At 41.4% G+C, this 72,089-nt stretch overlaps 1 protein-coding gene across 1 annotated transcript; it reads left to right on the top strand.

Annotated features, from left to right (window-relative positions):
* Positions 1-30,133: 30,133 nt before the first annotated feature.
* Positions 30,134-60,081, top strand: TRIM42 (tripartite motif containing 42). Its single transcript, XM_047700810.1, has 6 exons — positions 30,134-30,628; positions 41,207-41,904; positions 45,387-46,210; positions 50,177-50,401; positions 59,823-59,965; positions 59,998-60,081. Exons 1-5 carry the CDS (start codon positions 30,288-30,290, stop codon positions 59,907-59,909), a joined length of 2,175 nt encoding a protein of 724 aa, XP_047556766.1. The 5' UTR covers positions 30,134-30,287; the 3' UTR covers positions 59,910-59,965; positions 59,998-60,081.
* Positions 60,082-72,089: the final 12,008 nt, after the last annotated feature.

Below are 72,089 nucleotides of genomic sequence, written 5' to 3'. Positions count from 1 at the left end.
CCAAATGTTTCAAGTAGGAAATCATACTCCAGTAATTAACCACGACTAAATATGATCCTCACCACAACTGCCATAGTGAAGCTAATTCAAGATCTAAGTAACAAAAATTTATCGCTTTAGAGGTGGATTTTTTGGAATTCAAGTCATATGGAAAGTATATCTGAGCTACAGTCTCTGCCCTCAAGTGTTAATAAGCTGAAAGGGCAGGTGTGTCCTTTTTAAGTGAAGGTATCTTGTTGAGGGGTTTGTGTCTTGCTGATTTGAGCTTCACCCATTTTAAGCCTCACACATAGAGATTATAAAAGGTAACTCTCTTCTTTATCCCTCTGGCCCACATCCTTCAAACCAAGTTATCTGTGTGAGTTTGATCATTTTACCCAACACAGGACTCCTATCCATAATTCAAAATAGAAAGAACGAATGGGTCTTGGGTCAGGATAGCACATGGCACAAAGTTGAAGCTCCCTTCCCTTTCTTCCATCTTGAGCACATAGTAATGACAGATGAAATATAAAAAGAAATGTAAAATAACTATAGCCAAGTTCAAAGTTGAGATGACAGTGTCTATGGAGGTAAACTTGAAGGGAAATTCGAAGGGGTGAGTGGATGCTGGAACTGCTGTCTTGCTGAGCTCTCCATTTTTGGAGTTTTGTTCTTGCAGTATCCAGTAATGTATGTGTTGAACACCAGGTAAAGGACCTTCTCAGGCTCACTCCTCAGGGCTTCTGGGAAGGGTTTTTATTCGAATAAAGCATCTGTAGGGGAAAAGCTGCTGTCTTCTGCTTGTATCTCCCATCTTACCTGGGATGTTATTATGTAATGACAGGATGCATGAAACAGACCGCCTCTGGCAGCTGTTGAGGAAAAGGAAAGATACTGACCTGGCGTCCTGATGTTATTGGACCACTCACTGGCCCTTGGACCACCCAGCCTCCGTACTCCTAAAGTAAATAATGCATGCCATATGGCTTAACTAGTGTTGGTGGAAGTCAAATGCATCCTAAGCAAAATAGTGCATGTGTCGGTGGGTAGGGAGGTGGGCCAAGACCTCCCTCTTAAGATAAGCCTGCAAACAAAACTTCCAATACACAGGAGGAAATCCAATTTGATAAACAGACCCCTAAACAAAATAAACTAATAATTCCATGAACTCGCTCCTAACAGAAGTAAAATTATTAGCCTAAAAATGGCTTTAAAATGCATATATCTAAGGTCCTCAGTAAGAAGAAATATCACCAATAAAGGGACAGAAAGTATGAGACAAAATCTGGCAGAAGTTAAAATAACAAAAAACTCTGAAAACCCAGTTAGAAACCTGAAAATTCAATATATGGCCATTGAAATAACTCAATAGGCAAAGTGTGCAAGAAACTGGACACAGTAGGAGAACCGACTCAGAGGAAGTGAGCTGCAGGATGGCAGTAACCGAGATAATTATCAGAAAAATCCACTAAGAGACATGGGGGACAGCAGAGGAGTCATATTTGAGAGGGAAAAGTAGAGCATTTTCAGGATTTAAGAGAGATATAAATCTCAAAAGTTTGCTTCTCCCTCTGACCCTCCCCCTCTCTTGTGCTCTTTCTCTCTCAAATAAATAAATAAAATCTTTTAAAAAAAAGTTTGCTCTGAGCACAAAGCAGGATTGACACAGATTAATCCAAAAGTTGACATGTCACAGTGAAAAAGATAAAGAGAAAAATCTTTAAAACACCCAGACCAAAAAAAGATTGCTAACTAAATAAGATGTGGTGATTAGACTGCCCTGAGGTATGGCTGGAAACTCCTCTCTCTTCCTGGGCTGTCCTCACTGCTCTGATTTCAGTACACTCTCTTTGCTAACACTCTCTCAAATCTTGGTCCTGTCCTTAATTTCCTATCCCTTCCCCCATCCCATTCCCTACATTTCTTCAAATTCAAAGCCCAATCCCCTCCCATCTCAGCTTTTTTTAATCATATCTCCTCTTGCTCAACTCCACATCAGCCATTCTCTCTCCAAACATCACTTTTTTTTTTCATTTATATCTCTATTATTTTTCCAAAAAAGATTTATGGTGCTTTGAAATCTGTATGCAATATACAAAAAAGATTAATTGATTAACAAGCATCAGAACAAGACACTGAAGCCTAATTCCTAATTCCTAAATTAGGAATTCCTAAAATGTACATTTCAGAGTCCTTCACACTTACTAAGGTCCCACAGTTCAGTGGGAGCTTCCAAATCTGCAAAACAAGGAGAGAAATACATTCAGTGCAATATTTTTAGTTTCCATAAAATACAAATGTATGAATTGGTAAGGAGATGTGTTTCCATACAGAAGTCAGGGATACAGGACCTCTTGCATTTCTGTGACACCAAGCAGAATGGGTAGGTGTTTGGTCACAGAGACCCAATTCCCTAGTGGCCTGCAAAAGCCTCTGAAGGACCCAGGCTGGAGCACAGAGCATGCTTTGTCTACCACGGCTCCTCCCATCAAGCAGGTGTCCAAAGTAGGCAATTCCTCTGAATGTCCATCTTTAGCAAATAGGTATTTATCACACGTGCAATTCTTCCCATTCAATGGATCTGTGTAGCTGCTTTAAAGCCTTTTAAAAATTCCCATTATTCTTTTTCTCTTTTGTTTATTTTTAAGCATTTTAAATATGCTTTGGTCAATTCCTCTAAGGGCATATCAACTGGATTGGGTAACAGGCTTTGACATATTAAAGAAGACAAAAGAAAAAGATGCCTCAAAGAATGCAGAAATTGCATAAAGGACAGAACTGCTCAATTTTGTGATGTTAGGTACAAATATATAAGCATATATGTCATTAGATGAGACACATATGGAGGAAACTTAACTGAGTATTCCGCAAGTGTGACAACAATCCTAAAAATTTACATGACATTTCTAAAAATAAATTATTAAATCAAAAGACATTTCTAGAGTTATCAATAATAAAAAGGAAATTTGAATTGACCATGCTAGAGGAAAGACTGATTTGCCATTTATTTCCGTCTATAAACAATGATATTACAAAATGATTAACATGTGAAAAATCAATCGAAGAGTATATAACCAAAAAAGCAGCAAGAAATACTCATCCAGGAAACTCTCCTATTCATGAGATGACAATGCTGAGAGCAAGAGTGGGTTGTTTAGTGTCCCCAACACCTAAAAAGCTGGCCAGAGCTAGAAGCTGGAATTCCAGTCTCCAGTACACACCTCTGTTTCTGATATAGTGGAACCTCCTACATGCTGCACATGGGAACACAGGTCAAGTTGTGCTTTTAAACCACAGGGTTTTTTTTTGTTTTTTTTTTCTGTGCCCAAGGAGAGATGACTCTGTTCCTGATCCCTCAGGGCTATCCCTCCTTATTTCCATTTGCAGCGCTGGGGGTGGGGGTTTTCCTTGTTATCTCTGTCCACCTCTCTTGTTGTTCTCTTGCCATTCTCTCTGGCTTTGGTCATTCTGTAGCTGTTCAGTCAGCCCTCAGGTCTTCTTTAGGAGGAACTGTTCTACTAATAGGTATGATTTGGTGTGTTCATGGAGGACAGGAGTTGAGTCTTCCTAAGACACCATCTTGAATTGGAACTTCCCCCTTGAAGTAAATAAAGTTATAAATGAGGGATTCTTTGCTTATAATATGCATGCAAATCAAGGCATTCTGTCCATTCACCAAATACTATCCATAGACTTGTAGCTGGGTAAAATCTCACTCACTGACTCAAACGTTTTAGCCTTCAACATCATCAGCTTCTTAGCTTTTAACCCAGAGGTCTATACTGATAACTTTGTTCCAAGCAGTAGCAAATAACCTAACTTCAGCCTTTCCCTCGAGAATTATTGTAATAGTGCTGCAGAGTCTGGAAGACAGGCTGTTTCCCCCATTTCTCTGTTCCCTAGGTGTTTTGCTGGGTTGTGTTCTAAGACAACGCATATGGAACATAGTACCCAAATGTAAGACAGTTAATCACAGCTCAGACAATCAGGCTCCAGACCCCAAAAGAAGTTACTTCTCCATTATAGGCCTTCAGACTTGAACTGTAATCTATACCATTGACTCTGGGTCACAGGCCTTCCAACTACACCACTGGCCTTCCTGGGTTCTCCAGTTTGCAGATAGATCACAGGACTTCTCAGGCTCCCAATCACAAAAGCCAATACCTTATAATAAATATCTTTATTTAAATATCTTTATTCACTTATTTATTCTCGTTATATTATATATTCTTATTTCAGAATATATTATATTATATTATATCATATATTCAGAACATATATTGACTCTGTTTCTCTGGAGAACCCTGACTACACCTAATGCACCTACCACAGTGGATAAACTGGGGCATTTCACTAGCAAAACTCATTGTAGTACACTGTCAGATTCTTAGAATAAATACAAATGATCATATACTATATAAAAAAACTAAAGCATGCAAAAAGACTTCTCAGAAAAAGTTCTGATTATAAACTGTACCCCTATGAATATGTATCACAAACTAGGTTGGGCATAGTGGAAATAATAAGTAAATTACCAACTGCAATAGTTAATTTCACATATCAGCTTGGGTGGGCTACACTACCCAGATATTTGGCCAAACATTACTCTGGAGGTTTCTGTGACAATGTTTTTGAATGAGGTTAACATTTAAATCAGTAGACTTTGATAAGGCACAAAGTCCTCTGTTGTGTGGGTGGGCCTCACCCAATCAGTTGAAGGCCTCCCCCATGAAAGAAAGTACTCTGCAGCAGACAGCCTTTATTTATTTATTTTTTAAAGATTTTATTTATTTATTTGACAGATAAAGATCACAAGTAGGCAGAGTGGCAGGCAGAGAGAGAGAGAGAGGAGGAAACAGGCTCTCCGCGGAGCAGAGAGCCCAATGTGGGGCTCGATCCCAGGACCCTGAGATCATGACCTGAGCCGAAGGCAGAGGCTTAACCCACTGAGCCACCCAGGTGCCCCAGCAGACAGCCTTTAGACTCAAACTGCAACACTGGTTCTTTCCTGACTCTGTTACCTCATGAGCCAATTCCTTAAATAAATCTCTCTCTTTCTTTCTTCATACATACACCCACACCCACACACACATCCTATTGGTTCTGTTCCTCTGGAAAACCCTGTCTAATATACCAGCAAAGATGGTTTAAAGTAGGATGTGATCCAAAAATCCAATACAATATGCCACATCTCTGAATATAGTCTATGGCAAAATTCCTTTTTTAGTTCTTAATCTTACATTAAAATAACATTATACAGACCAGATGTTACAAACTTTTGGGACTTTATCTCACCTACAATGTGCTTAGTTAGGTTCCCAATGCAAAAATTTTTGTTAATTTTAGAAGTATTTAACAATTAAAAATCAGGATATTTTACTGTTGAGTTAACTTTTGGATTCAGATTTCTGCTTCTCTTGGAAAACCAGAGGAGCTGGTCACATGGAGCTGGCACTCATGCTTGGCAAAACTTTGCTGGAGCTGAGGAACTGCTAATTTAGACAGGGTACATCCCCCGCCACTCAGTCTCCACAGTCCCACCCTCCTGTCTGACACTATCTCCCTCTTCCACATCACCTACCTGGCTCCTGCAGGCAGTTGGATTTGTGATCCTTGAAAAAAACAGGAGGATAATGAAGAGGAAGAAGAAGTCAAGGAGTCCTGCCTTTCTATCTGTCTTCCCACAGAGTCAGTGCTCACTGGCTTGGTGACTTCTGACAAGTCTATAACTTTCAGGAGCCTTGCTTTTGTCTTGGGTAAAATAGGGCTAACGGCACAGATCCTCCATGATGTTTATGAGGATTAAATTGTATAATGTTTGCACAACACCTGGTGGCTATTATTATGATTAGTTTATTCAGACGCAAGCCATACTCCATTCAGGAAAAGAAGGAGTAAGCTAGCCAGGACATAGAAGAGAACAAGTTCATGCTGTGACTGCTGCTTCCTTATGCAACATGAACGATGTGGAGTTTGAAAATGCAGGGTTAGGTATTTGTTAATTTTGATATTTGTTAATTTTGGGAGGTTGCTGTTGCTGTTACCCACATTTAATAGGTGAAAGTGCCGAGGTTCAAGAGTCCTGGCCCCCATTCCCTCCTGAACACATCTTTGTATCATAGCCCTCACCAAATGCATTATGACACTGACCTATGCCCATGTCTGCTTTTCCTCCTGGGCAGTGAGAATCTTGAAATGAGGAACAAATGTGAGTCCCACCGGAGCCCTGGTAGATAGATCACAGAGGGCCAGGCTCAGGAAAATGCTCAGCCAACCTTGGTTGAGTCAGTCTGTCAACAGAGGAAGGGGCCTACATCAGAAAGTCAGCACAAGTCCTAGAGGCAGGTGCTTCTCTGGTCTAACTCCCAGACCACTATTCTCTCCCCTGGACAAAAACAGTGATATTTACCCTTCCACTTTCTTCATCTGTTCTGCAGCCCACTACTTCTTCACCAGATGGACACTGGGAGTTTCACTTGTGCCGTCAAATGTGGATCCCAGGGTGGTGAGGGGGGCTCCAACAGAAAGAATTGTGACATCACATTCCTGTGATGTGCTAGAGGATGCTGAAATGTACTAGAGGAAGTGGGTCCCTTCCAAAATTGCCAGCACCTGGGCAGTCCAGGCTGCTCCCCTATCCTCACCATACCCCACCACCTCCTTAACCCAGGCTCTCCAGCACTCTGGGAACTGATCCCCTGTGTGACAACATGAAAACTTTGTAACCAACACAACAGGTGCTACAACAATTTAAAAAATCAGATTTATTTTCATCTAACTTACTAAGTCACCCATTTTAAATGAACAGTGTGATTGACAAAAAAGTATACAATCTGATAACTACCACCGCAGCCAAGACATCCCACTGATCTTGAACAGTGCGGGTGGGGGTTAGGAGGGCCAACTCCCACACAGTTGAAAATCCCCATATAACTTTTGACTCCCTAAAACTGAACGACTAATAGCCCAGTTTGGCCATAAGCCTTATCAATAACATTAACAGTTGATAATACATATTTTGTATGTTATACATATCATATACTGTGTTCTTCCAAAAACATAAGCTATAGAAAAGAAAATGTTAATTAAGAAAACCGAATGAGGGGCGCCTGGGTGGCTCAGTGGGTGCCTCTGCCTTCGGCTCAGGTCATGATCTCAGGGTTCTGGGATCTAGCCCCGCATCGGGCTCTCTGCTCAACAGGGAGCCTGCTTCCTCCTCTCTCTGCCTGCCCCTCTGCCTACTTGTGATCTCTCTCTGTCAAATAAATAAATAAAATCTTAAAAAAAAAAAAAGAAAGAAAATCATATGAAAGAGAACATACATTTATAGTACTCTACTGTATTTACTGAAAAAAATCCAGGTGAGTGGACCATGTAGTTGAAAAGTTCTTGGCTTCAGGCTACTGATCTGCATCCTGTTTCTAGACTTTGGCTCCTTCTAAAATGTCACAAAATGTAAGTTTAGAATATATAGTCTTTGGAGCCTACCTTCTTTTGCTTACTAGTGCTTTTAAAATTCACTTATGTTCTTGCCTCTACCATTAGGTTGTTCCTCTTTATTGCTGAGTAGTATTCTATTGTATGAATATACCACAATTTATTTATCCATTCACCTGTTAATAGACATTTCTGCTGTTTCCAATTTTGTCTACTTTGAATAGGGGGCTATGAACTTTATTTAAAAATATCTTATGTAGGATATGTTTTTATTTCTCTAGGATAGATAGCTAGAACTGCAATGGCTGGGTCATACTGTAGATGTATATTTAACTTTATTAGAAAATACCAAACTATTTTCCAAAGTGGCAATGTCATTTTTCTCTCCCACTAGTAATTTACAAGGGCTCCAGTTGTTCCACGTCCTCTCTGACACTTGGCATTGCCAGTCTTTTTTAATCTAGTCATGCTAATGTATGTGTCATAGTATCTCAAGCATATTTTAATTTGAATGTCCTTTATGACAACTGATTTTAGTTATCTTTTTTTAATTATCTTTGCTTATTTGCCATATCTGTATATTCTTTGGTAAAGAGTCTTACCAAATCTTTGTCCATTTTTTTTTAATTGGGTTGTTTGGATTCCCAATACTAAGTTTTAAGAGTTCTTTATTTTTTTATTAAATATTTTTTTAAAGATATTTTTTATTTATTTGACAGGGGGGGGGGTCACAAGTAGGCAGAGAGGCAGGCAGAGAGAGAGGAGGAAGCAGGCTCCCTGCTGAGCAGAGAGCCCAATGTGGGGCTCGATCCCAGGACCCTGGGATCATGACCTGAGCCAAAGGCAGAGGCTTTAACCCACTGAGCCACCTAGGTGCCCCTTTTATTAAATATTTTTAAAATTTATTTATTTTGAGAGAGAGAGAGCAGGGGGGAGGGACAGAGGCAGATGGCAGGGAGAGAATCTAAAGCAGATTCCACACCAAACATGGAACCCAACATGAGGCTTGATCTCATGGCTCTGTGATCGTGACCTGAACCACAATCAAGAATCCAACGCTTAACTGAGCCACCCAGGTGCCCCACGAGCTCTTTAAATATTCTGGATACAAGTCCTTTATCCAACATATGGTTGGCAAATATTTTCTCCTAGTCTGAGGCTTGCATTTCCATTTTCTTAATAGGGTCTTCCAAAGGACAAAAATGTTTGGTTTCCATGAAGTCCAGTTTATCACTTTTTTTTTTATAGTTTCTGCTTTTTTGTGTTTATCTAAGAAATCTTTACCTAAACCTGCCACAAACATTTTCTATGTTTACTTCTAGAAATTTTTTGTTTTAGCTTCTACATGATGCTATGATCCATTTTAAGTTAATATTTGTATATTATATGAGGGTCAGGATGAAGGTTCATTTTTCTTTCCAAATTACTATCCAAATGCTTTCACTCTACTTATTGAAAAGACTAGCTTTTCTCCAGTGAATTTTCACGGCATCTTGTTGAAAATCAATTGGACAAGTATGTATGTGTCCATTTCTGAAATTTTCCTTCCATTTCATTGAGTTATATATCTATCTTTATGCCAAATCTTACCTTGATTATTGTAGTTTTATACAGTGAGTTTGGAAATTAGGAACTGTGCATTCTCCCTTGTTATTTTTTTCTGCAAAAATGGCTGTGGTTATTCTAGGCTTCTTGAATTTCTATAAAAACTGTAGAATCAGCTTGTGAAAGGAACTCTAAGAAGCCAGCTATGATTTTGACTGGAATTGGTTGACATCTACAGATCAATTTCTGGAGAATTGATATCTTAATAATACTGAGCTTTCAAATTCATAAACATAGTATATTACTCCATTTCTTAACTTTTTTATGCATACATGAGCATATATATATACACATATATGTATATATATATACACACATTACATAGCATGCATAATCAAATACATTGTTTGTATTATTTTGAAAAAACTGTTGCCTATTAGATTAATTAAGAGTAAGAAAAATAGGGGCACCTGGGTGGCTCAGTGGGTTAAAGCCTCTGCTTTCGGCTCAGGTCATGATCCCGGGGTCCTGGGATCGAGCCCCGCATTGGGCTCTCTGCTCAGCAGGGAGCCTGCTTCCTCCTCTCTCTCTGCCTGCCTCTCTGCCTACTTGTGATCTGTCAAATAAATAAAATCTTTAAAAAAAAAGAGTAAGAAAAATAGAAGTTTTTATTTTACCTTCATGTATTACTTCTTCAGTATTCTTCCTTACTTTATATAGATCCAGGTTACTGAATGATACTATTTTTCTTCCCTCTAAAGAACTTCTTTGAACATTTCTTGCAAGGTAGGTATATTGGCAACACATTCTCTCAATTTTTGTTTGTCTGAGAAAGTCTTAATTTCTCCTTCACTTTTGAAGGGCAATTTCGCAGGGTACAGAATTCTAGATTAATTTTTTTCAATACTTTAAGTATTTCACTACACTTTTCTTGCCTTCATGATTTCTGAGAAGTCAGATGTAATCCTTTATCTTTGTTCCCTTACAAATAAGATTTCTTCCCCCACTGGCTTCTTTCAGAATTTTTCATCATCTTTTATTTTTCTGTAGTTTGAAAATAACATGCCTAGGTGTAGTTTTTTGGCATTATCTTGCTTGGTGTTTTCTACACTTTCTGGATCTGTGGTTTGATGTCTGACATTAATGTGGGCAAATTTTCAATTACTATTGCTTAAAATATTTTTTCTATTTCTTTCTATTCTCTTCTTTCCTGATATTTACCATTTACCATTACCATTTTATACCTTTTGTAGTTATCCCATAGCCCTTAGATGTCCTGTTCTGGTTTTTCCAGTCTTTGCTCTCTCTGTGTTTCAGTTTTGAAGGACTCCCCTGAAATATCCTCTAGCTAGATATTCTTTCTGTAGCTATCCCCAGTCTACGAATAAGCTCATCAAAACATTTTAAATTTCTCTTACAGTGTTTTTCATCTCTAGCATTTCTTTTTGGTTCTTTCTTAGGACTTATATCTCTCTGCTTACATACAACATCTGTTCTTGCATTATGTCTATTTTATCCATTAGATTCCCTTAATGTAATAAATCATAATTGTTTTAAATTCTTGGTCTGATAATTTCAACATCCCTGACATGTCTGATTCTGATGCTTACTCTATCTCTCAAATTGCGTCTTACCTTTTGGTATGCCTTGTTCTTTTTTCTTGACAGCTGGATATGATGTACTGTTGAAAGAAAGAAACTGTTGTAAATAGGCCTTTAGAAATGTGGTGGTGAGTTTTGATGGGAGGGAAAGCTTTCCATAGTCGTATGATTAGGTCTTAGTTTTTCAATGAGCCTGTGCCTCTGGACTATGAACTTCACACAAGTTTCTCACTTTTTTGTTTTTTTTGTTTTGTTTTTTGTTTTGTTTTGTTTTGTTTTCTTCCCCACCTTAGGTTGGAAAAGACTGCTAGAGCCATCTAGAACTAGTCATTTCCTTTTCCCCCAGTCAGTCTGATAAATAACCCCTCAAGTTAAGCTCTGATTAACTAGTTTCTCCTGAGGATACACCTTGTTAAACAGAGTACCCGGGCATGTTTCAAAAGATTCCTTTTGTCTTCTGCCTGCCAAAATCACAAGGGTATTTTTCCTAGATATATACTGTGGGAAACTAGTCTAGCTCCTAGAGATAAACCTCACAGAATTATGGGATCCGCCCCATGATTAGATCCCCCTCTAGTTTTTAACACTCACACTTGTCCATAATTAGCTCCAGCAATTTGTCAATTACAGCTCAGAGTTTCCTACCTCAGCACTAGTTCCTGTTCTGACTTCTGCTATGACTCCCTGCATTCACATGTCTGTCTCTCCAAACTTGGGAGTAGTAGCTTGCCCTGTTTCTTCCCCTCTAATGAATCTAAGAAGAGTTGTTGATTTTTTGGTCATTCAGCTTTTTATTTATTTTAGGACAGAGTGGAGATGTCCAAGATCCTTACTACAGAACCATAAACTGGAAGTCACTTAAGTCTTTAAAATTTTTTCTCAGAAAATATTTTTCTGTATACTATAAATATATTTAGTATGTACAGATTTTGTGTGTATTTTTAAAAGTTTTCCCTAAATATTTCATATTTTTCCTTAATGATTTTATATTTTTGATGTTATTTTAAATGGCATTATTAATCTTAAGTCTGATGCTTTTGTTGCTAGTATATATGGAAATACAATTTATTTTTGTAGATTGGCCTTCTGGCCTATAAACCCATAAAGTTACTTAGTTGTTCTAATAGCTTTTTTTAATAGATTTGTTAAGATTTCTAGATGACAATATGTCATCTGTGAATAAAGACAGTTTATTTCTTTCCCAATCTGTGTGCCTCTTATTTCTTTTTTCCTCCTTTATTGTACTGGCTATGACTTCCAGGAAATGGTAAATAGATGTGGTAACAGTGGTCATGCTTTCCCTTGTTTCCCAGCCTAAGGGGAAATTATTCAATTTTCCACCATTAAATATGGATGTTAACAGCAGGTTTTCCTAAATGCTCTATCAAGTTGAGGAAATTCCATTTATTCCTAGCTTTCTAAGAGTTTTCATCATGTGTTATTTTATTTTGTCAGATGTTTTTTCTGTATCTACTGAGATTAATAAATTTCTTTATGTGTTAGTTTTTTGCAGTGGTGAATTATATTGGTACATTCTCAAATAATAAACATCCTGCTTTATTTCAAACTGAAAATGGCCCATATATCAATAGGACAATGGTTTAAAAATTGTGATTTACCACATCTCTCTCTCTGTCACATAAATAAATAAAATCTTTTAAAAAACTATGATTTACACACATATCCTTCACCTTTATTCTCTCTATTATATCAGCAATAAGAAGGCAAAAAACCTAAAAAATATAAACAATAGATATCGTCAAATTACAAGAAGGGAACCCCAAGTTATTTAGAAGTACATAAAGAAATTTTTGACCTCACTGCTAATCAGAGAATTGCACATTGAAATAAGAAAACACCATTTTTTTTTCCCAGTAGTTTCAACATTCACGGGCTTCTGCTTATTTCCCTCTCAGAGGGACACAAGATTTGATATCATGATAAAACACCCAATTATTGACAAAAATGAAACAATTACTATCTACTGGCTGGCTAAGAGAAGAGTACCTGAGGTTGCTATGTTGAAGGGGCACATAGCGGATATGATTGACGAGAAACAGCCCCATATCTTAGTACTCACCTGGAAGAAACTCTTACACAAATCCAAGGACAAGGAGAACGTGCAAGGATGCTTATCGCTCTGTTGTTTGTGAGACCCTGTATCTACTGGAACAGAAGTTTCTCATAGGAATTCATGGGTTGAACAGGTTCTAGTTACCTATATTCATTCATCCATTGTCCTGCTTTCTGGTCTACACAGCATGTCTCTCTCCCCAACACGATCAGATCACCGTCCTGGAACAAATTAGCTGTTCTCTGTTCACTCTAAAATATGTGCAATAATAATAATGAATATTTCATGATTAATAAGTTTGCTTGCCTTCTTGGAAATTTGATGAGCTTTTGGGGAATCATTTGGTTAGCCTGAGTCTGTTAATAAAAGATGCCCAAAGAAATTTATGCTGAGGTCTCTTTTTCATTCTGTAAAGTTTTCCTCTGCAAGAAGAAGCATTCCAACATCTTTGAAGTTATGGGTGTTTCCCTTAGAATGACAATGATGAAGATGGCCTCTCTCCCTCTGAAACCATTAGTAAAGGGCTTTCTCAGCATTTCATGACTTTACCCTCTCCTACCTCCCTCCTCAGGTCAGTTGCTCAGATTCAGATGGAAAGTAAGCTAATGGGAAACAATAATGTCTTTTCCAAAAGTTTATCTTCCATTTTCTATCAATGGGCTGACTCGGCATTTTGTTGGCAGCCTTCAGTGCACTTCACACTTCCCTGGAAAGTGTTGAAAGCAATTTATAAGTTCTCGGCACATATAATAAATAGGTTTTCAAAACAATCTCTTTTAAAATTGCCAACAATATATAGACTGGGTGAGACACTGTTTTTTTCTTTGCTAGTTTCTCTTGGGAGATATTACCAAATAATTATAAAGACTATAGGGATTGAGGTAGCAGTTCAGTAACTATAAATCACTGATGTTCTGTGACAGACTTGTCATTGCACAAAAAAATATGTTCCAGAAATGACAATACGCTGGCATCATATTACTTGTTTCAATCTTGTTTTAGGTCTAGAAGTTCAAAAATGTTGGTCAGATCAGGTGTGGTGAGTATTTACAGGTTCTGTCCCCCATCATCTACTCGCCATTCTGCGCTTAACCACTACCTCCCTCTGGAGAAGGACCCGCTCCCACACAGAGACCAGGTCCTCTGAGTGGGTTCAGCCCATGCTCAGCTCCACCCCCGAACACATAACTTGAGTCTAAGCCAATTACCACACTGCATTTCCATGGCCATGGCCATTGGTTTAGCAATGGTCACACGACCCAACCAGAACCAATAAAAAAGCAGTAAGTCTTGGCTGGTGTTTCTGGGAAAGAGACAGGTATTTTCATTTCTGGATTTAAACTGTAAGAAGGAAAGAGTTTGAGATTTGTTGCCACCATCATGTTACCACATGAAACCTGAGATTACAGTAAAGACAGAAAGAGGCAGAGCTGAGATGTGGAAAGAAACTGAGTCCTTAAATTCAGCTGAGTCTGAAACTATAACTGGATGGTTCTGTTAAATGAGCTAAAAATCGTTTTGTTTTTTGTGTGTTTTTTTTTTTTTTTTCCTGCTTAAGCAAGTTTTGATGCAACATTCTTTCACTTCAAAACCAAACCAAGGGCATCTGGGTGGCTCAGTCCATTGAGCACCTGACTTTTAATTTCAGCCCACGTCATGATCTCAGGGTCCTGCTCAGCACAGAATCAGCTTGAAATTCTCTCTCTCCCTCTCTCTCCCCCTGCCTCTCCCCATGCTTGTGCTCTCTCTCTTTCTCATTAATAAATAAATCTTTTAAAAGTAAGCAAACAGGGTGCCTGAGTGGCTCAGTCAGTTGGGCGTCTGCCTTTGGCTCAGGTCATGATCCCAGAGCCCAGGGATTTAGCCCCACATCCGCCTCCCTGCTCGGCAGGGAAACTGCTTCTCCCTCCGCCTGCTGCTCCCCAGGCTTGTGCTCTCTATCTCTCTCTCACTCTTGTACTATCTCAAATAAATACATAAAATTAAAAAACAAAAAAGTAAGCAAACAAAAACCCTAAGTGCCCTACCATATACCCTGACTTTAGTTTTGAAAAATACTTTCAGTGTAGGTAAAAGTATAAACTGAGTGATAGGATAAAGAGCCTGTATTTCTATATTTCCTAAAGCAGCTAGCATGTCCTGGCCACACTCTAGCTTTCTAAGATGGTGTGTGTGTGTGTGTGTGTGTGTGTGTGTGTGTGTGTGTGTGTGTGTTGGACTGATAGAATGAGTAGACACAGAATAATTCTGTCAAGTGTTAGGGAATCCCTGAGTTTCAAAGCAACAACCATTGGAATTTGGAAGCTCAAGGGTAAATATGCAACTGTCTACCAATGCTGAATGAGAAGAACTCACTAAAGACTGAGCCACAGAATAAAATGTCTATGAGCAAGTAGGCTCTCACTGACCAACTCTGGACAAGGCCACCTGTCTCCCATAACAGGGAAGGCTCCTCCCATCCCCACCTGTACATTGCAGATGCACCCCTGGAGCAATGGAAAATCAGATTTGGGGCCTCAGAGTGCCTTCCACATCAAAGGGACATGAGAGGGATGGCTGAAATGGGCAGCATGAATTTATGGTAGAAACTCATACAGACTCTGAGACCCATAGCAGGAAGAAGCAGACTTGCTCCTGACACCAGCAAGTTAAGCATTCTCAAAAACTCAAAATTCTTTTCAGACAGGGAGGGCATAGGACTCCAGAAAGAGGAGTCCTCACAAGACTTAAAATTGAAGGAAGAACCTAGACATGAACTGGAATGGATTTAGAAAATTATAAATTGAGCAAAGTTTTGTTTTCACCACTGAAGCCTATGTCCTCTATCCACAGCTCCCTCCCAGAGGTCCACAGCAACTTCGTGGGTTCGGTCTCTTAAGAGATGAGTCAGGCTTAATCTCAGGAAACAAACTGAGGGCGGCTGGAGGGGAGGGGAGGGGAATGAGAGGGATGAGGTAGTTGGGTAATGGACATTGGGGAGGGTACATGCTATGGTGAGTGTTGTGAAATGTGTAAGACTGATGAATCACAGACCTGTACCCCTGAAACAAATAATGCATTGTATATTAATAAAAAAAAGAGAGAGATGAGTCAGATACTCCTTTATACAAAGGAGTTGGAAATTAGTGTGAGCAAAGAATAAAGGAAGGAAGGAAGGAAGGTAGAAAGGAAAGAAGGATGCAGAAGGTATAGCCAGTTTTCAGTTCAGCTCAAGTGCTGAAATTTCTCAGGCATTGACAGACACCTACATATCCCCAAATTTCCTTCTCTACACAAGGAATGGAATTCCACCGCTGGAGTTGTATTATTTTAGTTTTTTTTTTTTTTATTTTAATCTTATTAAGTTAAAGATGTCTTCAGAGAGAAAGTGGTTCAGACATTAAACTGTTGTCTACTGTTTGCTCCTCTGTGTGAAAGCTTTGTTATTAAAGAAGAAAGTGTGATAACTTAGGAACATAAACACATGATGAAGAAAAGGAAATGGGACACCAATGAAGGGAAATGATGTTTGGGCAAGTGGTACACTGAGGTGGGCAGAGCACAGACTTTAGAGTCAGAAAAACCTGGATTCAAATCTTAATTCTGGAGGGACCTGGGTGGTTCGGTTCGTTAAGCATCTGCCTTCAGCTAAGATCATGATCACAGGGTCCTGAGATCAAGCCCCATGTTGCGCTTCCTGCTCAGTGGGGAGCTGCTTCTCCTGCTCCCTCTGCTCTTCCTCTGCTCTCTCTCTCTCTCTCTCTCTAATAAATAAATAAAATTAAAAAAAAAAGAAAGAAAGAGAAAAGAAAACCCAGATAACCAAAGAGAAAAAAAAAATCTTGATTTTGTTACCTGCTAACTTAAACCTTGGGTCAAGTACTTCACTTCTTTGAAATTCTACTATCCTCTTTGTGAAATAGATCTATAAATACCATCTCCATGGTATTTGCATCATTGCATCCTCTCTGTCTCAAATGTCCACATATTCCTTGCCATTTGCCTGTGAATTTCTATCCAAACCATATGTAATCCGTGTCACCTCCTCAGGAAGATGGGACTAAAGCACCCACTTACATAGAACAGAGGCAACATTGGTTGTAACTCTTGTTATTCTATATTGTGACTTCTCCCTTTGACTATCTCCACTATAGTGAGAGGGCTCCAAGACTCAGGGTCTGTCTCTTAGTCCCCAGTGCTTAGGAAATTTGAAACATCAACAAATGGGATCTGGAGGTCTGTCCCCTAGAAGAGATGGAGACATTGGGTTTAGGTAAGCCAGGGGAGAAACACAGTCTCCTGTGGGAGGCAGTTCCTCCACCACATGGAGAAACAAGTAGGCAGAGCTGAGAGAAGGATGGGTAGCCATACCCCAAACCAGCTTCTCCTTTCTCCAGACCAGCTTCTTAACCTAGAACAGAAGCCTGAATGGAGATAAGAATTGTGATCAATATTATTAGACAAAGTTGGATTCAAGGTCAAAAACACTATGTGGGGGTAGAAGCGGTCACTTTACAATGACAAAGGGTGCAATCCACAGTGAAGATAATCCTGTCATGAACCATTAAGAATCAAATAACAAAACATCAACACCGGTAAAGTAAAACCATAGGAAATACAAAGAGAAATTAACAAAAATATGAAAGTAATAAAAGGTTTTAAGATACCTCTTTAGATCCCTGATAGATCAAGTATATGAAAATAAGTAAGAATATAAAATATGTGAACAATATAATTAAAATTTTGTCTTTCTAGGTTGTTATGGTGCTTTTAAAAAAATTATCATCTCTTAGGCATAAATTCCAAGAAGTTGTTAGAATGCAAAGAAATACATTCTAAGATTGCAATACAATAAAACAATAAATAGCAAACATAGAAACATAGAAAAGCCAAACACTTGGAAATTAGGGGGAAACATCTCTCCTAATTCACTATTAGGTTAAAGGTAACAGATAAATTATTAATTGTCAAATATCTAAAAAATAAAATAACATTACCAGTTAGAACGGGGATGCATTCAAAATTATACCCATAGGAAAGTTGCAACCTCAAACACTTATATTAAACAAACAAGAATAAAAATAAATTAAGCATTCAAATTAAATAAAAAGTTGAGAGATCAAGAAAAATAGAAACTCAAAAAACAATGAATTTGTGATCAACAAATAGTAGAATTAAATTAAGAGCAGGTTCTTTTGGGGAAAAAAATCAATACAACTAATACATCATTGGGCATCCTAATGAGGAATGAAAGAGAGAAAGCACAAAATTATAACATTAAGAATCAATAAAGGAGAAAACACAGATGCAGAGAAAAATTCAAAGATACATGGAAGAGCATTTTGACCAACACTGTGTTAGAAACTGAAAATATGAATGGAATGTATCTTTCTTTATCCCAAAATGTCTTATTAGTTTTCTTTAACACAGGCTTGCTGCTCCTGGATGACAGTCTCTGGAAAATCATAATGGTGACTCTTCACACACAAGACATTGTGGAAGATTCTGAAGCATCTCATTGATATGTAAAATGGCCCATAAAGAAGGTACTCCTATCATCATCCTTCTGATTTCACAGATGAACAAACCATAACTTTGAGAAATTAAGTGGTTCATCCAAAACTACATAGCTAGTTAGGAACTATACTGAAATTTGACCCCAACCTGGCCTACTCAAAAGCTGCCCCAGTGCGGCCCCAGTGTGCCCCCAGCTGGATATGCCAATGCTACTTGTCTGGAACCACACTTGGAGTGCAGTGCACAGCTCTATCCTGCCTCCTGACAGAGTGTCCACCCTCTGGCCCCTGCCATGAGACAGACATGACACCAGATGCCTACAGATTGTACTCACTTCATTCCCACAACCATCCTAACACTTGTCGGTATTACTGTAATTCCCATTTTACAGAAGGGGACATTGAGGCATGGAGAGCTAAAGTGCTTACCCAAAGTAAGACAAATCCAAGAGGCAGATGTTGGGTTCATAACCAGATGTGGGAAACCCCCCAACTGTTTTTCTTTACCCTTCACCAGGTGCTCTGATCTACTTATCCCTGTGGGAACTGCCAGGTTTATTAACAGTGTGGTAGTTCATGGATCAAGAAATGAAACACTTCCTAAGAAAATTACGAGGGCACAGACAATAATAACTACAAAAGAAATATTGTCATGAACTGTGGTGCTTTTCATAATTCTCTCAAGATGCATTATGTTAGTTTATCATTTTAAATAAATTCTCAACAAGCTATTTACCTGTCAGTCTGGATCTGTGGAGACTGTTTTTGTAACATCAGATAAATGAGTAATTAGAGACTTTTTAAAAGGGTCTTAAATGTGGTGGAGCTTATAAACCTGAACTCTCAGGGACAGTAAATGTCACATCAAATGGCTTCAGTACACATTTCTTATCTACCCTTTGTTTCAACAGCTGTAATACTGTACTCCTTATCCTAGTCTGAACACACATGCCTTCCAGCAGGAATGTAATGAGAAATTGGAGACTTGGAACATGGGTCACTTGGACTCTACACCCAGCTGTGATTGGATGACCTCAGCCAAGTCAACATTTCTTGAGTTACTTGTTAATAAAATGAGAAGATTGCAATAAGAATATTGTGAAGAGTTCTCCAAGCTCCAACAGACTCTGGTTTCATGAACCTATGACTTTAACTATCCCATAGCATCACTCTTCACAATTTCCTAGGCAGCATCCTACACAAGGGCAAGTTTAGCCCTCAAAAAATATTAGCTATCATTGTCATCATATTATTATTTGATGAAGTCAGAAAGTCTATCTGTACCAAAAGAGGCAGAACCAGGATCTAAAATTCTACCATTAGAGACACATTTTTTTGGTTTTAGAGGGTTTTAAATATCTCAGACAGAAAAAAAATCCTCTAAGAAATGGATTGTTTCCAAGAAGCTGTAATCTTTTCTGTCCATTTGTTTTAAAGTAAAACTATTTAATGAGCCCGTGTATACAAACCATAGATAATGAATTTTTCTTGATGAAGTGGGGAATGGAGCAGGGGTAGGAGGAACAGACAGGGATACCTGGGAGTTTCTCCAATTATCATTTCTTTTACCCCCACAAAGACACAAAGGCACTGCCTCAAATACTTGTGATTCCTCAGAAGACCATTTACAATTCATTTCTTGAAGCCAATACCATTTGCCCTCTTTTCAGATTAAGGAGCCAATAGAGATTAAATGAGTGATTGAAAATGGAGAATGGTGGGAGGGGTGCAGAGGAGGCTAGACTCCAGGATGGAAGGGAGAGGAAAGAAGCTCACCTTTATTGAGAGTCTTCCATCCATTGTGTATTTTGTTAGATCCTTTAAATATGCAATAAGGGAAAAGCATTTAAATTACATATATTTACTGAGGCCTGCTAACCATGCCAATCCCTTTTCTGGTGCACCAGATCCCATCCCCAATCCTCTGCTCAGGACATGGCTCTCTTTTACCTCAGTATCTCCCACCTGAATCACAGCTGTGACTTCTTGACTCCACCCCATCCACAATATGCTATCATTGTGGTACTCTGACCAGAACCTGCAATTGTTATGCTCAAAGTAAAAGTTAACATCCTTTACCAGCCTTCAAGAGCCATGTGACTTGGGCCTGATGCTCTCTGGCCTCATGTCTCACTCCCCGCCCCCCCCCCCCCCACCCAACTCTGCTGCAACCACACTGGGTTTGCTGCAGTTCCAGGAAAATCCCAGGCATGCTCCTACCATGGTACCTTTGTGCTGGCTGTCTCCTCTACTTGGGGCACTCTTCAACAGATATCCACAAGGCCCCCTCTCTACCTCCTTCAAGCCTTCTCTCCAATGTCCCTTTCTCAATAAGTTTCTCTAACACTAGCTCATTCACACTCCTGGGCACTTCAACCTCCCCTCCTGTTACATAAATTCATACACAGAAGTCCTAACCTCTAGTGGCTCTGAATGTGAACTTATTTGGAAATAGGGTCATTGTTGATGTAATTAGTTAAGATGAGGTCCTACTAGAGTAGGGTGGGCCCCTAATCCAACAAAACTGGTATCCTTAAAACAAAGGGAGATTTGGACACAGAAATAGACATGCCTTCAGGGAGAATGCCATGTGAGGAGTGAAGGTGTGCTGTCACCAGCCAAGAGCAGACAGACATCTAGGACACATCCTTCCCAGAACCTTCAAAGGGAACAAGATGATGGCAAATCCATCATCTTGAACTTGGACTTCTGGACTTCTGGCCTCCTGAACTGTGAGCCAATAAATTTCTGTTGCTTAGGTCACCCAGTCTGTGATACTTTGTTACAGCACCTCTAGAAACTAATACTGTCCCTCTGCTCTGCTTTTCTTTTTTTCCCCACAGGACTTTCTAATGTGTCGCACAGTATCATTTCTTCCTTTTAATGTCTGTTGTCCATCTCCTCCTTCTGGATTATAACCTCTAAAGGGACACAGATCTTGGTACATTCTGTTCATTGATGTCTAATATAAGTGAATTAAGTGACTGCTTCAAGCTTTATTACAAAGCTGTGATCACCAAGACAGTATGATACTGGCACAGAAACAGACACATAGACCAATGGAACAGAGTAGAGAACCCAGATATGGACCTGCAACTCTGTGGTCAAATAATCTTTGACAAAGCAGGAAAAAATATCCAATGGAAAAAAGACAGTCTTTTCAATAAATGGTGCTAGGAAAATTGGACAGGTATATACAGAAGAATAAAACTTGACCATTCTCTTACACCATACACAAAGATAAAGTCAAAATGGATGAAAAACCTCAGTGGGAGAACAGGCATCCATCAAAATCCCAGAGGAGAACATAGTCAGTAACCTCTTTGACATCAGCCACAGCAACTTCTTTCAAGACTCCAAAGGCAAGGGAAACAAAAGCAAAAATAAACTTTTGGGACTTCATCAAGATAAAAAGCTTCTGAACAGCAAAGGAAACAGTCAACAAAACAAAGAGGCAACCCATGGAATGGGAGAAGAATTCACAAATGGACACTACAGACAATGGGCTGATATCCAAGATCTATAAAGAACTTCTCAAATTTGGGCAACTGGGTGGCTCAGTTGCTTAAGCAACTACCTTCGACTTGGGTCATGATCCTGGAGTGCTGGGATTGAGTTCCACGTCAGGCTCCATGGGGAGTCTGCTTCTCCCTCTGACCTCCCCTCTCATGCTCTCTCTCACTCTGTCTCTCTCTCAAATAAATAAATAAAATCTTAAAAAAAAAAGACCTTCTCAAACTTGACACCCCAAAAAACAGATAAGTCAAAAAATGGGCAGAAGACATGAACAGACACTTCTCCAATGAAGACATACAAATGGCTAAGGGACACATGAAAAAGTGTTCATCATCAATAGCCATTAGGGAAATTCAAATCAAAACCACATTGACACACCACCTCACACCAGTTAGGATGGCAAAAATTAACAAGGCAAGAAACAACAAATGTTGGAGAGGATGTGGAGAAAGGGGAACCCTCTTCACATTGTTGTTGGGAATGCAAGTTGGTGCAGCCACTTTGGAAAACAGTGTGGAAGTTCCTTCAAAACATTAAAAATAGCGCTACCTTATGACTTGGCAATTGCACCACTGGGTATTTACCCCAAAGATACAGATGTGAAAAGAAAGGCCGTATGTACTCCAGTGTTCATAGCAGCAATGTCCACAATAACCAAACTGTGGAAAGAGTCAAGATGCCCTTCATCAGATGAGCTGATAAAGAAGATGTGGTCCAGGGGCACCTGGGTGGCTCAGTGGGTTAAGCCTCTGCCTTCAGCTCAGGTCATGATCCCAGGGTCCTGGGATCGAGCCCCACATCAGGCTCTCTGCTCAGCGGGGAGTCTGCTTCCTCCTCTCTCTCTGCCTGCCTCTCTGCCTACTTGTGACCTCTGTATGTCAAATAAATAAATAAAATCTTAAAAAAAAAAAAGAAGATGTGGTCCATATATACAATGGAGTATTACTCAGCCATCAGAAAGGATGAATACCCAACTTTTGCATCAACATGGATGGGACTGGAGGAGATTATGTTGAGTGAAATAAGTCAAGCAGAGAAAGTCAGTTATCATATGGTTTCCCTTATATGTGGAACATAAGGAATAGCATGGAGGACATTAGGAGAAGGAAGGGAAAAGTGAGGGGGGGGAATCGGAGGGAGAGATGAAACATGAGAGACTGTGGACTCTGAGAAACAAACTGATGGTTTTGGAAGGGAGGAGGGGGGGAGGATGGGTATGTATACACAAACAATAAATCTTGGAACACTACATCAAAAACTAATGATGTACTGTATGGTGACTAACAGAACATAATTTTTAAAATCAAATGAATGATTAAACAGATACATTTACTTCCTTTCTTGTGTTCCAGAAACCATCATAAAATTTGATCTTACTCTTATGTGCCTTAGCTCTCAGACTTATCTTCCCTGAATGAAAACTCTCCCCCTCCTCAGCCACTCTCACTACCTATCTCACTACCCATCTGTAGGAACAATCACAGTGTGTTAAGAGGAAAGTGGCCCAAGAGGATGCACTTACATTCATGTTGCCCATATTTAATCCTCATAGTAGCCCTGTGATCAGACATTATAATCCCATTTTATGGATAAGGAAACTGAGATTCATGAAAGTTAAGTAATATGCCCATAGCATCCTGTGTGGAAAATATCTACACATGTTGACCCTTCCCCTTCCTTCTTTAGCATGGCATTCCCTGAGGAGCAGGAGCAGCATTGTTACCCCTGGGTCACAAGTGCACAGGCCTGGCCAGGCACACAGCAGGTATCACCACTGTGGCACCACTGGCAAGTGGCAAAGCTGGACTGCATTTCAGCCTGGCCACATGACCCATCCTCATGTCATATAGCCCACCCTATCAGGAGAACATGGGCCACATCACAGCTGTCTTCTCTTTTTCTAGAGCTTTTCAGCAGCCTCGTCTCCCACCATCCACCCAAAGCACCTCCCCACTCCCATCAACCCCAAGTAACCATGTTAACACCCTGCCGGACACCCTCCCATATATACATATACAAATGTGCCTGTGTAGAGTTTTTGCCTTTTTTTAAAAATTTTTATTATTATTTTTAAAGATTTTATTTATTTATTTGACAGACAGAAATCACAAGTAGGCAGAGAGGCAGGCGAGGGGTGGGGTGGGGAGGAGCAGGCTCCCTGCTGAGCAGAGAGCCTGCTTCGGGGCTCGATGTAAGGCTCAATGCAAGGCTCGATCCCAGGACTCTGAGATCATGACCTGAGCCGAAGGCAGAGGCTTAACCCACTGAGCCACCCAGATGCCCCTGCCTTTGTTTTTTTAAAAATAGGGTCTCATACATTAATGTGTGCATCTTGCTTTTCTCATTCAGCAACATTCCTGAAAACTCATCCAAGGTGAATTGGTTTGCCTCTAAATTTCTTTTAACAGCTACCTGGTATCACAATTTATTCAACCATATGTCACTGTTGGGTATTCAATTTATTTCTAGAATCTTTTTTCTTTTTGTTAGTTTTGCTACATTAAACATCCATACATGGATAACATCTATGGATAGATTCCCAAGAGTGAGATTATTATATTAAAAAGTAAATGGACATATATATTTCTCTTTGTTATAATGGAATTCTCAAACATATAAAAGTAGAGGAAACAGTATAATGAGCTCCCCTATCCCTAATGCTCAGCTTCAGCGATTATGAACTCATGGCCAATCTGGTTTCATTGAATCTATTACTCACAGTCTAGATTGTTTGGGAGGAAAAGGAAAAACTGATATTTTATCACATAATCTGTAAATATTTCTGCCTATATCTCTAAAAGTTGAGGACTCCTAAATAACCTAACAATATCATTATCTAACCTAAAAATAATAATAATTGTTTCTTCCTATCATCCAGTCTTTTTTTTTTAAGATTTTATTTATTTATTTGACAGAGAGAGACACAACGAGAGAGGGAACAGAAGCAGAGGGAGTGGGAGAGGGAGAAGCAGGCTTCCCGCTGAGCAGGGAGCCCTATGCAGGGCTGGATCCCAGGACCCTGGGATCATGACCTGAGCCAAAGGCAGACGCTTAACCAACTGAGCCATCCAGGCACCCCCCTATTATCCAGTCTTTAGGCAGAGTTCAAGTTCCATCAACTGAATCATATATAATAAATATTTTTACAGTTTGCTCAAATCAGAATCTAAATAAGTTTCAAGAATTTCAATTGGCTAATATGTTTCTTGTCTCTTCGTCCCTTTAGTGTATAAATGTTCTCCTTCATAATCTCTGTGTGTGCATGCATGCGTGTGTGTGTATGTGTTCCTTGTGATATCTTCATTTAGGGAAAAAAAAAAAAGCTTCATCTGTCCTGTAGAGTTTTCCACCATCTGCATTTTGCAAATTGCCTCACCCCCAAATCATCTGTGCCCAACAATGGGTATTCATATCTAGAAGCTAGATCAGATTCAGGTTGGAACTCTTTGCAAGAAGACCTCATTCCATGAGGAGCACATCATGTCTGATTGTCCCTCCTATGCTATTAGCAGCCACTGTTGATATTGCCTAGATTTGTCTTTTCTGTAGGAGATGAATGTAAATAGATGATATCTTAATTTCATCATTCTTCATTTCTTAGCTGGGATACGTCTATAAGAAAATTCCTTTTATCAACTCATTGTCCTAAGGCACAATCCATATAACAAAGTCTGGATAAATTGTTCTTTCCCTTTACTTGCCAGGTTTCAAAATAATAGTTTCCTAGTATCATCTCAATGAAGGTTTTTGGAATTTTTGTTTTGTTTCAATTATCTTTATAAACTTGTAGGTTTTCAAATGTGAATAAGGGGTTAATAAACTCATTCTCTTTCTGTATGGAAAAAATGACCTTGGGTTAACTTTTAGCTCTGTTCCCCTGGAAACCTAATAAAGGTGGAATGCTATCTATGTTACCAGGCAACATTGCTTATGGTAAAAATGACCTCTAATTAGTAAACTACACCTGGCCCGGGAGGACTGTAAATTAACTATAAATAGCCAACGAGAATCCATAGTTTGAGCTCCTCTGAATGAAGTGCATTCTTGTGACAGGGCATGTCCCTTGCTAGGACTTCTGGAAGCTGTTCCCATGGGAGGAAATAAAACACATTGGCTCATATAGGGAATGGAGCTTATAAACCAGAATAACTCCTATACTCATTATATATATATATATATATATATATATATATATATATATATATTCATTCCCTGGGAAACAGACTATGAAATGGAGATTTATGCACAGGAGGTTTATTGGAGAGGGGTCTTTGGGAGTGAGGGAGATACAGTTGTGCAGAAGAAAAAGTTAAACTATATAGTACAGTCTCAACTGTAAACCTCAGCCAATCCAATCAGACCTTCTCGGTAGCTGGGATGGCCCTTTAAAGTCCCAATTTGGGCAGGGCTGCTCCCTGAATAGGTGCATAATTTTGGGCCAGACAGCTTCTTTCCACTGAAAGCAATCCTCAGAGAAAGATTCAGGTGTGACTGGTGAGCAGCCAGCACTCATATAACTGGGGGAATGATTTTCTTGGTCTTAACAAGGATCCCCAGGCTGTGCACTACAGCATCACCACACCCACCCACTTGGTCTCATTCCTTCACACCTGAGCGGTCACAGCCGACTCTGACTCTGCCCCGCTGCCCTGCTGTCCTTCCTGTCCTATACACCCTAGCAAAGCTAGATAAACTGATATCAGGGGAGGGGAGGACCTGCTCAGTTTTGTGAAATGTAGATCTAAATCCACATTTGTCTTGTACATGTCCTGCCCCAGACCTGGAATCATCCATCTCTCCAAAGAGCCTTGGTTCCTTTTAGTGATACAGTCTGGGAGACAAAGGGACTCATTACTACTGATTAATTCATGGTTTCTGGGACTTTTTATTGACTGGAGTTAAGAAATACATTTTTTTCTCAGATAAAACACACTACAAGTTTTATATTCATGACTAAAAAGTTTTCTTGACTTCAGCAGTTGTCCATCTGTATGCCCCTACACCCTTGCCCAAAACTGTGATTCTCACTGACATCAACATAATTCCTCATTTGCTTTACTGTACAAATAAATCTCACATGCCTATGCCTTCCAGAATAATAACACCAACACTATGATTACTGAAACCAATAACACCAATATGATTACTGAAAGAGTTTAAGATTTCTCTTTGTTTTGTTTTGTTTTGTTTCTCCTTAGGGATTAACACCCCCAGCCCCAGGACGTATCATCAAATTATTGTACTTCAAACTAACTTAAAATATTTTCCCTTCATATGTGCCATCCACTTAATTTGCTTGCTTCATTTTGCTTTATTTTTTAGGATTGCACTTTTTAATTTAATTTTGTTTTATAATTATGTAAAATATTTAAGTTATTTTTTTCCCTTTTTTTTTTTAAGTAGGTTTCACACCAGCATGGAGTCCAACACAGGGCTTGAACTCACAACCCTGAGATCAAGACATGAGCTGAGATTGAGTTGGACACCTAACCAACTGAGCCACCCAGGTACCCCATAAAATATTTAAGTAGTTTGAAAGTCAGTTCTATAAGTTAGGATATATATGCCCCTCAACCCTGTTTCTACACTTCCTTAAAACTAAGCTTGTGGTTTATTTTTCCATATCATAAGAAAAAATAAACCAATGACTTAAGACCTTTCCTGAAATGAGTAGCAGCATATTACATGCACATTTCTACACCTGGCTTTTTGCACTCAATAACATATTTTGGAAATCATTTTGAAACAGTAAACAAAGGTCTTTTTCATTCTTCTATGTAACTGTATTAGACAGGGGATGCACCTGTGTGGATGTCTTCAGTTCATCTGATCTGTTTCCTATTGATGGGTATTTGAATTGTTTCTAATTTTGTGCTCTCAAAATAGTGCTGTAATAAATATATTACACCATGAATGAAATTCTTCTTTTTTTTTTTGTCAGTATATCTTTGGAAGAGATTCTTATAATTGGAATTCTTGAGTAAACAGATATAATTTTGAGATCTCATTTCATACCCACTATGATGTCTATAACAATAATAATTTTAAAAGAACAATAACAAGTTTTGGTGAGGATGTAGAGAAATTGTTAACTCTCATATATTGGTGATGAGAATGGAAAAATGTAAAATGGTGCATCTGTTTTGGAAATAGTTTGGCAGTTCCTCAAAAAGTTAAACACAGAGTTACCATATGACCCAGCAATTCCACTTCTAGGTATATACTCAAGAGAACTGAAAACAGATGTTCATACAAAAACTTGCACACAAATGTTCACACCAATATTATTCATAATAATCAGAAAGTGGAAAAAACACAAATGTCCATCAATGGATAAATAAAATGTGGTATATACATATAATATTCAGTCATAAAAAATGAAATATTGATACATGCTAAAACATGGATACCTCTTCTAATTGATAATAATAAAAAAAAATTAAACATGTCTAAAATCTTAAAAAAAAAATGGATGCCCCTTGAAAAACATTATGCTAAGAAGCCAGATACAAAAAGCTATATCTTATATGATTCTGTTTATATGGAATATTCAGAATGGACAAATCCATTGATATGCAAAATAGACTAATGATTTCCAGGGGCTGTGGGAAGGGGGCATAGAGAGTGATGGGTATGGGTACCAGGTGTCTTTTTGGGGGTGATGAAAATGTTCTGGAATTAGAGTGTGGTGATTGTTGCACAATCTTGTGAATATACTAAAAACCATTGAATTGTTCACTTAAAATGGTGATTTTAATGATAAGAATTTTATCTCAATAAAATTTTTAAAATAAAAAAAAAACAACAACAACAACTAAGGGCACCTGGATGGCTGAGTCGGTTAAGCATCTGCCTTTGGCTCAGGTTATGATCCCAGGATTCTGGGGTCGAGTCCCAGATCCTGAGCAAGGAGCCTGCTTTTCTCTCTTTCTCTCTCTCTCTGCCAAATAAATAAATAAAATCTTTTTTTAAAAAAACTAAAATAAGAAGGATCCTTGCAAAGACCAATGATTAAAATGTACTATCAATTCAGAAGTGAAACTCAAACCTCTGTGCCTGGAAGATAGAGAGGAATATTGATAAAATTCAGTTTGGGAAAATGTGGGGGAGAAGTGTCTCCCATACATCATTGGTGTCAGTATAAACTGGCATATTCGTTTAGGTAACCAATTTAGTGGTAATCTATCAAAAAAAAATAATAAAACACATACCCTATGATCCAGAATTTTCATTTGTAGGCATCTAAAATCAATATGTGGCTGGCACAGTTAGCACTCAGTGAATGTTCTTTCCTAATATAAAGGTGATAATCACAGGAAGAGATAATAAATTATGCAATAAACTCCTACAGCCAAATTCAGCTCTCACTTCTGCTTCTTTTTGGAAAAATAATAAGACAGTGTTTATACCATAAGGTAGTATGACCATGAAATTTCTTTTAATCTTTGCAAGATGCATAAAATGGAAAGCAAAATTCTCCCCTAAAATATAAGGTCATTTCTAGAAATACTGAGTATATACTTAAAAGAAGAGTTAAAGATTCTCATGTGGAGTTCCAGCCTCTTTTATTTTTTTTTAAAGATTTTATTTATTTATTTGACAGAGAGAGACAGTGAGAGAGGGAATACAAGTAGGGGGAGTGGGAAAGGAAGAAGCAGTCTTCCCACTGAGCAGGGAGCTCAATGTGGGGCTGGATCTCAGGAATCTAGGATCATTCCCTGAGCCGAAGGCAGATGCTAATGACTGAGACACCCAGGTGTCCCTGAGCTCCAGCCTCTTGATAAGAGACCATCAGGTGCATGGAGTGGGGAGGGAGTAAGAAAATTGAGCTTGAGCCTCAGCCAAACCCCACGATGCTACAAAAAAGCCAAGACATATTCAGAGTGACATATGCATGAAGCCTCATAAAAATCAGCAGTGGCTATGAGGCAATGGACAAACTCAATAACTACTGAAGGATGTGCCTTAGTGAACTCCTATCTTTTTTCCCTTTAATTCTTTCTCCAAATGGAGACTCCCCTTAAATGTAGTATTGCCATGATTTGTAAACATTGTGCTTTGTTCATCACATAAAGTGTTCAGTGAATGCAGAAAAGGCCCAAGGAGAGGAACATCATGTCTGTCCACTTCCAATTAATCATACCCAGTCCTTTCAGCCCATGAAGACATACCCTGAAGTCAACTAGCTCAAGCTGCAGGGAAAACATCATCAAAGAGAAATAGCTTCTGGAATCCACCCCATAACCCAAAATGTAACAAGTGACAACTAAACCTCCAGGATACTCTTTGCATTTACCCTCCTCTGGAGCTGATCCTATGGACACATGGAGTGTCCATCAGTTCCCCACCCCATGACACTACCCCCCACATCTCACCCACCCAGCATGGTTAGACACGGTGGGGAGACAGGGATTGTGACATAAGCAAATGGCCTCAGGCTGATATATGTCAATGTCAGCCCAGGAGCTTCCTAGTAGGGATGCCACCTGTGAAGCCCACATAACAGCCAACCTCTTGCAACCTCCAAGCTGAGGGCCTCATTGGGGGAAGGAGGCACCCCCTCCCTAGGAGACCACAAGATTCTGAGAGAGAAGGTGTCAAGAGCTCTAGACAGCTGGTGGCAATCATGTAGGCGCCATGGAGACTGCCATGTGTGTTTGCTCTCCATGTTGTACATGGCAGAGATGTTGTCCTCGATTATGCTCCTGTCTGTGCTGCAAGTTCCTCTTCACCTCAGAGCGGAACTGCACCTGCTTCCCCTGCCCTTACAAGGATGAGCGCAACTGCCAGTGCTGCCACTGCACCTGCTCCGAGAACCCCAACTGCCACTGGTGCTGTTGCTCCTGGGCCAATGACCCCAACTGCAAGTGCTGCTGCACGGCCAGCAGCAACCTCCAATGCTACTACTACGAGAGCCGCTGCTGCCGCAATGCCACCATCACATTCCACAAGGGCCGCCTCCGAAGCATCCGCACCTCGTGAGTGCCCAGAGCCCTGGGGTGTCCTCCCCCACCGAGGGCTCCCAGGGCTCCCTGCCCCACCATTTCTCTATCCCAACAAAGGAGGTCAATAATTTTGTGGCAATCAAGCGTGTCCTAAACAGCCAATAGCCACATCTAGCCCGGAGTTCCAAATCCACTTCCCACCCACCATGTAACAAGCACTGAGCTCTCTCACCTGCACTAGATAGGAGGACCGGATACTTAGTGCATAAGCCACCTGCCAGGCGCTGCACGTGTGACCCCAGACAACCTTCACCCCACACCCACCACGCCAGTGAGGAAACTGAGCCTTTGAAAGGTTAAGTTGCCCAGGATCACCTAGCTGGTAAGATGCAGCTCAATTTTGAACCAGACTCTGTGTCTTATCTTAAGAATGCTGTACTGCAAAGTGGAGAGTATAGCGTCTGCCATGATTTGGTGGGTATGGGGATTAATGCATGTGCTTTGTAATACATTATGTGATAGAGAAATATAAATTGTCCTTTTCCTTCATCCTTTGAACTTTTTTTTTTAATTTTTTTATTTTTTTCAGCATAACAGTATTCATTATTTTTGCACCACACCCAGTGCTCCATGCAATCCGTGCCCTCTACAATACCCACCACCTGGTGCCCCCAACCTCCCACCCCCCACCCCTTCAAAATTCTCAGATCGTTTTTCAGAGTCCATAGTCTCTCATGGTTCACCTCCCCTTCCAATTTCCCTCAACTCCCTTCTCCTCTCCATCTCCCCTTGTCCTCCATGCTATTTGTTATGCTCCACAAATAAGTGAAACCATATGATAATTGACTCTCTCTGCTTGACTTATTTCACTCAGCATAATCTCTTCCAGTCCCGTCCATGTTGCTACAAAACTTGGGGATTCATCCTTTCTTTCTTTTTTTTTTTTTTTACAGCTTTATAAACATATATTTTTATCCCCAGGGGTACAGGTCTTCGAATCGCCAGGTTTACACACTTCACAGCACTCACCATAGCACATACCCTCCCCGATATCCATAACCCCACCCCCTCTCCCAACCCCCTCCCCCCATCAACCCTCAGTTTGTTTTGTGAGATTAAGAGTCACTTATGGTTTGTCTCCCTCCCAATCCCATCTTGTTTCATTTACTCTTCTCCTACCCCCTCAACCCCCCATGTTGCATCTCCTCTCCCTCATATCAGGGAGATCATATGATAGTTGTCTTTCTCTGATTGACTTATTTCGCTAAGCATGATACCCTCTAGTTCCATCCACGTCGTCGCAAATGGCAAGATTTCATTTCTTTTGATGGCTGCATAGTATTCCATTGTGTATATACACCACATCTTCTTTATCCATTCGTCTGTAGATGGACATCTAGGTTCTTTCCATAGTTTGGCTATTGTAGACATTGCTGCTATAAACATTCGGGTGCATGTGCCCCTTCGGATCACTATGTTTGTATCTTTAGGGTAAATACCCAGCAGTGCAATTGCAGGGTCATAGGGTAGTTCTATTTTCAACATTTTGAGGAACCTCCATGCTGTTTTCCAGAGTGGTTGCACCAGCTTGCATTCCCACCAACAGTGTAGGAGGGTTCCCCTTTCTCCGCATCCTCGCCAGCATCTGTCATTTCCTGACTTGTTAATTTTAGCCATTCTGACTGGTGTGAGGTGATATCTCATGGTGGTTTTGATTTGTATTTCCCTGATGCCGAGTGATATGGAGCACTTTTTCATGTGTCTGTTGGCCATCTGGATGTCTTCTTTGCAGAAATGTCTGTTCATGTCCTCTGCCCATTTCTTGATTGGATTATTTGTTCTTTGGGTGTTGAGTTTGCTAAGTTCTTTATAGATTTTGGACACTAGCCCTTTATCTGATATGTCATTTGCAAATATCTTCTCCCATTCTGTCAGTTGTCTTTTGGTTTTGTTCACTGTTTCCTTTGCTGTGCAAAAGCTTTTGATCTTGATAAAATCCCAATAGTTCATTTTTGCCCTTGCTTCCCTTGCCTTTGGTGATGTTCCTAGGAAGATGTTGCTGCTGCTGAGGTCGAAGAGGTTGCTGCCTGTGTTCTCCTCGAGGATTTTGATGGATTCCTTTCTCACATTGAGATCCTTCATCCATTTTGAGTCTATTTTCCTGTGTGGTGTAAGGAAATGATCCAATTTCATTTTTCTGCATGTGGCTGTCCAATTTTCCCAACACCATTTATTGAAGAGGCTGTCTTTGTTCCATTGGACATTCTTTCCTGCTTTGTCGAAGATGAGTTGACCATAGAGTTGAGGGTCCATTTCTGGGCTCTCTATTCTGTTCCATTGATCTATGTGTCTGTTTTTGTGCCAGTACCATGCTGTCTTGATGATGACAGCTTTGTAATAGAGCTTGAAGTCCGGAATTGTGATGCCACCAACTTTGGCTTTCTTTTTCAATATTCCTTTGGCTATTCGAGGTCTTTTCTGGTTCCATATAAATTTTAGGATGATTTGTTCCATTTCTTTGAAAAAAATGGATGGTACTTTGATAGGAATTGCATTAAATGTGTAGATTGCTTTAGGTAGCATAGACATTTTCACAATATTTATTCTTCCAATCCAGGAGCATGGAACATTTTTCCATTTCTTTGTGTCTTCCTCAATTTCTTTCATGAGTACTTTATAGTTTTCTGAATATAGATTCTTAGTCTCTTTGGTTAGGTTTATTCCTAGGTATCTTATAGTTTTGGGTGCTATTGTAAATGGGATGGACTCCTTAATTTCTCTTTCTTCTGTCTTGTTGTTGGTGTAGAGAAATGCAACTGATTTCTGTGCATTGATTTTATATCCTGACACATTACTGAATTCCTGTACAAGTTCTAGCAGTTTTGGAGTGGAGTCTTTTGGGTTTTCCACATAGAGTATCATATCATCTGCGAAGAGTGATAGTTTGACTTCTTCTTTGCCGATTTGGATGCCTTTAATTTCCTTTTGTTGTCTGATTGCTGAGGCTAGGACTTCTAGTACTATGTTGAATAGCAGTGGTGATAACAGACATCCCTGCCGTGTTCCTGACCTTAGCGGAAAAGCTTTCAGTTTTTCTCCATTGAGAATGATATTTGCGGTGGGTTTTTCATAGATGGCTTTGATAATATTGAGGTATGTGCCGTCTATCCCTACACTTTGAAGAGTTTTGATCAGGAAGGGATGCTGTACTTTGTCAAATGCTTTTTCAGCATCTATGGAGAGTATCATATGGTTCTTGTTCTTTCTTTTATTAATGTGTTGTATCACATTGATTGATTTGCGGATGTTGAACCAGCCTTGCAGCCCTGGAATAAATCCCACTTGGTCGTGGTGAATAATCCTTTTAACGTACTGTTGAATCCTATTGGCTAGTATTTTGGCGAGAATTTTTGCATCTGTGTTCATCAAGGATATTGGTCTGTAGTTCTCTTTTTTGTTGGGATCCTTGTCTGGTTTTGGGATCAAGGTGATGCTGGCCTCATAAAATGAGTTTGGAAGTTTTCCTTCTATTGCTATTTTTTGGAACAGTTTCAGGAGAATAGGAATTAGTTCTTCTTTAAATGTTTGGTAGAATTCCCTGGGGAAGCCGTCTGGCCCTGGGCTTTTGTTTGTTTGGAGATTTTTGATGACTGTTTCAATCTCCTTACTGGTTATGGGTCTGTTCAGGCTTTCTATTTCTTCCTGGTTCAGTTGTGGTAGTTTATATGTCTCTAGGAATGCATCCATTTCTTCCAGATTGTCAAATTTGTTGCCGTAGAGTTGCTCATAGTATGTTCTTATAATTGTCTGTATTTCTTTGGTGTTCGTTGTGATCTCTCCTCTTTCATTCATGATTTTATTTATTTGGGTCCTCTCTCTTTTCTTTTTGAGAAGTCTGGCCAGGGGTTTATCAATCTTATTAATTCTTTCAAAGAACCAGCTCCTAGTTTCGTTGATTTGTTCTATTGTTTTTTTGGTTTCTATTTCATTGATTTCTGCTCTGATCTTTATGATTTCTCTTCTCCTGCTGGGTTTAGGGTTTCTTTCTTGTTCTTTCTCCAGCTCCTTTAGGTGTAGGGTTAGGTTGTGTACCTGAGACCTTTCTTGTTTCTTGAGAAAGGCTTGTACCGCTATATATTTTCCTCTCAGGACTGCCTTTGTTGTGTCCCACAGATTCTGAACTGTTGTGTTTTCATTATCATTTGTTTCCATAAATTTTTTCAATTCTTCTTTGATTTCCTGGTTGACCCATTCATTCTTTAGATGGATGCTGTTTAGTCTCCATGTATTTGGGTTCTTTCCAAATTTCCTCTTGTTATTGAGTTCTAGCTTTAGAGCATTGTGGTCTGAAAATATGCAGGGAATGATCCCAATCTTTTGATACCGGTTGAGACTTGATTTAGGACCAAGAATGTGATCTATTCTGGAGAACGTTCCATGTGCACTAGAGAAGAATGTGTATTCTGTTGCTTTGGGATGAAATGTTCTGAATATATCTGTGATGTCCATCTGGTCCAGTGTGTCATTTAAGGCCTTGATTTCCTTGTTGATCTTTTGCTTGGATGATCTGTCCATTTCAGTGAGGGGAGTGTTAAAATCCCCTACTATTATTGTATTCTTGTCGATGTGTTTCTTTGATTTTGTTATTAATTGGTTTATATAGTTGGCTGCTCCCACGTTAGGGGCATAGATATTTAAAATTGTTAGATCTTCTTGTTGGACAGTTCCTTTGAGTATAATATAGTGTCCTTCCTCATCTCTTATTATAATCTTTGGCTTAAAATCTAATTGATCTGATATAAGGATTGCCACTCCTGCTTTCTTCTGATGTCCATTAGCATGGTAAACTTTTTTCCACCCCCTCACTTTAAACCTGGAGGTGTCTTCGGGTGTAAGATGAGTTTCTTGTAGGCAACATATAGATGGTTTTTGTTTTTTTATCCATTCTGATACCCTGTGTCTTTTGATTGGGGCATTTAGCCCATTAACATTCAGGGTAAGTATTGAGAGATATGAATTTAGTGCCATTGTATTGCCTGTAAGGTGACTGTTATTGTATATTGTCTCTGTTTCTTTCTGATCTACTACTTTGAGGGTCTCTCTTTGCTTAGGGGACCCCTTTCCATATTTCCTGTAGAGCTGGTTTGGTATTTGCAAATTCTTTCAGTTTTTGTTTGTCCTGGAAGCTTTTAATCTCTTCTTCTATTTTCAATGATAGCCTAGCTGGATATAGTATTCTTGGCTGCATGTTTTTCTCATTTAGTACTCTGAATATATCATGCCAGCTCTTTCTGGCCTGCCAGGTCTCTGTGGATAAGTCTGCTGCCAATCTAATATTTTTACCATTGTACGTTACAGACTTCTTTTCCCGGGCTGCTTTCAGGATCTTTTCTTTGTCACTAAGACTTGTAAATTTTACTATTAGGTGACGGGGTGTAGACCTATTCTTATTTTGAGGGGGGTTCTCTGAACCTCCTGGATTTTGATGCTTGTTCCCTTTGCCATATTGGGGAAATTCTCTCCAATAATTCTCTCCAATATACCTTCTGCTCCCCTCTCTGTTTCCTCTTCTTCTGGAATCCCAATTATTCTAATGTTGTTTCGTCTTATGGTGTCACTTATCTCTCGAATTCTCCCCTCGTGGTCCAGTAGCTGTTTGTCCCTCTTTTGCTCAGCTTCTTTATTCTCTGTCATTTGGTCTTCTATATCGCTAATTCTTTCTTCTGCCTCATTTATCCTAGCAGTGAGAGCCTCCATTTTTGATTGCACCTCATTAATAGCTTTTTTGATTTCAACTTGGTTAGATTTTAGTTCTTTTATTTCTCCAGAAAGGGCTTTTATATCTCCTGAGAGGGTTGCTTTAATATCTTCCATGCCTTTTTCAAGCCCGGCTAGAACCTTGAGAATCATCATTCTGAACTCTATATCTGACATATTACCAATGTCTGTATTGATTAGGTCCCTAGCCTTTGGTAATGCCTCTTGTTCTTTTTTTTGTTGTGAATTTTTCCGCCTTGTCATTTTGTCCAGATAAGAGTTTATGAAGGAGCAAGTAAAATACTAAAAGGGTGGCAACAACCCCAGGAAAATATGCTTTAGCCAAATCAGAAGAGATCCTGAATTGTGAGGGGGGAGAAAGGGGATAAAAAGGGGTTCAGAAAGAAAGAAAAAAAAAAACTATTAAAAAAAAGAAAGCCGATAAAGAAAAAAATATAAAAAGAGGAAAAAATATATATATATTACATAAACTATTTAAAAAACGTTAAAAAAAAGAAAATGGTAAAAGTTAAAAAAAATTTAGCAGAAGAAGAGAAAAAGAAAAAAAAATTGAAAAAGAAAAAAAAATTAAATTAACTGCAAGGCTAAAAAATCATGGGGAGAAAGCCATGAGTTCCGTGCTTTGCTTTCTTCTCCTCTGGAATTCCGCCGTTCTCCTTGGTAGGTGAACTTGGTCCTGGCTGGGTTTCCCGTAGATCTTCTGGGGGAGGGGCCCGTTGTAGTGATTCTCAAGCGTCTTTGCCCCAGGCGGAGTTGCACCGCCCTTACCCGGGGCCGCGCTGAGTCATCCGCTCGGGTTCGCTTTCGGGAGCTTTTGTTCCCTTAGCGCTTTCCGTAGAGTCCGGAGGACGGGAATAAAGATGGCGGCCTCCCGGTCTCCGGCCCGGAGGAGCCGAGAGCCCGGGGCCCCACTCCTCAGTGCGCCCTCAGAGAACAGCGCCAAATGACTCCCGTCACCCTGGCCTCCGGCCGCGCTCCGAGCTGACCGAGCCTGGGACCGGTTCAAGGCAACCCTGAGCTGAGAGTCACTCCTCGGCTCTGTCTCTGCAGCCGGCTTCCCCGTTGTAATACCGGTAAGCTCTGTGACATTGAGACACCCCCGATCCTTCTGCGACCCTGCGGGACCTGAGGCCGCGCTTACCCCGCCTGGGCTTCACTCCAGTTAAGCCTCTGGAGCGATGTCCCTCAGCGGAACAGACTTTTAAAAGTCCTGATTTTGCTCCGTTGCTCCGCCGCTCGCCGGGAGCCGGCCCCTCCCCCCGCGCTCTATCTTCCCGTCGCTTTGGATTCACTTCTCCGCCAGTCCTACCTTGCAGAAAGTGGTTGATTTTCTGTTTCTGGAATTGCTGTTCTTCTTCTCTTCAATCTCCCGTTGGATTTGTAGGTGTTTGCAATCTTTAGATAAGCTATTTAGCTGATCTCCCGCTACCCGAAGTAGTCTCAGCCTGCTACTTCTCCGCCATCTTGACTCCTCCCGCCCATCCTTTGAACTTTTGATACCTTAACACTTATTGGAAAATTTAACAACTTCCACAGGCCACTTTTGACCCTTCTGTCCTTATAAGTACCCCAGATGGCCATCAACTCCTGCCAGGCTTCTCTTTCTGTCTGGAAATCATGCAACTTGGGGTCTCAGTTACTTGCATGGGGCATTAACCTTCTGTGTCAAGTACTGCATGTTCTCCTCTTGTTCTGATGGAGGCGGTCCTTTTATGTCACATTTGAGGGGAGTCTGGAGTAGCAAAGGCAGACTTCTTAGATGAGAAATGATCAAAGATCAGAACTATAAGATGGCAGCATTAGAGAGGCAGAAAATGAGAGGCAGATTTAAAGCTTTTCAAAGCTGGAAAAATAATTCTATGAGCAAAGATTCAGTGAATTCAAGAGAAGAATAGGATCCAGCACTTGATAGATGCTTAATAAATGTTACTCTCCAATCATGGATCTCTCGTGGTGTATGCATGAGTAGAGAACCCAGGGGTCTTGGATACAAGTCCAAAAGATCTCCAAAAGCAGAAAGCAGCATCCACATTCCTCTCTCTTGACTCAACTGCCCCATCTTCTGCATATCAGCAATGGAGGGTCACTGACCACATTTCAACAGAGGAGGGATGACTTTTTTGCTTTGGGAAGATGCCTTAGGTCAGTAGCTCCCAAACTTTGCTTTATATTAGAATCACCTTGGGATTTTTATAAAGGTCCTTATCCCCACACATCCTGAATTCAGTGGTTTGGAGTATCACCTGATCATCAGAATTTTAAAAGCTTCCAGGTGATACTAAGGAACAGATGGCCTGGAGGGAACAAGAGGGAAGCTGGGAGACCTGCCAGGTCACCCAATGAGCACTCAGGTACTAGGGGAATAGGCCTAAATTGGAAGGAGGGGGCTGTGCAAAATAGGAGAGACCCAATATCTTGGCAAGAAGGCAAGACTGTTGGGTTTGGTGGCTAGCTGGGCATGGAACTATGGGCACTGAGTGCCCAGGTCCAAGCCTGAGGCTTTCAGAGGATGGTCAGAGATGCTACTGCAAGTGTCAGGAGGTGGGCTGTGGGTACACTGAGGTTTATCTTCCAACTGCCCTCTCTCCTGTTTTCTGAATCACTGCCTCCCTGTTCCTCATTGCCACTTTCTGCTCAGCACCTTGCTCATTCAGTCCCACTCATGTCTCTTGCAACTCTTTCTGACTTTCTCATTTCTTTTTTTTTTTACTTTCTTATTTCTTTCTCACTTCCTTTTTCATCTCCATCCCAGATCCCTGGGCTACCTGTTTCTGAGCCCTGGTCTCTCTCTCTCTTTCCCCACCATCACCCTCCCTCCCTCCTTCCTGATTTTTCATGCTGTCTCCCTTTATATTACACCATGATTCTCAGAGTCCCACCTTCTTGAACTAGAGAAGTTCATCTAGCTACCATGTGTACGACTTACTGTACCTCCAGTGAGCCCATACAGGGCCCAGCACGAGACTGAGAAAGCAGAGAGGGAATGGAGCTAAGGACATTGAGACCAGCAGGCCTAGGACCCAGCATCCAAATCCCTAAGAGATGAGCTTCCAAGGAGCCTGAGTGTCCACAAGAGGCACTCTCTGTCACCACAGGGCCAGTCCCTTCCAGTATGCTTGGGTAACAACTTTGATTACCTGGGCTCTAAGATATAGGTCCCTGGCTAAGGGATGGGGAAGTAGATAGGGGCATACAGGGACTACAAGAAGCCAGAAGCAGAGAATAATGCACCCACAATGTCAAGATCAAAACCCAAATATCACTAATGTGAACAGAAGAGAAGAGACAGGAATAGTCACAAATTGTGTATCTGCTTCCATTTCCATCCTCACAGCCAACTTACTTATTTTCAGAAACTGCTTTTGCCCTGATTATAGCCTCTTAGAACATGCACTTGAATTTTATAAGTATGCTTTTACTTCATCCACTGTTCTTAGAATATATGAAATCAGCCTCAGGTATTAGACAAAGAATCAACACACACACAGTCACACACACAACAGTAAAAGAGCACACTTCTCCTGGACTTGACCATGGTTGTCCTCCATTGTGAACGTTAGTGGATAGTACCAGAAGGGAGTGATTGCAGTGGCCATATCTATTGAGTCCTTACTAGGTACCAGCAGTTGAGCACTTTATTATGGATTACCTCATACAGACTTTGTACGATTCTCATGAAGGATGTAGGATTGTGAGCTTTGAGCTCTAGATTACAGAGGAGGAAACTGAGAATGGGAGAGGTAAAGAAACTCATCTCAAAAGTGCAGCTCTAAAGGCTGCACTCCAGCATGACCAATCCGCCCCTAGAGCCTAACCTATCAGTCTGCTGACTGGAGCACACAGGTTCGAGGCTTGGCTCCAGGACGGAACTCCTGGTGTCCTGGGAAGGACACTTTATCCATCCATCTTAACACACAAAAATAATGATGATGTCAGTGCCTGCCAAGCAAAACTCACCAAGAACACAGCTGTAGGCAGACAGATTGGATTTACTGAGTCATTGCCACAAGTGAGAACGTACACCATGGTTAAGAGGGAAATGTCTCAGTAAGAAGACCTCAGCAAGTTATTATGGGATTTAGCCTCATTTTAGATGAGGAAGTGGGGGTAGAGCTCCTAGTGGATATCTGGATAAAAATCTTGTCTGCCAGATGGGAGGCAGACACGGTGCCTACCATTGCGACTGGTGAAAAGGCAGCACACTCCCACTAAAATGGATAGGCCAGGTTTGGCCATTTCTGTGGCCTGGACAATATTCTTGTTCTGCCGGTACTCAAACAGGATGAAGTGGTCTTACTTCTGCTTTGCTCCATCACAGTCTCAGAATGGCTTTGTGGGGTGTTGGTATTCTGTGACATTACTGAGGGGCATATCACTCAGCCAACATCACCCCAGCCCCAAGGCCCCGCTTGCGGTGCCAGGCCAGTCTCTTCTGCTTTCTTCTGCTCAAAAATCACAACGTGCGGTTGTCTTCTACCTACTCTGTTCCAGGGGCTGCTTTCAAGCTTTGTGGGTATTAAGTGTAATTTTGATCCCCTACAGAAACTCTATAATGTGACTACTAATTTTATAGCCAGGAAAAAGGCAGAGAGAGGTTAATTAACTGACCTGAGGTTACCAAGCTAAAAGAATAGCCTGGGCAGGTTTAGAACTGGGGAGCCCTCGCATGGAGCCCTGGCCTGGAGCCCTGGCATGGTGCTCATGCTCCCCGCCTTCACACTGGCCTGCCTCACAGTGACCCACCCCCCATCCCAGTTCTTTCAGGGGCTGGAAACGGGATGAGCTCTGGAGTCCACCTCCTAAAGCCCTCCCCACATCTGCTTCCCCTTCCAGCTCCAAGACTGCACTGCGCATCGGGAGCAGCGACACCCAGGTGGACGAGGTGAAAACAATGCCCCCAAACAGCAACCTGGTGGAACATCTTTCATGCCCCATGTGCAGCCGGCTGCGCCTGCACTCGTTCATGCTGCCCTGCAACCATAGCCTGTGTGAGAAGTGCCTGCGACAGCTGCAAAAGCACGCCGAGGTCACCGAGAACTTCTTCATCCTCATCTGCCCCGTGTGCAACCGCTCACACTGCATGCCCTACAGCCACAAGATGCAGCTGCCTGAGAACTACCTGCGCGGGCGCCTCACCAAGCGCTACATGCAGCAGCATGGCTACCTCAAGTGGCGCTTCGACCGCTCCTCTGGGCCCATCGTCTGCCAGGTCTGCCGCAACCGGCGCATCGCCTACAAGCGCTGCATCACCTGCCGGCTCAACCTGTGTAACGACTGCCTCAAGACCTTCCACTCAGATGTGGCCATGCAGGACCACGTCTTCGTGGACACCAGCACCGAGGACCAGGACGAGAAGATCTGCATCCACCACCCGTCCAGCCGCATCACTGAGTACTGCCGCCACGACAACGAGCTGCTCTGCACCTTCTGCAAGACAGCTTTCCACAATGGCCATGACACCATCAGCCTCATCGATGCCTGCTCTGAGAGGGCCGCTGCGCTCTTCACTGCCATCGCCAAGTTCAAAGCAGGTACTGGTCCCCTTCCCTCTCCTTCACAGTAACTTCTAGTTCAAGAACTCTTGGGTAAAAGGGCTCTGGGCAGCCTGGGGAGTCTTCCCCATCTACTGGGGCAGTCCAAGCACTGAGAAACACTTTGCTAGGCTGCAAGGCACTGGCCTAGTGTGCACACCTGGCAACAACCAGCAGCCTCTGAACCTCCCTGTGCCTTGGTTTTTCTCATCTGTAAAGCAGGCATAGTAATAGTAACTCCTTTGCGTGGTAGTGAGGACCAAATGGGTTACTTATGTGTAGCACGCAAAAAAGTATCTGCCACATAATCAGCACAGAAAGATTCTATAATCTTGATTACAATCTTCATGACCTTGGACCTCGGTTCCTCTTTTGGAAAGTGATAAATTTGATCTTCTAGTATCTGTGATACTAGTATCTAGTATCTAAAGTGTTTTGTCACTAGAGTTCGATGTCTTTGGTATTTTCCCAATTTGCAGAAGAAAAGAATTAAGTCAATGTTGAAATCTCACTAGCATGCATATTTCAGGAATACCTCCATTACTCAGTTGCTTCTTCTAGGAACTATTGTTTATCAATTGATATTTAGTCAGTTTTAGAACCACCACCAGGGAAGCGTTTATACTAAAGAAATTCTATGGGAGCCACAATGCCAAGCAAATGGGTAGCCCCTTTGTTTCCTAGTGGGTTTTCTTAAGGTAGACTCACTGCCTGGGCATAGCTGCATTCTCTGGGGTCTCAGCGTAGGGAAGGGGCTGCTGCCTACTGTCTGCTGTGGCCCCATATAACCACAAGAAGCCTAGGTTTTTAACACAGGAGAAACCCAAGATAGTTTTCTCAGAGTCCAGGGCACCTAGAAGTCAGACAATGAAATTCAATTCGATGTAAGGGGACACCAGTACAAACTCCAGGGAGCCCAGCAACTGGAAGGCGACGGGGATCACCTTCAAGGCATATCCATTTATACATAGGTAAAGAATTTAGCCCTGTCCATCCTTGCTAAGGAAACCACCACCTCCCCCCAGTTTTTTTAACCAGGGTTCAAACTTGCTCTTAAGAACTCAATTCGCTTTTGGGGAAGGTGCCATAAATCTGCATTTTTTACATATCTTCAGGTAATTCAAAAGCAGATGACCTGACAATACACTGAGAAACTCTGGGCCCTGGAGGGAAGATCAAGTTTGGGTCAATTGATTGTATCTGTGGTGTTGACCCCAGCTGCACATGGGAACCCTCTGGGGAGCTTCAATAATGAGGACCAGCAACAGTGGGATCACCCAGGAGCCTATCAGGCATGCAGAATCAGACCGCATCCATAGCAATTTCATGGGAATCTGCATTTTTATAAAATGCCCCTAGAAGATCCCTTGGACTAGATTCTAAATGCAGCTACAAACTGCCTTTTCTGGATTCCTGAGCCTTGACTCAGGCCAATTCAGAATCTCAGCAAGTGAGGCCAAGAGCAGAGTTTTCTTTAAAGTTCCCCAGAAGATTCTGATGCTCACAGAGGGCTGAAAACCACTGTTGGAGCAACTAAGAACATAGACTTTGGAGTCAGACAAATAGAATTAGAGACAGGCCTTGGTTTCTCCCATTTACTTGCTTTGTTGACACTGAACCAAAACTTAACCTCTCTGAACCTTAGTTTTCTCATCTGTAAATGGGGACAATATCTTCCTCATAGGAAGATAAATGTTATATATGTTAATACAGGGATGTGACCCATAATATGTGTATCATATAGATCTGGTCCATAATAAATGTTTAATAAGCAAATGCTACTTTTAAGTGTACTGCCTGAAAAAGATTTTGATTTAACTGTGATCTAAGACCAGCTCTTGCAAAGCTGCCATATTTATAAGACTGGGGGAAGGGTGCTTCTGGCCTCCTCTTCCTTTTTTCCTGGTGCTGCCTCTTTCCCCCTCATCTAAGGAATTTTTATCCTACCTCTCAGGACTTTACATAAACTTAATCCCTAATAAAGCAAGAAATCCCCTATGCAGGTGTCTTTGGCAGTCAGTGAGTAACTACTGAATAGTCAACAGAATAGTATTTATTGAATAGCCAAAGAAATTAATAATGTGGAATTTCAACTGCCGTAAGCCACAGTAGGGTTTGGTCGGGGAGAGCAGGGAGCACTTCTCAGCACCTCTGCAATCACCCTGATTGTTTCCTGTTCAGTCCCCATCTGCACTGCTTCTGAGCCAGTATGAGGGAGGAGGTGGGCAGAGGAAATAGCAGCTTCACAAAAGCGGCCAGAGAGTGTCATGTACCCCAAAGATGTTAGAAAATAGGGCAGACTGGCTTTCACTCAATAAATACCTCCCAAACCCTTCTATACCCCTCTGTCATAGTGATAACCAAGACAGCCACCGTCCCTGTTCTCATGGTCCAGCAGGACTCCTGGGTTTCTCTTACTCAAATGCACATTATTATTACAGTGGCCACCACTGACAGAGGTCTAGCTTACTGTGTACCCAGGACTATGTTAAGAACCAAGTACAAAAATTCTGGGGCACCCTACTCCTGAGTAAAATTTGGTGAGAATTATAGCCCATCAATTCACTACAAAGTTGACCATTCAGGGGAGGATCTTACCTTTAGACTAGGCCACAGAAGGTTGACACATCTTCACATAGTTGTCACTGCCTGATGCCTAAATCCCTGTAAAGCCAAAACAGGTGCTCATGTCACAGAGATGCGCTACATACTTTCTTTCAGAGCATCCTCTATACTATAGTATTATTGAATTTATGAGTGCCTTGAGCATCGGTGCCCTCTCATATTCATATATGTATCCCTAGTACTTTGGAAGGCATATGACCTGTAAGAGGTGTTTAGTAAATGTTTGTTGAATGACTGAGTGAACTTATAATCCAAAAGCCACATAAGAGGATACAGGAGAAATTGGGGTTCTACTTGAAGTGCAACAGTGGACTCTTTCTTGGAAGAAAATAGGGGGAAGGCAAGAGAGAGAGCCCAGCTGATTTCCTACTGTTGTCTAGGGCTAGGTTTTTGGTGAATGAGGCAAGGCAGCATTTAGAAGAAGTCATCAAAAATTTAGTTCTCAGAAAATTTAGTTCTTTCACACACGGAAAACTAGTCACTTTGTGACATCACCTCTTCTTAAGTCCCACATGCTGATAAGAGAAGTCTGGTAAAAACTCATACCAAGGATGGCCTTGAATTGTCAGTTTCGACCCAGAGCTACAGAGACTACTATAGCTATAACTGTGCCAGGAAAGAAAGGCTGTTATTCCTGAGGGAAGCATTAGACAAGGAAGCCAAGAGGGGATTCCTGAGGGAGGCCAGATGCACCTCATAAACCTGTTCTAGCCTATTTCAGTTCAACTATAAGTGCCTTCCCTCCCTCTCTGCCTGCTTTCATGGGGTCCAAGGGAATTCGCTCCAGTCTTCTACTGGCTTTGACATCTGGGGAGATGAAAATTTTAACCAAAGTAACTAACCTGGTTGTTTTACAGTCCGCTATGAGATTGATAATGACCTAATGGAGTTCAACATTTTAAAAAACAGCTTTAAGGCTGACAAGGAGGTGAAGCGAAAAGAGATCCGAAATGGATTTCTCAAGCTGCGCAGCATTCTACAGGAGAAGGAGAAGTCTATCATGGAGCAGATAGAGAATCTGGAGGTGTCCAGGCAGAAGGAGATTGAAAAATATGTGTACGTAACAACCATGAAAGTGAATGAAATGGATGGCCTGATTGCCTATTCTAAGGAAGCCCTGAAAGAGACAGGCCAGGTGGCGTTCCTGCAGTCTGCCAAGATTCTGGTGGACCAGATCGAAGATGGCATCCAGAGCACCTACAGGCCTGACCCACAGCTCCGGCTACACTCCTTGAACTGCATGCCCTTGGACTTTGCTGAGCTCTCCAGTGCCATTCATGAGCTCTTCCCCACAGGACCCAAGAAGGTATGCTCCTCAGGGGACTCCCTGCCCTCCCCCTATCCCATGCACTCAGAAATGATGATTGCCAGGAAGGTCACTTTCAGCACTCACAGCTTCGGCAACCAGCAGATATACCAACGAAGCTCCTCCTTGTTGTCCTTTAACGTCACCAACGGTGAGAAGGCCAAGATGGGTCTGGAAGCCTATGGGAGAGCCCAGTCCGCAGCACCCGCTAAACCCACAGATGGCCTCTATACCTACTGGAGTGCAGGGGCAGACAACCAGTCTGTGCAGAATAGCAGCAGCTTCCACAACTGGTACTCATTCAATGATGGTACTGTGAAGACCCCAGGCCCAATTGTAATCTACCAGACTCTGGTGTATCCTAGAGCTGCCAAGGTAAGAAAGGCTCTGGTCCCATGGGGAAGGCAGGGGAATGTGAGGTACAGAGTGGAGGTGGGTAGTCAGGAAAGGATGCACTTATCTCTTTGATCGCTAGGGTCCAGTCACTCTAATCTGTTCCTCTGGATTCTTCATGCTGAACCCATTGAAAAGGGATAAGTTCCTAAAATCTTAAATACCTCAAGATTAGCTTAAACCAAACAATGTATTTATTTTTTTTTTAAAGATTTTATTTATTTATTTGACAGAGAGAAATCACAAGTAGGCAGAGAAGCAGGCAGAGAGAGAGAGAGGAGGAAGCAGGCTCCCTGCTGAGCAGAAAGCCCGATGTGGGGCTCGAACCCAGGACCTGGGATCATGACCTGAGCCGAAGGCAGCGGCTTAACCCACTGAGCCACCCAGGTGCCCCCAAACAATGTATTTAATTCCTAGTCAAAAATACATCTGAGGGGAGGGGGTTGGGAGAGGGGGGTGGGGTTATGGATATTGGGGAGGGTATGTGCTATGGTGAGTGCTGTGAAGTGTGTAAACCTGGCGATTCGCAGACCTGTACCCCTGGGGATAAAAATATATGTTTATAAAGCTGTAAAAAAAAAAAAAAAGAAAAAGAAAAAAGAAAGGATGAATACCCAAGTTTTGTAGCAACATGGACGGGACTGGAAGAGATTATGCTGAGTGAAATAAGTCAAGCAGAGAGAGTCAATTATCATATGGTTTCACTTATTTGTGGAGCATAACAAATAGCATGGAGGACAAGGGGAGATGGAGAGGAGAAGGGAGTTGAGGGAAATTGGAAGGGGAGGTGAACCATGAGAGACTATGGACTCTGAAAAACGATCTGAGAATTCTGAAGGGGTGGGGGGTGGGAGGTTGGGGGCACCAGGTGGTGGGTATTGTAGAGGGCACAGATTGCATGGAGCACTGGGTGTGGTGCAAAAATAATGAATACTGTTATGCTGAAAAAATAAAAAATTAATTAAAAAAAAAATACATCTGAAAGCTCCAACCCCATATCAAGGGCAACCCAATTTGGGAACCAAAGTAACTTGAAGAGACTGCTTGGAGGGTGTTATATTTCTCAGGGGAAATCCTGTAATAGTAGAGAGAACATAGAAAATCAAATTAGAAATACAGGCTCCATTATCTATCAGCTGTGATTCCTCTAAATTACTACCTTTCCTAAAGAAAGTCTCCATACTCTCCATGGTTCAAAAAGAATGGAAGGATAATTCCCAATAGAATTCTAATTCTTATTGCCTGAGATTCAGATTTTTGGGGGTGTGAATCTCTCACAGAACCCTACAACTCCCGTCATCTGACTTCAGGGAGCATGACTCCTCCTTGACTCTCTTGGCCTAACATGGACAAATGACCTTTCCCTTAACATCCCTTTCAAGAGTTGCCTGGGTGGCTCAGTGGGTTAAAGCCTCTGTCTTCGGCTCAGGTCAAGATCTCAGGGTCCTGGGATTGAGCCCCGCATTGGGCTCTCTGCTCAGCATGGAGCCTGCCTCCCCCTCTCTCTCTGTCTGCCTCTCTGCCTAGTTGTGATTTCTGTCTGTCAAATAAATAAATAAAATCTTTAAAAACAAAACAAAACAAACAAAAAACACATTTCTTTCAAATCCAGCTGAACCTAAATTGAACTGTTTATAGAATGTGTTATTAAGGTTCAGGGAGAGAAACAGATTAACTTGCAATTAGATACTCTATTAGAGCAAACCTTGCCTCTCTTAGGGTTCCCTACAGGGAATCTCCCAGGCCAGCCTATGGCCTGCTTTCATGTGGCAGAACCCATATTTTGCCCCCATAAACTGAGAACACTCCCAAAGACTTTTAGCATCCTTGAAGTCGAAACCATTGATTCTCAAACATTAATGTGCACCTGGAGATCTTGTTAAAATGCAGATTCTGTTTCAATGGGTCTCAGAGGGCCCTGAGATTTTGTGTTTCTAACAACCGTCCAGGTGTTGCCATTGCTACCAGTCTGCAAACCACACTTTAATATCAAAGGTCTAAAAACAAGAAAATGAAAGCCAGACTCTGACCAAGATTTACTTTGCTGTTCTCCTGAGATATCATAATCTATGTTTTAGAGTCTATAATTGCCAGTAAGAATGACCTTACATTGCAAAGTAGAATATACCTTCCCACAGGCTCTCAGACACAGCAAAGTATATCTGCTCTTCACAGATGAGATGCCCATAACTGAGCAGGTGAGCCTTCATTTCCAAATGATCCTAGATCAGCAAAGCCTGCAGTGTGTGTCACACTAGCTCAGTAATGGCCTTAGGTCTCTCCCTGAATCCTAGACTGTTTAGGAGATTGGCAGTTTCTTGCTCTGGAAGGGAAGAACTGGTGATGGTAGCTCCATACTTGGGCTTGGAAAACTGTCGTCACACCACATCACCAGTTAGTGGTCCCTGGATAAGCCCAAGAAAGGGAAGACCTAGTCAAGACATTGTCTGTCAAGAGAGGACACCTAAACCTACTGCCAAATAGTGGTATTTGATGTGAAGATATCATTGATCCCCATTAGGATTGTAGAATGGAGTTTACATGGGAAACATAGTGCTAGTAATGCCCAGATGAAATCTGTGTTGACTTCTCTCACAAATGATGGTTGAGAGTCCTCTTTAGGCTATTGGCATAAAAACATTCTCAAAGTTTGTCTTATAACTTGTCAATATGCATCTGAAAAATCCTAAGGAGTTTTTTTTTCTAAAAACTCAATCTTATTTCTAGAAATCTTTCCCAGAGAAATGATTAAAATTTCAGATGAAGATTCATGCCCTAAAAGTCTTCACTGCATCATTATTTATTAGTGTAAAGTTAGAAACAACCTAAATGTTCAACTTTAGAAGGATTAAATCACTTATGGGATTGTTATTAAAATGGTGCTTTTTAAAGTTTTTCATAAGATAGGGAAATATGTAAAATATAAAAAGTGAAAGAAAGTAGGAATCAAAGCAATATAATCCAAACTATATGTATCTCTGTGTGTATGTTTCAAAATTGGAAAGAAATTAATTATTAACTGAACTTTAGAATTATAAGTGATATTTACTTTCATCCTTTATATTTTTTCTGTATTTTCCAAGTCTTTTACAATGAGTATGTTAGTTTTGGTAATCAGGAAAAATGTTAATTTTTTTGATGAATTATATAAATTTATAAAAGATTTTAAAGTATAAATATATAAAAATAACTATATATTCATAAAAATCTATGCACTTATGAGTAATTATAAATTAATTTTATAAACATAACATTTGAATTTATTAAAACTTAAAGAATACAATATCTATTTAGAAATAGAAGCAGTATAAAATATTTATATGCCAGGCACAACCTGCTAGTTGTTAGTATATCTCTTTGCAAATGTTGATATTTTATGTTTTGAGTGTGAACATATATTCTTCATGACTTGGGTAAGTCTTTTCACCTCTCTGGTACTCTACTTCCTTGTGGGTAAAACAGAGGGATGGCATAGATACACTTTTCATCTTCTAGTAGTCTGTGGTTCTATTAGAATTTGCTAAATGTAACCTTCCTGAGCCTCAACTGTGAAGTGAGAAAATAAAATCTCCCTTCCAGGGTGTTGTGAAGACTAGGTGAGTTAGGCAATGTCAGACACAGAATCTGATGCATAGAAGGTGTTCAATAAATGGGAACTACCTTACTTAGCTGTGTCAGGAGACCAGTGGTCATCGCCATTTGACTGATGGCAACAGAACCCAGAGGAGCATTCTTCTGTTCTTTAAATACATCACAAGCATCAGGTCAGGCCCTATCAAGCAGCCTTTCAAGACTGTTGCACATAGTCTAGGCCAAAACCCTCAGCAGCTGGAGGAGATGGAGTCAGCTTGAACTCACCCCACTGATAGTTAATGACACAAATCTTTATGGGAAAGAAAGCTGAATGGTGTATATTAGTATCACACACACATGTTCATTGCTTTGTAGGTTTATTGGACATGCCCAACAGAAGACGTGGACTCTTTTGAGATGGAATTTTATGAACTCATTACTACTCCTCCTAACAATGTGCGGACAGAGCTTTGTGGGCAAATTCGGGATATAATGCAGCAGAGTCTGGAGCTGCACAACTTGACCCCCAACACTGAGTATCTGTTTAAAGTTAGAGCCATCAATGACAATGGTCCTGGGCAATGGAGTGACATCTGCAAGGTACTGTGCACATTTTTTCTAAGACACACAATCTTTACAAGCTCTGATGCAGCTCTGTTAAGATGATCACAAGATCACAGAACCTACTGTGTGGCTTCCCCCTCTAATCCCAGAAAACTTGTTAACTCAGGTGAAAGAGAAGGCTGCTGGCCTCAACCAACTTGGCAAATGAGGCCTGAAAATTGTTAGTTCAGTTAGATTAAAAGAAAAACATTTCGGCCAGGCAGTCTTTTAGGATGTAGAGATTCAGAAAAAGTAAGATATAATCCTTGCCTTCAAGGACCTCAAGGTCTATTAAACAGATAATTGTAGCATAAGAAGGACAAAAAAAGAGCTCATTATTAGCCCTGGTGGTGACTCAGAGCAATTGTACAGTACCAGATTCAACAAACATAAATACAGGACGCATACAAAAAACAATTTGAGTATAAATGTGTCCCATGCAATATTCTGGACATAGTTATACTAAAAATTTTTATTTGCTGTTTATCTGAAAGTCAAGGAATAGCCACTGAGCATGTCAGAATGGTCTCCCAAAAGACAAGGGACAGGATTATTCCTATCTTCTTTGTGATGTAAGGCTGACTCTTCTTTATATCCCCCAGGGGATATACATTCATAAGTATAATTTTACTGATACTCAAAGAAGAAAAGGAAGAAAAATATCAAGACTTCTCAGAACTATCTTACTGTATAACCATGATGATGTTCTTTGGGATAAGATTAGTATGGCTTAATTGGGGATTCTTTAAAGGAAAGATAGTAAGTCCATTCATTTCAGCTTTTGAAAAGTGAAATTATGGTACAGAGAGAGTGGAGTCTCATGAGACCACTTCCAGCCAGGACATACATCTGATCCCCAAGGGACCTGACAAGCAATCAGTTCCTCTCCCTTCTTCTCTCTGTCTCTCTGTCTCTGTCTGTCCTCCCTCTGCCCACTCTTCTATGTCTGCTTCTGTCTGAATCTGTACCACTTTCAGCTAGTTTGTAGTATCTCCTCCCCTAAATTCAGCTTGCTTGTAGTTTTGAATTGTCTAGGCCCAACTTCTGTGTGACCAACACAATCTGACTAGCAATGCTCCCTTTGTCTCAGGTCCAATATTTGCAGAAGAGAATCTGATTGGTTGCTACCTCAATCTGATTGGTTGGGGAATCAGGGGGAGGGGCAGGATTATGCTGTTGGCCAGTGTACCAGTAGCAAGTCTGTTGAAGGTGGAGGCTCTCTTGTCCCTCTGGACTGACTCTGGGGTCAGTACTCTCATGCACTCCTTCCCGCTCCCAAGAGGTCAGACACTCCCCTGGAAAGGAAGTGGGATAGAAAGTCATGCTTGCTGCTCCTCTTGCTCTACCCCCACCAGATCCCCTGTCAGGCAGGTGCCTCAGAGCCCAATACTTGTTGCCACACTCCTCTCCCAAGCATGGAACACCCATAGCTGCTACCATATTTTGAAGTGTGTCCTTTGGACTATGGATTTTTCCTTCCTCTAATTCCCACCGCTAATTTTTTAGGAATTCCTCAAAAATGTCTTGCCCATGAAGGGCACTCAATGCTGTTACATTTTTTTTTTCCCTGTATCTCCTGTCATTTTTCCATGCTAGGGTCAAGGACAGGGGTAGAGAGACTGAAATGTGTTGGCCCTTTTTAGGTAGATGTTTTGTCCTTCATCTTGAGCTCCAAACCCTGAAAACAAACTTGATGTCTAACTCATCTCTCTTTCTCCCACAATGCTTACCACAGCACTGTGCGTATCGCGGGTTCTTAATGGTTATTGAATGAATACATGACTGAAAATGTGACCAAACAAATGAATATATGAATGAATGTCTAAATTAAAGAGTGAAGGAATAAAATTAATAATTACAAAGTACCATAAGAACCCTGAAAGCTAAGTGTTTTATGCAATCAGTCAAGAAATAACATTCCCCCTAAAATTGTGTTTATGCGATTAATTTGTACTCCCTATATGGGAAAGAAACTCATTCCAGTTTCTTTGCTTTTTAACACAATTTCTAAATGAGCAGAGCACTAATTAATGAGGTTTTCTGGAAGCTTCATTTTTATCTGACTCGCAAAGCTGCAATATAGATTTTTCCTTCAGAAGTAATTCTTCCTCCCTCTTTGTGATTATATTAGCATTCCAGGGGAAACACTGGCTTCCTTAACATTTGTCATGATTTGCATAAGTAAAGGCTTCAATAGCAAATGAAAATAAGATGGTGTGTTTGAATGACATTTATAAAGCTTCATAAAAGTAATGACTTCAGTTCTTTCCTATAAAATCGAAATACTTTTCCTTTGGCACTGGTTCTATGCAGGTATTCCTGAAAGGTTTCATTTAAAATGCTGTAATGAGGTAGCCGAATCATTTCTTATCCAAAATACAATATTTCCATCATCTGTACTTTTGAAAAGGAGGGGAAATAACACCTTTCATATTTGATTTTCATAGTCTGTGACTTGCTGATTTTTAAGGGATTTTATTGGAAGTATAATACATGAAGCATGAAAATTAACTTGAATGCTTTTTAAAGGTCCCATTTATTGAAGGCTGACTCGATGTCAGACCCTGTCTATTATCACTGATCTACCAACCACTGAAGGTGGGGATTTATTGCCTCTATTTTACAGATAAGGAAACTGAGTCTCAGGAAGGGAAAGTGTCTGCCCTCATGTAAATTGAAGGAGGAGTTGAGTGGGAACCTAGGTTTCATCCAAGCTGGAGCTCTTTGTCCCCTGCACCACAGTCATTCAGCTAAGTCTGGGCTGGCAGGGGCCCCACCCCGGGGACAGGGCATCCCATGCTGGGGTGGGATGGGACCCAGTGAGAGTGGGACTTTTTTTTTTGAGAGGCAAGATTGGGCATTGTTTGACCTGGTGTGCCTAGCCCCAATTCCACTAGGCTATAAGCCCCAGGAGGGCAGGTGTCCTGCTGGTCTTTCTCACTCCTCTTGGCCCACAGCCCTCCACCAACAGCCTCTAACATCCAAGAGCCTAACTGATAGTTTTGAAGGAAGAGAGAAATGTGTTTTTTAGACAAGTCATATATCTTTTAGCCTGTTTCTCCTCCTGCTCTGCCTCTGGTCCCCAGGGTACCTCCTGACCACCACCCCCATTTCATTTCTGAAAAGAGCCTCTTTACTTTGTCTCCCTCTGACTTTAAATCTATGCTAACTTCCAGGAAGTCTTCCCATGAGAAATCGAACTTTCCATCTACGTATTGGTTTCCTATTACCACCGTAACAAATCAGAAGCTTAAACTATGCATATTTACCTATTATCTTATATTGGAGATCAGAGCTCCAAAATGGGTGTCACTGAGTAAAATCAAGCTGTGACAAGGCTGTGTTTCTTCTGGAGACTCTAGAAGTTTATTCTCTTGCCTTTTCCAGCTGCTAGCAGCTGCCCACATTCCTGGGCTCATGGCCCCTTCCGGCATTTTCCAAGCCAGAAACATTAGGCTGAGTCCTTCTCACACACACACTTCTCACACCTTCTCACACTCTCTGGCTCTCTTCCGCCCCCTCTCTTCCAACTCGAAGAACTCATGATTACACTGGATCCACTTGATGATTCAGTATATTCTCTGTCTTAAAACCAGCTCAGGAGGAAACTTAATTCCCCTTTGCTGTGTAACATAACATGTTCCTAGGTTCCCGCGATCATGATGTGGGCATCTTTGGGGGCCATTACTCTGTCTGTCACAGTCTGTAAACCAGATGTTCCCTATTATATCAAAGTTGGAAGTAAAAATTCAGGCCCAACAATTGTCACAAACTGCTACTGTTCAGGGGCTTTCCCAATAGCTCTTTAGGAAATGCTCCCATCCTTGCCCCCAGTCATCCTCTCAAATTCCTTCTCCATCTGTACTGAGGGTCACCCCTGGTGTGTCTCCCATGTGCTCAGGAGCCCTGTCAGCTGCTACAAGTTGGTACAGTGCTGCTCCCTTCCTGCCCAGGCTGGAACTCCAAGCACAGAGCCAGGCTGCCCAGCCTTCTAGGGATCTTACTTTGTGGTTTTACCTTAGTACCTACGTCAGACCTTCTGTCTAGGCTGAGATCTGCATCTTCAGGAGGTGGGGTTGCAGGCCAGTCAAAGGGATCAACACCGTCCCACACTCAGAAATAACTGCCCCAAACCTACCCCACACCACCCACATACTCATAGCCGCTTCCTGCCCTGAAATGAAATAAAAATGGGCTTTCACTCTCTATCTCCTTAGAATTCATTCTTTGCCAAGAGCTCCTCAATCTTCATGCAAATAGAACCCTATTAGTCTCTCCCTATTGCTCTGCAGATAGACTTGAACCCTGGAGTGAGGATAATTTAGGTCAAGCCAGATCTATTATTTTTAACCTCATACACAGAGGGTTGAGTTAATCATACACTTCAGTTCATGGTCCATTTTCAGCATTGGTTTATGCAAGGCCCTTTTCTTGTCTCTGTATGTATTCCTTTTTGTGGCCATTCCTTCCCAGACATCCATTCCAACACAGTTTATGTGGATCTTGTTGCTTTCATCAGTTCTTACATGGTGGGTACTCTTTTGAACGTGTTGGTAATTTGCACAAACAGTATTGGGCCACATAGCTTACTTTGTTTCTCACCTCTTCTCCCTGAATGCTGGATTTTTATGCTCTAGCCCTGTCGTTATGCACACTCAGTCCCGTATTCCTGATGCTGTCCTTTGGGCACCATGTTACCTGTCCACTCTGTCAGGACGGACACACAAGTGACCTCCTATAGTGCTGCAGTGAAGAACCTTTTTCCCGACACTTTGTGGGCAGTATGGGGTGTGAGAATTTCTCTGGAACATTGTATTTGTTGGCTAGGGCTGCCATACCAAAATGCTACAGATTTGGGCGGCTTAAACAATAGAAATGTATTTTCTCACAGTTCTGGAAGCCAGAAATCCCAAATCATATTGTTGGCCGGTCTGGTTTTCTCAGAGGCCTCTCTCCTTGGCTTGCACACCTGCCTTTTTCCTGTGTCCTCACATGGCCTTTTCTCTGTGTAGGACACCTCTAGCAGGTCTCTGTGTGTCCAAATTTCCTACCTTTATAAGGATACCAGTCCTTTTATAAGGATCAGGGCCCTCCCTAATGACCCCATTTCAACTTAATCTCTTCTTTAAAGGTCTTCTCTACGTCAAAAACAAATGATGTGCTGTATGGTGACTAACACAACATAATGAATAGATAAAGAAAGAAAGAAAAAGAAAGAAAGAAAGGCCCTCCCTCCAAATACTGTTTACCCTTGCACAACACAGGTTTGAACTGTGTGGGTCCACTTATACACTGATTTTTTGCTGTGCAGTATGTATTTTCCCTTCCTTATGATGTCTTAATAACATTTTCTTTGCTCTATCTTTATTATAAGAATATAACATATAATAAATATAAAAAGTGTGTGTCAATTGACCTTTTATGTTATCAGTAAGGCTTCTGGTCAGCAGTAGGCTACTAGTAGTTAAGTTTTGGGGCACTAAAAAGTTATACATGGATTTTCAACTGTGCAGGGGGTCAGTACCCTTAACCCCTGCATAGTTCAAAGGTCAACTGTATAGGCACATGTTGAAGTACTAGGGATATGACTTCAAGATATAAATTTTGGGAGGACACAATTCAGCCCTTATCAGATATATACCATGAGTGAAATTGCTGGGTTGTAGAGTACGTGCATACTTGATGTCAGTACATGCGTGTATGGGTCCATATGGAATGAACAAGGGCCCTCACAACCTAGGGACCAAATGCATGTGGGCAGCTTTCTACTATTTTGCTAATCCAATAGGTACAAAGTGCTGTCTCCTTATTGTTTGAAATTTCATTTCATATACTTGTTAGTTTTCAGGATTTCCTATTCTGTAAATAGCCTGAAAAATATCCTTTGCCCGTTTTTCTATTGCATTTTTTGTTTTCTAGGTGATTTGCAGGGTGTCCCGATATAGTCCAGATAATGGCTTTAGACATTGTTAATATCTTCTCCATTCTGACATTTGTCTATTAACTTTGCTCACAGTGTATTTCATGAAACAGCAGAAAATTTCCATTTTGATATGATCAAACTCATCAATTATTTTTCCCTTCTGGTTTGACCTTTTGAAGTTTTGTTTAAGAAAGTCCTTCCATAGGCTTAGATCACAAAGATAATCTCCCACATAATTCCTTTATTAACTTCAGTTTTACCTGGCAAATTTAGAACTTTCATCCATCCAGAGCTCATCCATGTAATGCTGCATAGGGATGCACTGCTTTTGACCATCTAGTGAGCCACTTTTCCCAATAGCATCCACCAAGCAATATCTTCTTCATTCGTATATGGTAAAGGTACCACTACCATCTTATATTAAAGTGCCATATATGCAGGGGTCTGTCTCTGAGCTCTCTACAGCCTCCTGTAGGCATATTTGTCTGTCTCTATATCAATACCACACTGGTTTTATTGTTTAACCTCAGCTTTGTGCTCTGTCTTGATGAACTGCTAAGGAAAGTCTGCCTCTTACCCTTCTTTCTTAAAGTTTATTTGAATAATCATAAAAATTTGTTCCTTCATATAAATTTTGGAGTAAGTAAATTGAATTCCTGAAAAAAAAGAAAAAAAAAGCAGAATATCAAGAATAGAATTTGATTAAGAAGTCATCGAGTCTCTAAATTAATTTGGAGGCATTTGATATTTTTGTAATATGTCTGACATTTATTCAAATCATCTTCAATGTGCTTCACTTGGGCTTTTAAATTCTTCTTATAGAGGTATTATATGTTCCTGGTTAAACTAAATAGTTTGCAGACTTTTGTAGATATTATGAATATTCTCTTATATTTGATTATATTTTCTAATGTATTGCTGGTTTAAAATAAAAACTATTGGTGGGGCGCCGGGGTGGCTCAGTGGGTTAAAGCCTCTGCCTTCGGCTCAGGTCATGATCCCAGGGTCCTGGGATTGAGCCCCACATCGGGCTCTCTGCTCAGCAGGGAGCCTGCTTCCTCCTCTCTCTGACTGCCTCTCTGCCTACTTGTAATCTCTGTCTGTCAAATAAATAAATTTAAAAATCTTTTAAAAAAATAAGTAAAAACTATTGGTGTTTAGGCATTAATCTTGATTCCAGCAATCTTTTTAAAAAGATTTTATTTGTTTATTTGAGATAGAGATAGAGTGAGCGAGAAAGAGAGCACGAGGGGGTCAGGGGCAAAGGGAGAAGGAGAAGCCGTCTCCCCACTGACAGGGAGCCTGATGCAGGACTCGATCCCAAGACCCTGGGATCATGAGCCAGGCCAAAGGCAGATGTTTAATTGACTAAGCTGCCCAGGTGCCCCAGATTCCAGCAATCTTGATAAACTTCTTTATTATTCTGAGAGTTTATCAGCTGATTTTGCTTGTTTTTCTAGGCTATGACCTGTCATTTATGAATAATGGTAGTTATAGCTTTTTCTTACAATCCTTGAACCTCTATGTCTTTTCTTTTCCTAGACTTTTGGCTAGGGGCATGAGTCCCACAGAAAATACAAGCTGAAATACTTGGCATCTTTGTCTTATTCCTGATCTTAAAGCTTCTCCACTGGGCTATGATGATTTTGTATTTAGCTTTGATGGTATAATTCTCATTAAGGAAATTTCTTCTAAATTTCTGAGAGCTGTACAATCTTATGCCTTTTTGTATTGTTTGAGACAATCATATGATTCTTCTCCTTTAGGCCTTAATGGAATGAATTACATTGATTCTCTGATGTTAAGCTTGACTTGCATTCATGGAATAAACCTTGTGTGATCATGATGTAATTATTTAACATATTTGGTTTTAGTTAGCTCATATTTTATTTTGAATTATTGTACCTATGGTCATAAGTGAACTGGACCTATAATATTTTGCTTATATTGTTTTTATCTGGCTTCAGAAACAATAGTTTATTAGGTTATAAAATGAGGTAGGCAATTTTTGCTCTTTTCCTGTTTTCTTAACAACTCTTTCCTAAAAGTTTGTTAGAATTCATTTGGAAAACCATCCGAGCATTTGGGCAGGGAAGAGGATGTCAACTACCATTTCAATTTCTTTAGTATCTCAAGTTCTGTTCTCTATTTCTTTTGTCCTGTTTCATCTGATCCCTTTGTTCATAAACATGCCCCAATCCTCACTGCCCCACCACACATCACACATGATCTTTCTCTCTGGAGACCCTGACTACTTTATAGCAGAATTCAAATCCCCTATGTTTTATGAGTCAATTCCCAACCCCACCACAACACTGTTATCCCTTCATTATCACCCCTGTTAGTTTGATGTGTATATTTTATACTATATCCACTATCTTTACCAAGGCTGTCTCTCTGTATTATCTCCATCTTTATCCAGCAATGGGCAACCTAGTGTTATGCATGTAATATGATCTTTACCTTATATGAAGCCCTGTTTTCTTTAAAATTTAAAAATTTGGTAAAAGTAAAGGGCATAATGATAATCACTGTCTATTTCTTTTTTTGCCCTTTCCTTTTGAATACAAATATAAAAAGTTAAAAGCTTTGCATATAGGGACATTGTTCAAACACCACTCTTCACCACCCAAAATGTATCCCTACCCCATCTGCCCTCTGAGTCCTGATCTGTCTAGATAGAGTCCACTGATCCAGTGGGCTATCCCTCATCCCTGGATCTCAGCCTCACTTCCTAAATGCCTCTACAGTAAATGTGTACTGGGAAGGAATAGGAATGCTGCCAGACCAGAAGCCTGGAGAAACCCAGCACCTTCAAGGTAAAGCAGGGAGAGACACATGTAAGCTGAGTTGGTTAGATCTGTAGGACACTTGCCCAGCACAGTCTGCCCTTTCCAGATAGCTCTGACAGTTCATGGCAATCAAAGACAGTGTGAAGCATCAGAGAGAGGCAATTGGCAGATTTACAAATTGTGGTTCTATTCACCTCTCATCCACTTCTCTGAGAACCTTCTCTTTACCTTAACCAGTGTTGAGGTTACAGAGATGAAAGACTTATCACCATCTCTACAACCCAGTCAAGACGTTCAGTCTGTTAAGAGTCTGAATTAATGGAATTTACAAATTATAACAGCTATGACAGAAGGAATTCCCAGGGGCTGAGGGGACACTCTGGAGGGCTGCTCTATGAAGAAGCCCACCTGAAGTCACAGCACTCAGTTAAATGCAGTGACTTAAAGGAAGTAGAAACTGGTCTCCAAAATCCCAGTCTCGCCACATATTAGGAGTATGACTTTAGAAAAACAAAAAGCTACCTAATCCTCCTAAGCCTCAGTGTCCTCATTCATACAAGGGGGTCAGTGGCACCTGCTTCATGTGGCCATCATGAGGAGTTAATGAGATAATGTGTGAGGGTCTGGTACATGGTACTGGCCGTGCTCCTGGAAGCTACTATTTTCCCTGTGGCTGGTGTCATGGCTCTGCTTCTCATTGCAGGTGGTAACCCCAGATGGGCGTGGGAAGAACCGAGCTAAGTGGGGCCTGCTGAAGAACATCCAGACTGCCCTCCAGAAGCGCTTCTGAGCCCTCTATGAGCAGGCAGCAACCTCAGCGATGCAACACACACACACACACACACACACACACACACACACACACACACACACATATGTATTTTTCTTACCACATTCTTCAGTGAGGTTGCAGATGATGTTCCCAGGACCTCTGAGTCTTCTAAGACCTAATAAAAGGAAAAGCCTGATGTCATGGCTCACTGTTCACTATTTTGGAACCAAGATGTAAAACAGTCAGCAAGTATGTACACCTCCATTAGCTCAGGACTAAGCCTAGGCTTAGAATTCTGTGGTGTTTTATACATGGCAGTCACAGGCCTCTGGGTAGTAAAAAGGGCACCCTCTTTTCACTCAGGCCCTCTGGGTGTGCATTCTGACCCAAGTCTAACTAGCTTTTGGTGTTTGGGCAAGTCACTGATTGAGGGGGAGCTCCTTACCTCACCATGTAGTCTATTTCAACAGTAAGCAGCCAATGTGGTTAGAATGTTCTCCCAACTACAGAGCCTGAACTTGCCTTCCCATAGCTTTACCCCATGGTCTGAGGTCTGTCTCTGAGCCATAAAGAATGAGAGTACTCCCACCTCTCTACACTCCTGCTGGTCCCTACAACAAAGGAGGAACAGTGGAATACCTGGTTGGAGGCTCCTCTATGGTCCTTTGAAGCAAGGCAGGAAAGAATGACAGAGTCACAGGACAGCTCCAGCTTCATCACAGAACCTGACCTGGCCCTTCAGACAATAGGAAGCCCCCAGGGTTTCTGGCCTAACAAGGTCCATCTTCCTGGAATGACCTTCTTCTGAGCCCTACCCCATTTCTGCCAGGAAAACACCACCAGTTCTTAAGACACAGTTCAACCACTTCTTGGAAGTCTTTGCTGATTCCCTAGGTCAGGATGACAGCTCCCTCCTCCCTTGGGTGCTCACTAAGTACAAATTTTCCTCCCCCGGCTCCCATCCCCCACAGAGACATCTATTCCAGCCCTTGAAACTCAAGTGCTTGCATCTGTCCCCAGTCTATAGGGCAGAGATGGGATCTCATTCATTTGGTCCTCAGTGCCTGATTTGATGATGCTCACACCGTACTGGGGTGTGACAGAGTACTGCCAGGAGACCATGCACAGAATGACCCTCCTCCGAATGTCCCCACATATCAGTCTGCATGACAAGGCTCTACACAGGAAGTGGAAATGGGCAGGAAAGAGGCAGTCACTACTCACCACCTTCTCTAATCCCATCCTTTTCATGAGTTACCCTGCTGACAGCTCTAGCTTCACCCTAGAGCCACTGCTTTACAGCACTTTATTTTGTCCTGAGCCTCAACATCAAAGCTAGGGAAGGCCTCTTCCCGTGAGAAGTCCCCACTGAGGATCTTCTAATAATGTGAGATGAAGTTGAGCAGATTCTGCCCTGCTTCCCAACAGTATTACAAGAAGAAATCCCCCAGGGAGCTTCGTTATGATCCTATTACTGTAAATGATGGCTTGAATCCACCATCGGATTTGGTATTACCATATAATCATTTCTGTAAAAGGCTTCAGAATCATCATTAGCACAGGGAGCAAATTAAATGACATGCCAGTAGGGATTTTACTACTGATAAACTAAAATGAAATTAAACTAACAAAAATAGAGTGGTATGAATATTGCATTACAATGATCACACCTACACACAGCGCAAGTGTGGCCAGAATCAGATAAGCCGCAGCACCCTGATCTGCCTCTTGGAGAACACAAGCCTTGCCTTGAGTGACCACAGCAGTTGGCTGCATTCTCTGGAGCCCACCTAACCAGTAGATTTCTATCAAACACAAGATATGATTGGCATTGGACCCCCTGCACATCATGCTGCATGCCCCCCACCCAGGATCCTTCCCAAGGTATAAAAAAGGAGGCAAGGATCTGGTTATAACACTAGCTCTTCACTAACTGGCTGTGTGACCTTGAGGAAGTCCCTCTCTCACTCGGGGTGTCAGCTTCCTCATCTATCCAATGATCTGGTTTGATGTGCCATTTTACAGATGGTCTTTAATGAAATGAGAATGATGCTCCTCTTTCTGGCTCTCAGGATTGTCCTCAGTTTCAAATGAGCAGTGTAGCTGACAGCACGATACAAAGTGGAAAATGCTGTTAAAGAGGATGAGTTGTTTTTTTTTTTTTTTAAGATTTTATTTATTTATCAGATAGAGATCACAAGTAGGCAGAGAGACAGGCAGAGAGAAAGGAAGGGAAGCAGGCTCCCTGCTGAGCAGAGAGCCCGATTCGGGGCTTGATCCCAGGACCCTGGGATCATGATCTGAGCTGAAGGCAGAGGCTTTAACCCACTGAACCACCCAGGTGCCCCAAAGAGGATGAGATTTTATAAGATGCAAATATGTATGCTCACCATAGTACACATACATAAATCTATGTATGCCAAATGTAAGCAAGAAATTCACAAGTATACGCCACTGTGTTGAGCCATAGTCTCTCTATATGTCTACATATTCCAACACCTCTATCCATCTTTCTTCAGTGAAGCTTCTATGGCTACAGGAACAGATAATGAGTGGCCACGTCTACTCTAAAACAGCTTGCAGCATGTTGGCAGAGTCTCTAGCTAAGTAAATAGTGGTTTATGTACACCTCTCCTTTTTCCCTCTTCTCCCTTTCTTTTCTTTTTTTCTTTTGATGTCCACTCTAGATTCATTCATTCATTTAGCACATCTGTAAAGAGGGTGCAATGGACTGAATGTTTGCGCCCCTCCTCCCAAATTCATATGTTGAAATGTTCATCCCAAGGTGATCCTATTTGGAGGTGGGGCCTCAGGAAGTGATCTGGTCTTGTGAATAGGATTAGTGCCCTTACAAGAAACAGCCAGAGAGCTGGCTCTCTCTCTCTCTCTCTATCACATGAGGATATAAGAAGCCAGCAGTCTGCAGCCAGGAAGAGGGCCCTCCCTGGATCCTGACCATGCTGATCTTGGACTTCCATCCACCAGAACTGTGAAAAATAAATTTCTGTTGTTTGTAAGACACTCAGTCTGTAACACTTTGTTACAGCCACTCTCACAGATCAAGACAAAGGGTGTCAGTGAAGGGCTCCTGAGGAGGAGAATTTAAAGCTGTTTCCTTAAGAATGGGGAAGAGCCAGCCATGTGACAAGCAGAGAAGAAGAGCATTCCAGATAGAAGGACAGTAGATGCTAAGGTCCTGAGTTAGGAAAGGGCTTGGCATATTAAAGAAACAGGAACATAGCTGGAGAGGCTGCTGTGCAGGAAAGAAGGAGGAGGAGAGAAGGATAAGAAAGTGGTCTTGTCAGGATCAATGGGTCATCATAGAGGGCATGTGCCTCAGGAGGCTGTTGAAAGATGTTAAGCTAGGTAATGTGACAGCCTTACTTATATTTCAGTAATATTACTTTTGGTTCTGGGTGGGAAATGAGTTGTGGGGGGCCAAGGGAAAAGACGAGAGGACTGTTACCACAAGCATGGATACCTGGGCTAGGAGACAGAGTCAAGGTGGACTCACCAATGGGGGCTGTAGGAGAGCAGGGGAGAGGAATTAAGGATGGTACCCAAGATTCTGGATTAAGTACTGGACGGATGACGGACCCAGGCAGGGGAGATTGGATAAACTTCAGAGACTATCAGCATCTGCCCTGAATGAGGGAAGGTCTTGAAAGACAAATGAATGGGATCAAGCAGTAGCAGGTGAGTCTGTGTCAGTTAGGTCTGCTGGAAAACAGAACCCACACCAGTCCTTTTAACAGAGAGAACTGAATATAAGGACCAGTAAACAGATTGGAGGATTGATGACAGAAAAGGGATACTGAGAAGACAGAGGCCAGAGAAAAGGCTACTACAAGGACAGCTTGCAAAAGAGCAAGGAATCAGGGATGAGTGGGGAACTGACATAATAGGTACACAGGAAGCACTCACTGGTTCGAGTTGTTAAACTCTGAGTTTGTCATGTCTGTATTTCCTCTTCTTATTTTGCGAGATAAAAGAAACAGGGTATGTGGGGAAATGTTGATATGATTTAAATTATTGATATTACTTCAACAGTTGCCCTACTCCAAAGTAAATAGGAGGTATATGCAGAAAACAGAGAGGTAACATGAATACCAATGTGGTATGAGTGCTCCTACATGCAAGTGTCCCTATTTTGGCCTATTGCCACATCTTCCTAGTACAAGCCTTCACCAGCACCCAGCCCCACAGACTCAGCTATGCCACACACACACACACACACAGAGGCATATGTACATCAACATACACAAGCATGCATATGCTTTATAGACATTTGTCCATACATTTGTATGGACACATGTGTATGTTCATACACGTGTATGTTCATGCACACACACGCACTTGTAGGGACACATGTGTCCACACACATGTTTGACATTCATTGCCTCTGCACCACATCATCTGATCTGAGGTCAGGGAAAACCTCCTGAACTAACAGGGACTTGACTTCAAGGCTGAAGGACTAGAAGACCAAATAGGCATAGTTCTGAGAGAACACTTTAATATCTGTGATGGGAGGTAAGACACTGGGGTGGGGAGGGAAGAAAAGGGGAGACAAGGTGGAAGAAAGTAAGGTAAAGCAGTTCCCTGCCACCTTAGTCTCCAAGTGATCTGTGAGGACATTTTGGTTCAAAATCAAAGGGTTTCTTTGCCAACAAATGACCAGAAGAATCGGATTTTGTAGAAGTTCTCAGAAAAGCTAATGCATTCCAAGGCAAGTAATTGACTGAAACTAGGAAAAAATGCAATTTAGGGAGAAGCCCAAGGGACACATGTTACTGCAAAGCTGAAGTGGGCCCAGAAGCTTGAATTTTTTATACCAAGTTGTAGAAGTTAGCAAAATAGGGTCCAAAACAGAGTTCTTCAGATGCTGTGAATCTATGCATGACTTCATTTCCATTCCTTTAATTCCACCAGGAGCTACAATTTCTAAATTTTCCTTCAGGAAAAAAATCATTTAGCTCAGAAATAATGCTTTCTATATAAAACTGTAGCAGTTTCAGGGTTTATTTCTTTGATTTTGTTTCCTTCTAAGAAAATCAGAATAAAGGGAGTATTTCATCTTAATAAAGCCAGATTTGGGAAGTTTCTCTGAGCACCAAAGCAGAAAACAAACTCACTCAAGAAAAATTGACCAAGTGCTGCACCCACCTGGCCCTGGGCATATGGAGTAGACAGAGCCAGCTCTGCCTTCCATGGGTCTTCACACATGAAATGGGAGAAGAAAATCAAGTCCTACCCCTATGTGGGCTTCACTGTCCAGGCCAGATTTCACAGGAGTCAAGCCCTTCATGGCATCCCTGGGGTCATGAATATTGAAGGGAATTGAAGAAGCAGAGAACTAGAAGTTAGGCATAGTAGGTAGGAGAACAGCAATAAAGATCCAGAGGCTGGACTAGAGCGTCAGATGAATGAATGTGAAACAATGAGAAATATATATTGGTCTCTGCTCCTTGTCCTGACACAGGGCTCCTAAGCCTTTATAGTTTCCTAAGCAAAAAGAGTACTAGGAGCATCTTTTGTTCTAATATTCGACCTTTGACCCTGGCTCCTGACATAGGGCTCCTAAATCTCTTGGAATTTGCTGAGTGATAGGAGTATCTCTGGTTCTAAGGAGGTAATTCAGTGGGCCTCTGGATGGGGGCCAGTCAGGAGAAAGACAAAGCTATGAGTAGAAGCTTGCAATTTTCAGTCCCACCCCTTGCTCTCCAGAGAGATGAGAAGGGCCGGAATGGAGTCAATGATTGATCATGTCTATGTGATGAAGCTTCCATAAAAATCCCAGTAGTATAAAAATAGTAGTATAAAAATCCCAAGGAGCTTCTGGGCTGGTGGAGACGTCCACATGCTTGGAGTTTGGCACACCCCAACTCCATGGAAACAGAAGCTCCCATGCTTGGGACCCTCCCTGACCTTGCCCTATATACTTCTTCACCCGGCTATTCTTCCATACCTTTTATCATATCCTTTATCATATAACAAACTGGTCAACATGTGTTTTCCTGAGTCCTGTGAGCTATTCTAGCAAATGACTGAACCCAAGGAGGCGTTGTAGGAACATTGGTCAGATGTACAGGTGACCTAGGATGTGTGAGTGGTGTCTGAAGCAGGACAGTCTCGTGGGACGGAGACCTTACATTGTGCGATCTGACACTGACTCCAGGTAGATTATGTCAGAATTGAAGGGAATCATGGTGTCCCAGAAAATTGCGTGGGGGTATTCCCCACACTTGTGGTATCAGAAGTGTCAGAAGTGAAGTGAAATGTGGCAGCAGCATGAGAGTAAAGGAGAAATAATACACAGGAGCATGTTTTTCCTCTTCAAGAGTCATAAGCCCAGATGGGGATTGGAGGTAAATTATAGGAATTGATGAAAAACAGAATTTTGAGTTTATCATATGGCTAAAGAGAAGCATGTATAGGTTGTTGAGCTGGAAATGAATAATAATAGTGATTATAGTAGCAATAGCTAACATTTATGACAATATTATAGGCACTATGCAAAGCATGTTACATGTACTGGCTATGTAATTCTCACAAAAGCCCTTTGAATGAGATAGGCCCTGTTATGATCTCCACTTTCCTGGTAGGGAAACGAGGCCCCAAGGGGTTAAGTAACTTGCCTGGGGTCACACAGCTTATGGGAGAGGTTGAGGTGGAATGTAGCCCTTGACCTGGAGGCTGCGATGGGTGAAGGTTCTGTGCTGCCTTCCCCCTGGGCCCTATATCACTGAGCCCTTGTCTGAGGATGAAGCTGAAAGGCAAGAGAAGCTGAAGTAAGAGGTAAAGAGGGGTTTGGTGATGTTGCTGGGTCTGGATCATGATCTACTCGTATTCCAGAATCCTCCCTTGTGACTTAAGCTAATTGGAATAAAGGTTCTGCCACTTAAAATATACCCTCCCTTAGAGCCTTTATTAGTTTTGGATTGGGGCTCATCTGTGCCTTCCTCAGAGTAACTTCCTAAGTCCTTGTTAAGTGCTAAGATAAAGGACACACTGCCCCACCCTCAGGATTGAAACCATGGGGAAAGGGTCAGGGCATGCAGGGCAGGACAGGTCCCTGTGGGAGGAAGAGGGCCCAGGCTGCTCCAGGAAGTCAGGGAAGGCTCCCAGTGGAGGCAACACGGTAGTGGCATGGAGGGTGCTTGGAGTTTGCCAGGTAATACAGAGGGGAACAGAGACACTGGACCTGGACCAGGTCCTCACCTAGGCCCAGGGACCCCCCCACCAAGATCTTCTGACAAGGTCCAGACAGACCCTCCCCTTGCCTTGTCGCCTCTACTGGGCACCAGTAGAGGCTTTTGGTGCCCATCTCCCGACAAAGAATAAATAATAACAGAAAGGCCACTGCTACCCAAGTACCAGATATTCGATGTCCCTAACAAAAATGTTTGTTTCCCAGGTTAAAGAGATCTGCACGTCTTATGTGGGTAGAAGTGAATGGCTATGGTTTAGAGAACTGAGTCAGCTTCTCTTGGCACCAGCCCAATGTCTCTGTGGGTTTAAAGGTGAGAATCTACCTGTCAGATCGGAGGGACCTTACCTCAGGCCTCACCTGTGAAGACTGGATTTTTTCATTGGATCAACTCTAATTATGAAAACAAGGTCTTCTCCCTGCCCCGAGCTCTCCAGGAACAACCTGAAAGGGAAAGTAAAGTCCCTTATGTATTTATGGGTTCCCCAGGAGGACACCTCATTTGAGTGACCATCACCTTCCCAGGATGATGGGTGCATGTCCTATCTCTGCCACTCTGTTTCTATAGGACTCTGTCCAGGTATTTACACTCTCTGGACCTCAGAACTTCACTCTGTATAAGGGGATATGAACTCTCACTGGCAAGGGTAGTCATGAAGACTACAGGGGTGTAAAATGAGAATATATCCCCACAGTCACAAGCACAGTGCCTGGCCTGTGGCAGATGCTCAGCAATTGACATTTGTTGCGACAATTACAGTGATAACCCACATGATTGCCATTGTTCCATTCAGTTGTGTCTTGATGCAGGCTGCCTCTTTTAAGGCAGAGCTGTTCTGAACTTTTTCCAAATTACTGGGCTCTTTTTGAGTATCTGCAGAAACAACAAACCCCAACGAAAAGCACAAACACATGAGATTTTGCACAGGATTTCAGTGAAGTCAAGAAACCCAAACTCCACCAACATGCCCCATCCTGCAGAAGTCCACAGCACACAAGTTCTGAGGCCCTGCATTTGGACAACTTGCCTATCTCTCAGTTGATTTATTTTGCTCTTAGATAAGAGTGAGAGGTCTCGGGATGCCTGGGTGGCTCAGTCAGTTAAGCGTCTGCGTTCCATTCAGGTCATGATCCCAGGGTTGTGGGATCAAGCCCCACATCGGGCTCCTGGCTCAGCAGGAAGCCTGTTTCTCCCTCTCACACTCCACCTGCTTGTGCACTTGCACAATAATACATAAAACAATAAATAAATAAAATCTGGAAAAAAAAAAAAAAAAAAAGGAGTGAGAGGGTTTCTATGCTTTCCCGGAGCAGTGTTGGGAAACCTGTCCCCATGTGCCACGTTGAGCCACAGAGCAACTAAGGAGCTGCAGGAATCAGTGTGTACACCACGCACTGTTTGCAGCCTGAGACAACAGCAGCACCTATCCTGCCCATGAGGTTGGGTTTTCCTAACGTAGGAAGCTGCCGTGGCAATGAACAATTACAAAATACATAGTTACTCCAAGCACAAACACCAACCTGTGGAGGTACCAGAAATATTTTGACATTTAGGGAGACCCTCAAACTTGACAAGGTCAGAAACCCCTGCTGTAGTCCAGCTGCCCTTCCTGAGCCCCTAGTCCATGTCGGCATCCATGACAGAAGGTTGCCTAGGCAATGCCTGAGCAGTTGGCCTCCTGTGGCAACTAATATAATTAAAGTAGAAACATTTCCAAGCACAATTTAAACAGAAGAGAATCATGCCACAGCCAAGGGCCTCTTTATTTAGCTCCTGCAAATAAATCCCACTTTCAGGGTCCCTGGGTCATGGTCTCTGCTCATAGCTACTTTGCCAGTTCTCCACACCTAGCATCTTACACACGAAGAGAAGCTTTAGGTTGGATTTGTTTGTCTTTGTTTTTTATTTTTTCTTTTTTCTTGCTCTCATAAAGTCACAGAAACTAAAGTTAGATAAAAACATTCATTTTGCCTGATTTTTAAATTTGGGGAGCCTATGCTTCAGTTTGCTCACAACTGCTACTCAATCAAAATAGCAGGTTTAAACTGTCTTCAACTAGTAGTTGAAGTTGATTTAGCCAATAAAAACATGAAGAAATTTAACAGTAACATGCACAGACGCCTTACAGCAAGAGAGCTGAATGAATGAACCTCTTTCAAAGCCCTCTCCATCACATCTGTGTTCCTCCTCTGAGCCCAAGCTTTTGCTTCTTCCCTCCTCCCCCAGCTGCCCCCCACCCCCCATTCCTCTTACTTAATTTTCTAAAGTCTTTTGTCTTGAGATAGAGGTAAACAAATCTATCACTCCCTTTCTTTCATTTCTTCCTTTGAAATGATTGATCACCTGCATAACCTGCAATTCAGGACGCTTCCAGCAGGGAACGATACTCCATTATTACAGACTCAGCAATATTTGTGTTAAGTCAGAGTCCAAACACCAACATTTGTTCTGTAAGCCTCTAGGTAGTGGGATTATGAATAAATCTGTTTCTACACCTCTAATGCTTTTCCTCTTCTTTTGAAAGAGAATGTATTTCTTTGAATATCAGAAAAGAACTAAGTTTATTTCAAATATTTTGAAGTTATTACAACATATTAGCAGTCAAATACAAAGAGCAAAATGAATGCTGGAATGTTACCTATCATTATCATTAAACATAAGGGTATATATATGGTGAATTCCAGGACCCTGGATATAACCACAATTTATAGCTTGACCATCCTATGAAGAGATTATTTATTATTTGAATAGTCATCCTTGTCACACCTTGCAACTCAGCATGTAAATTTGGCTCTGAAAAAAGGCAACAAATTCTGTTGTTGAAAAGAATATGAATTCCATGAACTCTAGTGACTGCTCTCTCCTTTGGCCTTAAGACATATTTTCATTCCATCACTGTTGGGCAGTATGTGTACAACAAAATTTATAGAAAGGAAAGGAGACAGCTGAGGTATTTTTCTTGCCTTTATCTTCTTAACTCTTCTCAGATCTAGCACTGGGATTTTTCCATTTTCACATCTGAATTGCCAGTCTACAAAAACTCTAAAGAATAATAATGCTTCCTCCAATAGTGGTTCTAAAGAAAAGTTGTATGAACATTTTGTGTTGGGTTTTAATTTCTCCATGTAAAAATAAAGAATTGTTTTGGAGTTTATTGCTAATCAGTAATCCTGCTTTTAGTAATATATCACATGGAAATAAATATATAAGACCCATGTCAGGGATGCTTGTTGCAAAGAGATTTAAAATAGCAAAAAATTAAGGAGTGCCTGGGTGGCTCAGTTGATTAAGCGTTGGCCTTCAGGTCAGGTCATGATTCCCAGGGTCCTGGGATCGAGCCCCACATCAGGCTCCATGCTCAGCAGAGAGCCTGCTTCTCTCTCTCTCCCTCCGCCTGCTATTCTCCTTGCTTGTGCTCTCTCTCTATCTCTCTGTCAAATAAATAAATAAAATCTTAAAAAAATAAGTAAGTAAAAACAACTGAACTGTCTACCACTTAAGAGCTTGGTTTTTTAAATATATCTTTATTCTTTGAAACATAAATAAGGTTATTAAAAAGAATGAAAGCATTTATGTGCTTGCATGGAAAGGTGTCCACTGGTAGGTATAAGGGGGAAAACCAAAAGGAGCTGGGGCACCTGTGTGGCTCAGTTGGTTAGTGTCTGCCTTTGGTTCAGGTCATGACCTTAGGGTCCTGGGATTGAGCCCCACATCGGGCTCCCTGCTCATTGGGCAGTCTGCTTCTCCTTCTCCCTCTGCCCCTCCCCCAGCTCATGTTCTCTCTCTCAAATAAATAAATAAATACATCTTTTTTTTTTTTTTAAGGAGCTAGTATGAGCTCCTTGCTCAGCAGGGAGTCCGCTTCTCTCTCTGCCCCTACCCCCCTGCTCCTGCACGTACACTCTCTCTCAAATAAATTAACTAATTAAAAATCTTTAAAAAAAAAAAAAAAAAGGTAGTGTTTTCCAGGTGGCAAAATCCACTGAGAAGAGGTTGTGGATGTACCTTTGGGGGCAAAAGTAGAAGGCACAGGAGCCAGCATCAGGGGTGTGGAAGGAAAGCAAGGAAGAGTGGAAAAGTCATCATGCCCCCTTTCCCACTGTAGATTCCAAGCCTGGGTCATTGTAAACTTGTCAGAGAAGTGAGATGAGACATTAGAGCTTTTATTTAAATCTGGCTACACATTTTAATACCTGAAAACAACATTTTTGCAACTAAGAATGACCAGAAAGCTATCGAATCTTCTAGAGGTTACATTATGGAGAAAGAAAGAACTCTGACAGGATGTATATAGGAAGACAATGATGGAACTTTAACCATTTAATAAAATGGTTACACCCATTATATAAATTATATAATATATATAATAAGCATGCCAATAGACATTTTTATATTTTTATTTCTATTTTGGGAAAACAAATAGCTAGGGTCTGAGCCAGGGCTGTCTGTTGAGCAAGAGGCTCCTACAGTGGAAGCAGACTGCAGTCTTCTTCTTTCCTTAGTTCCCTTGGCTCTAACAATATGGTTCATTCCTCAGCAAATTTCCCTTCAAATATTCAGCCTGTGGCAATGAGATATTTTTATAGCTTTTTATTTAACACCCCCTTGAGAATTATTGTTTGCGTTTACATGTATTATCAAGAAACAAAAGCAACAAAAACACATTTTAATTTTTCAAGCTATTTGGCTCTTCTTTTTTCAGATAGTGGAGGAATCAGAACCCTATAGGGCAAAGGACTAAATCCCAGAGTCCGAAGATGGGGATTCTTGCCCAGTCAGTGGCCCAAACTCCCCATAGGACCTCAAGCAAGGTTCTCAACCTTTATGGGCCTCATTTTTCTCTTAGGTAGTTCCTCTGGAAGATATGCCCCACATCCTATGTGCCAGGATGTCTTTCACTGTGGAAAAATCTTGAGCTACATTAATTAGAACATCTGGACTCTACTCCTTCCTATTTCACCAAGGAGTACTATGATCTAAGCAAAGG

The sequence above is a fragment of the Lutra lutra genome, chromosome 1, assembly GCF_902655055.1.
Source record: "Lutra lutra chromosome 1, mLutLut1.2, whole genome shotgun sequence".
Lineage (NCBI taxonomy): Eukaryota > Metazoa > Chordata > Mammalia > Carnivora > Mustelidae > Lutra > Lutra lutra.
The sequence above is the reverse complement of the archived record's forward strand: the minus strand, read 5'-3'. Positions and strand labels throughout refer to the sequence as shown.

Bases quoted from the DNA above. Each gene is read 5' to 3' on its own strand.
- TRIM42 (XM_047700810.1), top strand. From the start codon at position 30,288: ATGGAGACTGCCATGTGTGTTTGCTCTCCATGTTGTACATGGCAGAGA. The intron at 30,629-41,206 runs GTGAGTGCCCAG...TTCCCCTTCCAG, and splicing joins CTCCGAAGCATCCGCACCTC to CTCCAAGACTGCACTGCGCA. The intron at 46,211-50,176 runs GTAAGAAAGGCT...ATTGCTTTGTAG, and splicing joins TGTATCCTAGAGCTGCCAAG to GTTTATTGGACATGCCCAAC.